Below are 72,089 nucleotides of genomic sequence, written 5' to 3'. Positions count from 1 at the left end.
GGTTAACTTCTTGAAACTGTGTTTTCCATATGAAATCAAGATAGTGCAATTGCTAGGTGAATTCAAAATTCTTTCAGACTCATCTACAAAAATATGGTGAAGGATGTATAAATACCTTTTTGCCAATGTTCATGTTCTCCTCTGGAGCACAGGTTCTCTTGACTTACAGGGTTTGACAGTTGGGAGCATCCTTCATTCACTCTCTCACTTACAGTTGATGACAATGAGATTGAGAGAGGTGAAGTCACTTGCCCTGTAGGGTTCACAGTGCTTTCTGACTCCCATTCCAGTGCTCCTTATCATACAGTCTGCTGCCAAACTCGTCCCAATATTCATCTTGAGGAAAGTTAGTTGTGGGAATCTTGAGATCACATTGCCAATGCCAGAATAACTTTAGTTTGTAGTTAAGCATTTGAAAGGCTGATAGGAAGTCACAGAAAAGGAAAATGTGGCCATCACAAGACACTAATGAAGGAAGAGGAAATTCTCAAGGGGAACAGGCTCATGCACAGGCTGCTCTTCTTGAGTCAAGCTAGCAGGAATTTTCCTGGAGAGCATCCTGGAAAGAAAAGGAAAGATTTCTTTGCTCATTCTTTCCTTTCTCAATAAGACAAGTAAACGCTGGCAACCCACCAACATGGAGAATTGGCACAATAGTTCCAGGACCCCTCACGTATTCACCTGTCAGGGAAGGGTTACTGAGCACAGTTGGCAGTGCCTGAAGTTCCTTGTTGAGGGGACAAGTCACGACCAACCTTTCCCTTTCCAAGAGGTTTCAGATGAAGGAGGATCCTCTCAGTCTTTGAAGATGAAGCTCCAAGAATCAGAGAAAGGTGGCATTTAGTTAGACAGGACCTCTGGCCCTTTGGTTGGGAGTATTAGAAAGAGGTTTTCTTTTAACAAAGCACATACTCTTATATCCCAACGCTGGTTTCATGCTGCTTTCTAATAAAGGGGTTTTCTAGAAGCGGTACCTGTAATACACCAGAGCAGGACTCTTCACTTGCATTTTCACAGTTAGTTTGGGTTCTTCAGGAGCCTCCTAGATGTAGAGCTGCTGTTCTGTGACTGGAATGTCCACACCCACAGGAATTGGATCAAAGAATATGGAACAGAGAATTAAACTACGCACAACATATGCAGGCTTAGCTGCCCCAGACCTTGCCATGCGTGTGTCAGGTGGTGAGCTGCACTGGATGGTACTAACCACCTCTCTTCATAGCCAGAATCTCCACTGATAACTGATATATTCAATCTCTTAGCTCATGGTCACCATTGGTTCAATAAATATTCATGTTATGCCTTATTAGGCACTCTGTTGGGCACTCTTTAAGCTTCCAAGAGTAGAATATGTGAATTCTCTGCTTTCCGAATCTTGTCCGGGGTTTCCTTCCCTTCTTCTTCTTCTCCAACCTCTTGTCCCATTTTACCAATATTATGAACAGATTCAGAGTAGAACAGAATGGACACAAAGTATCTTCCAGGGATTTTTGAGCCTGGTGTGATATATGTTTAATTGTTATGTCTGGTGATTACTAATGGAGACAGAGCCTCAGATTCTCTGCTGCTTTGAAAGGCAGAATGGTAGCATATGGATTCCGCACCGCACTCTCCTTTTAACTAACCTGCGGGAGCACCTGTGTCAGGCTGAATGGTTCCAGAACAGCATATCAATTAGGCAAGCAGAGGCTTGAGGGGTTTTTGCAAACCATCCTCCCAAACGCTCCTCTCTAATTTTGTCTGTTGGCATTTCTATTTCAGTGCCTCTCACCTTATTACCTAGTCTTTTTGAAATGATGGCCACTGAAGAAAAAAACAACAGAAATAAGTAAATAATACAGAAAATCATCACTTTCTTTTTCCAAAACACCCCTTAACCGTCAAACCTTTGGAAGCTACTAAATATCCAGAAATATCCCAGTGGCAGAACTGAGTAAAAGCTATATACATTTCCATATTATCTGTGTTTGTTGGGACACACTGTGCTATGCTATAGTAACAAATAAAGTAGCAGGGTTCAACCTTATAGAAGCTTATATCTTGCTTATGCAAAGTCTGATGCAGGTGAGCAGGGCTCTCTTCCATCTGATGTCTCAGGAGTCTAAGGTCTTCCCATTCCATGCTGCTACCATTTCAACATCTGGCTCCCAGGGATACAGTGAGCATGGGAAACTCTTAACTGCTCAGAACAAAAATGATATGCCTTTTTACTCAAAGTCCACTGGGTAGTGCTGGTTAGATGACCTTGAACTACTTTCAGGGCAACTTGAGTCTTCCCATGTGCTCAGGAATGAATACCAGGATGTGGTAAGCACTAGTATCTCCAGGGCTTCCATCAGTGGCCCAACTCATACACCGTGAAGCAGGTGTTTTCATTACAACCATCTTCACAATTGTTAGCAACTGCCACATCTGACAAGTAGCCAGTCCCATTGCTTCAGGGCCAATGACCTCACCATAATCTCAAGGCCCTGCCTCCCAGGCCCACATGAGGGATCTTTCTCATCACCACTTTCAACAGCATCATGGCATTGATTTTTGACCTGGAGATTTAGATTAACTTCTGCTCTACCAATACAGTCACCAAAACGTCAAGAGTAACAAGAGAAGGAAACTTAATTCTCCAGGATCTCTTACAGCATAAGAAATCAGGTCTTGGTAAGAAAAATACTTACATAAATTGGTTGGGTATAAAATTCACAAATGTTGAGGAATCATGTGTTAGACATAAAGCTGAAGGTATCCCAGAGGAGGGAGAGAAAAGGCAAAAAGGGTGGGCCTTTTCTAATAAAAGACTGAGGGGATTCCTAGGAGGGGGTCCTATCTCAGAGAATGATTCTCCGATAAAGCTGCTAAACTGAGAAACAGGCTTGAGGATGACCTTCCATGAAAACAATGGCATGGACTAGGGAGGTGACATTCAGGCAATGAGGCGAAGGGAGGCTGAAGGAAGCAAGCACTAAGGAAAAGAAATTGCAGGAAGGACTCTGAATTCTTCCAAGGCCACGGAATGAGGATTGCAGTCAAATTTGACCAGATCCCCCTAGGCAGGAGCCCTGCTGACAGCTAGCTCACACAGTAAGGACCTTAACTCAACTGGATGTGGACTGGTGAAGCCCTACAGCCAAGCCACAGGAAAGGAGGGGTAGCTGGGGCAGAGTAGTTGACTCGTTTCATGCCACCCTTCAGGTGTCTCAACCTTACATCTCCTGAACATCTGCAGTGAAACTAACCTACTTTCACCTCTTAGAAAACATCCCAGTTGGCCTTATATCATATAGGAATTGTGTTTAGCTTCCTCCAGCTCCCCTCCCCTCTGCTTTACACACCTGCCTTGAGAACTAGGACCTAGAGAAATGTGCCTTCTCCCAGGACTCAGCCCCACGTCTGGCCTACCATGGAAACTTACTCACCTTCTTTCCTAACCTATAAGGCGGGGGTGGTGACAGAGATCATACAGGATACAGGAGAGGTAGTGTGGCATAATGGTTGGCAGCAGGGCTAGGGCATAGGATCACACTGGTGTGTACCACAATTTTGATCCTAATTTCTAGGAAGAGCAATCATCTCTTAGAGCTGTGTTAGAGACTACATGAAAAAAAGAATATAAAACTGAGTGTAAGAGCTGGCATATAGTAAGCCTCAGTGAATGCTGTCTACTTGAATAGGTAATGCCCTCTGAGAGTGTGGATAACAGAAAACAAAAAAAATCTTGGAGGTAAATCACCTGGAAATCAGCTCAGCTGGGCTGGGGAAATATTGGGAAAAAAAACAAATCAGCACTGGGAACCCTCCAAATGACCTGGAGCAAGAAGGTCTTGGCATGAGAAAGTCCTCTTTGTCTTAGTGAGAGACTTAACTGTTGAGAATGCAGGCATCAGCTAAGTGGACTGGGAGATGCAGGAAGGTAGGGGAAGGCAGAGGCACTTCCCAGAAATCTGGAAATTACACAAATGACAGAGATCATCAGTGGTGGCCAGTGTGCTTCCCACTTCTTTCATAGTACTTGTTTTTTGCAGGCACTGGCTGACAGAACAGAGACAGCAAGGTATAGCCCTAGACCAAGGCCCAGCCCATGGGATGTAAGTGAAAGTGTGTGCTGCAGCTTCTGGGAACCTTCTTTAAGAGACAGCGGGTGTCTGCACTTTGCCACGTCTTCCTCATTCCTCTTTCTTGCTGGCAGGAATGCAGGTGTGATGGGCAGTGCTACAGCAGTCATCTTGGACCTAGAGGTATCCTGGGGAACAGAAGCCCATGTGGAACCACAAGAAAGAAGAAGCAAAAAGCAACGGAGGCCAGACACCCCAGCATCTAGCGTGTTAGATAAGCAAAGTCACCCTCACTCCAGAAGGCACAGAGAAAAGAGGGAAGGTGGTATCCAGATTTTTATGTAAGAAAGAAATAAACCTCTATCTAGCTAAAGCCACAGTTATTCTGGATCTCATTTTATACACAGTCCAACTCAATCCTCAAAGGTAGTAACTTACTGTACCTATGTGGCCGTTGATGACACTTCCACTTACCAGCCTTGGCTGTTCATTATATTTCTATTCAATTGTTCTGGGATGCTAGCATTTATTATAATATTAATCTTATTTTAACAGTGTTATAATCTCACTCCCATGTAACTGCTCTTCAAAATGAAGATTGAATGTCAGTTCTACTATTGTCCAGCTTGCCTGGATACTGTAACAGTTTTCACATACCTATTTTAAAACAAGTGGGGATTGGGGGAGCTGAAACGGAGCTTCTCAATTTTGCCCAGAGTAAGCCTAAGGAACACCTTATTCAGCAGTGGGAACACATACAAATAAAATACTATTTTGAAAGGGATCTGGTCTCCCTTCATCCAAAAGAACTTCGTCTCCTAACACGAACTTGGCATTCTCTGTTACTCACCCAATGTAAATTGGTTTTCTTTCTGTGTGAGCATTGATTTGCAGAGATCACCGAGTGCAGGGCAGCTCCTGATCTCAGGCCGCGATGGCAGCGGCGGCCCTACACGTTCAGACAGCTCCTCTGTCTCCGCGGACTGGGAGAGACAGCCTGCTGGCCCTCCGGACCATGCTACCGACCCAGGCCGGAAGGAGAAACGAAGGCGGGAGAAGTGATCCCAGCCAGGTGGTGCTCGGCACTGCAGCATGCCATTGTCCTCTTGACCGATGGGACGTCACCTGGTAAGGGCTGGGGCCCCCACCCCTCCACTGTGACTGCTGCTGTCCAGCATGCTTGGGATTCCAACTCATCTATTATTTAGTTGGAAGGGATGTTTTTAACACCTTGTGTGTTCAGGCTGCTTTATTCTTTCACCAGCCTTCACAGGTATGAATCTAGGTAATATTCATAACAGCTTCTAGAAAGTAGGTATGGAAGATACTGTTCTCAGTATTTCAAATGGAGGAAATCAAGGCTCTGAGAGTCACCTCCTATAACTTCTGTAGCTGGAGCCCTGCTACCTCTTGCCTGGCCTCAGGACAGCGGGGAAGCTACGACAAGTGCATGGATAGCAGCTGGGAGGGGAGGCTGGCAAAAGGCTCTCGGTTTCTCCCTGCATGCTGCCTTCCCTGGCCCCGCCTCTGCTTGGAGTCCCCAACAGGCAATGTCAGCCCCGCACAAGACAGAGATCTGGGGCCTCACACTTCACCTTGCCCGCCCCTCCAAGGGCCCAGCAATTACTCAGGAATCTGACTTTGGTGATTTAAATGCTTTTCCCTTAAATATGAGAAATAGATGTAATTTCTCCTCTTGTTCTTTTACTACAGCCGGAGTGGTAAATACTACCTACTGCCAACAAACACGGGCATCCACTCTCTCTTCAATGCGTCTTCCGTGAGACATTTGAACTGAAATAAGACGTGTATCATCTAGAATGAATAACCAAGGGGGCCAAGAAAGGCCTAGACTGAAGAAATAAGTCAACATGTGAGTTCTCCGGCACAGGCCCCTCCATGGAGCCGGCAGTCGGCTATGCAGCCGGTGGACGCAGATCCACAGCTCTCGGGCTGATTCAGGACTGTGCAAGCATCGCAGAAGCCAGGGAGCTGGTGTCCTGGGCATCCTGGCAGTTCTTTTCACATTGGCACAAATGAGCAATGCGCACGAAACTGCGCCATCTCCTCTGCTGCGATTTCGCTGCCGAAGAGCGGAGGAAGGTTAGGATGCAATTAACAGAGCGGAGTGACCTGCGACGGGGTTAACCTGCGGAACAGAGGCAGCCATAAATCAGCATCCCAGCCTCAGGCACGCGCCAGCAGAAGGAAGTCACGCAAGGGGCTTTAAGTCAGCCAAATTGACAGCACCAACAGATCTAGATGGTGTTTTCTTTTCTAGAACCTAGAATAGGTCTTTAGAGACAGATGGACGCTTGGTTTCCGAAAACTGTAAAACAAGGAGGCAAGATGCAATATGTACAGAGAATTAATGTCAGTTGTGTTTGTGGCTTTTTTTTCTTGCCAAAAAAGAGTAGATTCCTTATTCTCATGTGGTGAAAGATGTGCTCTGTTTTCTTTAAAATCTAATCATACTTTTGGTAACAAAATGGAAAAATATGAACATTCCTTTTTTTGAGAATTGCTAAAAGCTTATCTATGAACTGACATTAAATCATGATGTCAAAAAAACAAGACCATTTGTTGAATGCTTATTATGTGCCAGGTGTTAACCTACCTTAGCTCTTTGATTTTTTCACACTTTTCAGAGGTAGGTTTAGTGGGGACCATTTTGCAGATGATGAAACTGAGGCCCATACAAATGAAATACGTTTTCTAAAGTCACACAACTAATTAGTGTAAGAAATAGAATTCCAACGTTCAAAAGATACAAACTGAAAAGTTACTATTTACCATGCAATTTTCATACCACTTCACATCAGTATTGGTAAGAATTTTACATAGGGTAAAGGTGTCATGGTATAAACTACCTAACTGGTTTTTTAGTTTGTTTGTTTGTTTTGTGACAGAGCCTCACTCTGTCACCCAGGCTGGAGTGCAGTGGCACAATCTCAGTTCACTACAACCTCTGTTTCCTGTGTTCAAGCAATTCTCATGCCTCAGCCTCCTGAGTAGCTGGGAATACAGGTGCCCGCCACCATGCTCGGCTAATTTTTGTACTTTCAGTAGAGATGGGGTTTTGTCACATTGGCCAGTCTGGTCTCGAACTCCTAGGCTCAAGTGATTTGCCCACCTCAACTTCCCAAAGTGCTGGGATTACAGGCATGAGCCACCATGCCCAGCCATCCTAACTGTTCTTGAGGACTGATCCTGTGTGGGTTATCTGACTTGCACTCTTTGAGAGAGTCATTAAATCCTCATGGTCAGAACTCAGTGTGTATTATTCTTGCTACTCCTTCATGAATCTGTCTTAACACCCGTACTGCCTCTTTATTTCCACACCCATTGTAGAGGTAAAGAAAGTAAGGCTCAGAGCATGCAACTTTCCCATTATCTCACACAGCAAAGAAGTGCCAGAGCCAGGGACACACTGAAATGCTCTCGAATTCTAACACCCACATCTTTCCCACTTCTTCACACAGATTCCATCAATAATTAAAGACAGAAGAGAGCCTGTGGCTGTGCCTTCTAGACTCCTTTATTTACTTATTTTAAAATAGAGTTAAGCTGGTCAGTAGCATGCACCTGTAGTGCCAGCTACTCAGGAGGTTGAGACAGCAGGATGGTGTGAACCTAGGAGTTCAAGGCTGTAGTAAGCTATGATCACATCACTGCACTCTAGCCTGGGCAACAGAGTGAGACTTTGTCTTAAAAATAATAATAATAATAATAATAATAGAGTTGACCAAAGTCAGAAGTAGGTAGGGAAGGAACCAAGCAGGTGGACTCCGGTCTTGTGAATGCCCGGTGGCTGAATGTCCAGGAGTTTCTGCCAGAAAGAAGGGAGGCCAATACCTTGGGTGTTGAGGCTGCAAAAGGAATACAATAGCATTTCATGCAGAAAACTACACATGGATTCAGGGAAAGAAGATTTGGATAAAAAAGGATTGGACCTTTGACGTGAAATATGAGCTCCAAAAGGCTCACAAGTGGCCAGGGTTACTAAATAATTAATCAAGAGCAGGCGGGTGGCCGTTTGAAATGTAAATGGGATGGAGGAAGGTGTGATGCTGTCATTCAGGAGAGACTGATGTGGCTGGAGCTCTGAGCCACTGTACCAGCTCCCAGGAAGGCATGGGCGCAAAGGAGCAGCGAGGCCGTCCGACAAAGGGCCCCAGAACCCCTAATTCTTGCCTTTGACCTGCGGTTCACTTTCATGTCCCTGTCCCTAAAGAGATGTTAAAAAATGATGAAGAACTGGCTAGGCATGAGGGAGCTGAAGCGAAGCCATCTAAAGAAATGTTACCTGTGTCAGGCAGCAGCAGACACACTTGAGAACACCTTCAATTTCCCTTACATTTTCCTGCTTCTTGAAAAAAAAAAATGCATCTTTTGTCTGACCTCTCCCCCTTTCTTCCCAAATTCTCTAGAGTTCTTCCTGCAAGTGGTTCTGTGTGACTCAAAGGCAGACAACAGCTGCAAGCAAAGGAACAAAAAAGAAGATTGACAATAGGAAAAGGGGCAGGTGAGACAGACTCCCTTTACCTTATCAAACCAGAAAATGCCGTGGCTTAAATAGCAAGAAAATAAAGTCTGCAGAAGATGAAATGTCTCTCTTTTGACTAAACAGTGATCAAAAATCTCTGTTCTAGAAAAATACGACTGCTTGGCACTCAAATGACAGCGTCTTAGATCCGGAAGTAACGCTCGTGCCTAGTACTTAGTGGGTGCTAGATGTATATTCATTCTTTTTTTGTGTCCATTTCCTTGTCTATTACACCTTCCTGCACAGGCCAGCCAGCCTCCCCTTAAATCGGCTAGTCTCTCCAAGCTTCAGTGTAAGCTCTGGAAAGCAGAGACAACTCTGGTGCCCACCTGGTAGGGCTGTGCATGTCAAGGGCTGAGCCCATGCCCGGCACGGGCATGAGCTGGTGTAGTGATTGTTGCGTTTGTCATTCCAGACTTAGGAAGCAAGATGTGCACTACTTGGCTTTTGTGGGGAAACTGCCAACACTTCTGGGCAGCAAAAGCACAGGGTTCCAGGCAGGGGTGGCAGGAGAGGCAGCCGGTGAGGAGGGGGGCCAGGGCGTCTGCTGTGTGAGGAGGGACTTGCTGAGGCCTGCGGAGGTTGAAGGGGGAGGCAAGGGCGGCACAGCCCCCACTGGAGAGGAGGCTCAGGAGGTCCTCACTAGGTGCCCTGAGGATAGGGTGGAGGGAGGGAGTGGAGAATGTAAAGGACCCTGAGGTGTGGGGCCATTTGTGCTCCCCAACACCAGCTCACTGCCTAGGCGGGGGACAAGGGGGCTGGGAGGGGTAGGGGCCACACTGCCAGCTCCTTCAGGGGCTAAGTCTATAGAGGAGGTTTTTAGCAGCCTGGAGGTAGAACTGGTGTTTTCCGCTTCTTCTCCCTCCTGATAGCTGCTCGCCGCCTCCTGCCCCTTTCCTTCCTCTCCATTCCTCTCTCTCCCCATCTCCCTTTCTCCTCTCCCTTGCTTTAGCTTTCTTACCTTCTCTCACAGAACAAAATTGAAATGAATCCCTCCCCTAGAAGTCCCCACCCACCATATGGGCATCTCCATTCATTTTCCTGAAATTTCTGCATTTTGCAGGAGGTTGTGACCATGCAGGCCAGGGCCGGAGGCAGGAGCAAGGGCAGCTGAAATGAGGCAAGGGCAGCTCAGTGTGGTTCTAGGGGGTTCTGCTCCCATCCCATCTCCCTCTCTTCACCCTGCTGCACTCATGCCCATTACTTCAGATACTGGCCAAATGGAAATCTGTTGACTTGTACAGCTCTGGCTCCTTTCTGAATAGGATCTCATAAAAACACACAAAAGTAATCCGTAATAGAAATAAAAATAGAATAGAGCCAAGTGCTGCAGTTTTTCCTCTTATGTAGCACAAATTGCTATGATGCACACATTGTTTCAAATTTAAAATCCTGGTTCTTAATGCCTTTCCATTCAGAGAGACAATATCACCCAACTCTTAAGTTCACAGACACTTCCTTTCCAAGAATTTATTACATGTGGTGTGTATTTCTTTAGGAAGTTTATCTGCTTCATAATTTTAAGAGTCTATAGGCCAGGACTTCTAAAACTCAGTAATTTAACTATTTCTGCTACAAAATATACATACAGAAATTGTATCAGCTAGAAAAATATTAATTTTGAGAAATCAAAAGCTAAGTTAGATTTGATTTGGGGAATATTTTCCAAACAAAAGAAAATAATCCTAAAGTCGAAACTCTGAGCTTTTTATTATATTGCAAGGAAAGCATGTAGAGGAATTGGGTTGTTGTGTGTGTGTGTGTGTGTGTGTGTGTGTGTGTGTGTGTCTTCTCAAAGAACTGTAGATTTACACACAGAGCATTGTAACCAACTTCATCCCCAACTAGTATGCAGTGAGAAGCTTGCAGCTTAACCTTGAGTGAGGAGGATTTAAGTTCAATATCAAAAAAAGAGCTCCTGGCAATAAGGGTTGTAAGGACATTTGTAGAGGTTGCCTAGAGGAACTGGCCCACCCTTTCCTGGAGAGCTGTGCCACTTGTGTAGATTCAGTCTAAGATGAAAGCCAGGAGAAAATTTCCCAGGTTATCTTATCCCACAAACCCTCCCAAGACCACCTGGACCTCCACGTGGGTTAAAGAGTAGATTGAGTGCACCAAGGCCAAAGGCCAGCCCAGACACTTGCCAGCATGGAATCTTGAGCAAGTCACATGCTCAGAATCAATTTTTCAGTTACAGGAGAAACATGGGAAGAACCGTACATCCCTCCTAGGTTTGTGGTGAGGCTAAAGAGGGTGGAAATGTGCCTATTAGGGTGGGGCCTCCTACAAGTGTTGGTCACTAGTAGGTGTTGCATGAAATTCACAAATGGAAGGTCATGATCCCTGCCCCCAAAGGGATGAAAAACCTGCAGAAGTCCAAGGCGAGCGGATCACAAGTTCAGGAGTTCGAGACCAGCCTGGCCAATATGGTGAAACACCATCTCTACTAAAAATACAAAATTAGCTGGGCGTGTTGGCGGGAGCCTGTAGTCCCAGCTACTCGGGAGGCAGAGGCAGGCGAATAGCTTGAACGAGGCAGAGGTTGCAGTGAGCTGAGACGGTGCCACTCCATTCCAGCCTGGGCAACAGAGTGAGACTCCATCTCGAAAACAAAAACAAAAAACCTGCAGAGGTACTAATAAAGTTTGCAAGTCCTTGGTCAAAGTTGCAATTTTTTTCTCCACACCTGAGAAATCTGTTAAGTTGTACAAATAAATAATTCAAAGGCCAAAGTACCACATATCTCATCTTAGGTGATCAACGAGTTCACGCCAAGCCCCAACAGCCCAGTGCTAAGGAAGGCCAAAGTGTCCATGTGAGCAGTGACTCCCAGCTAAACTTAGACTCAGTATCTGTCCATACAGAGGATCAAACATCCCAGAGTTCCACCTCGAGGAACTTCCCTGATTGACCCCATGAGTGGACTCCTCGGTAACATTCCCACTGTGAGAAAGTCTGCCAGACCCATCAGGGTCTTCATGCCAGAAAAGATGCAGCTCCAGGAAGCCCTGGCTCTCGTGGCCAACTCTGAGCTGGCAACCCCTCAAAACCTGACCAGAGAAAAGGCCAGTGCAGCAGTACAGGCCTCATGAGCAAGCACCACCACCCACTTGCCTTAGGAATGCACTTCCTCTTTCCCCTCAACATCCCTGTCATTAACTGACTGAAAGCCACACTCACAATGAGAACAATATCTGGGTATCTCTGGTCATCATTTCGCTTTCCTCTGAAGCTGGAATAATTATCCTACAGGTATCAGCTGTGGCAGAATGTGGCCGGAGTTCGTACTACAAGAATATTCCCAGGGGTTGCAGTGAGCCGAGATCACATCATTGCACTCCAGCCTAGGAGACAGAGCAAGACTCCATCTCAAAAAATTTACAAATAATTTAAAAAAAAGAAAGACAAATATCACATTTTCTCATTCATATGTGGGAGCTATAAAGGCGACCTCATGGAGGTAGAGGATAGATGATGGTTACCAGAGGCTGAGGCTGGGAAGGGCAGAGGGGAAGGAAGGATTAAAAATGCGTTGATTAAGGGGTACAAAAACACAATTAGATAGAAAAAATTAGATCTGGGGTTCCATAGCACAATAGAGTGGCTACAGTTAACAATAATTTATTGCATATTTTGAAATAACTAGAAGAGTAGAATTGAATGTTCCTTACACGAGGAAATGATAAATGTTTAAGGTGATAGATATCCCAATTACTATGACTTGATAGTAATTGTATGCTTGTATCAAAATATCACATGTACCCCATAAATATGTACAACTATGATGTATTCATAAAAATTAAATTAAAAAAAATATGTCCAGGGATATAACCTCAGAGGTAAGGTAGTATCTGGATGAAAACTTACTGCGCACAAGAAGCTCCACACCCATCTTGAGGATGGAACCGAGGACAAAGCTGGTCTATCTTTTCCCCACTCACCATCTCTTCCCTGTTGCTGGTGTCTTTCCACAACATAAGGCTCAGGCCCCTGAAATGGCAAGAAACCTCCAATTTACAGGAGCCACAGGACCCACCTCCAACACCTGGTGGAATGAGCCCCCCCACTTCCCAGCCCATAGACACAGGGAGGCCTCACCTTCTGGAATCCAAATACAGTACGACCTACCATCTTCCACCAGAGCCATCTCAGGGGTCTCACTCTCATCACTAAGAATTTAAAGTATGATGTCTTTTTTGCATAAAGTAAAATTCAGGAAAAATAAAAATGTTTATGGTCTACATATTTGTAGGAGTTATATGTAAAATATACATATACAGAATGTCTTCAGTACACAGGAAGGAAGGGTAGCAAAATGCTTTCTTGGTGGCATTGCCTCCTCCAACTACTCACAAAATAGTGAAAAATGAATATCCTGCTAGATCCTTTCTGAGGATATGTGTGGAAAGGATAGAGGACTATGTCTCTCTCTCAACCTCAATCCAGGACACCAGCTGCGTGCACATGGCCTCAGATGCCATCTCTCTGGGCCAGCCTCTGTCCATCCTGGGCTGGTAGATGGTTCCTCAGCCCCAGCCTGGCAGGGTCAGCTCCAGCTGGAGAGACAACTACTGCTCAAACTTGAACGAGGGAGGTTATGTTCAAAGAACTCCACCACCTGAACTGAGGTTTTTGCTCCTGAACTTACTAGATCGAAGTTTGCATTCCTAAAGCTTGATGACTGCATATTGCTTACCACTGTTATAGAGAAAAGATATTCCTGACGCATGCCGTAACCTACCTGAATGTGAGATATTTCCATTTAGAAAGAGCCCATGAACTCAGCCCTGGCCCTCTCTCTACCTGGCACCTCTTCCTTGAGCTTCGCCAAAACTCACGCTCCTTTGCCAAAGTGCCTAAAAAGAGTAGAAAATGAAATGATTAAAACTCAAGAACTCAGGAAGAGGGCATGGGCCACAATAAAACATGTTCTGTACTCAGAATCCAAATATCAGAGTTCAAAACCCACACTCACCCATGACCAGCTGTGCGACCAGGAACCAGCCTTTTTACCTGAGTCCCAGTTTTCCATGCTCACAGCACAGACGTTCCCAAATTCTCTCTGCCTTCCACGGATCTAGGCGTAAGGCTTAGATAAGATAAAGCACTTGACAGTCCCCAGACCAGGCCCTACCCTCGCACAAAGTGCTCTGTGCAGGTTGATTGTAAAGTACTGAGGGAGCATCTGCTAAAATCACACCACTGATGACAGCAATCAGGGGTTTAACACTGCTAAAAAGTCTGCGCCAACCTGTAAAAGAGATGGCAAGATCCTCGATCTTCTCTGAAGCCACACCCTTTGCCTGTCCCTGAGGCTTGCTCTCTGCGGGAGAATATAGCTGCTGTCAGCCTTTTAAACCAGGGCCCAGAGAGGCACTACCAGAATACCAGATTACCGGGGAGGCAGGGCAGCCGAGGCTCCAAAATGGAGGAGGAGCCCCCTGCTCACAAACCAGGACCTGCTGTCTGCCTAGAAGGGCTCTAGCAAGAGATGAAACCCCTTAAGCCACAGTCGGGGTAAAGGATCAGACAGTGAGCTCCTCTCCGGCCCAAAGAGCAGTGAGGACAGGGACCACACATGGACAGGAGTGCTCTCCTGTGACCAGGACAGAGCTTGGCACTAGGAGGTGCTCACCAAGTACTGAAGAATGCCTGAATGCCCTAGGCAGAGGAGGTGTCGCATATGCCAGCTCCAGGGCACTGATGGGAGAGCCACAGAGAGCCCCAGGATGCAACTGTCCCACAGCAATGGGGCTAGAAGTAGAGGGAGGAGAGCCTCCAGGGGAGAGAAGTGGCCAGAGAGCCCCTGTTTGCTTCCTTCCACTGCCCACAGCCAGCCCTGCAGCAGCGCTTCTGGCTCCCTTCCTCAGCCACATTGCCGAACAGGCAGGCCCGGCTGTGGCACAGTCTGAAATGCCCAGGCACAGCACGACTGCTAAATTCTCGCACTCCCTGGACTCAGCTCAGCCCGACACCGCGCATTCTTACTCTCCTGTTCTGGGGACAGATTTTACAGCCCGTTCGCATCTTCCCAAGCCTCGCTCAGATCTGGGCACATGGCACAGGAAAAAGCGCCGCTGAGCGGATCTAAAGAACAGCGGGTGTCGGGGAGCCGGAAAGCAGGAATCGTCTCAGCAATCCATCTCTGGATTGGGAGGAAGAACATGTTCCTAAACACATTTGCTCACAGCTAGGGAGGCGGCGCCTCTTCTGAGGGAAGCCACTCCCTCTTCCCATAGCCTGCTCCTGGCTTTATTGCTCCTCTCAGTCACTGCCATTGCCCTCACCTCCTCATCAAAATCTGCCCCCTTCTCCCTCTCTGGTTCTCTCCCCTCAGCCCTGCCTATCTTATTAACATTTTCTAAACACGTCTCCAATCCACTCCTCTCCCTCTCTCCAGCTCCAGGACACCCTCACAGCTGCGTCTATGGACTGCCTCAGTATCCTCCCTGCTGATCCTGGGGCCCACAGCTCACCAGCTTCTGTCCTTCCTTCTAATCCGTACACCAAGATGTCCCAAAATGTTCTTTGTGAAGAGTAAATCTAACAGTGCCTTCTGAAGGCTGAAGACCATTTGTGACTCTCCACAGCTCCTGTTCTCAGCCCAGGCTTCAGTCACCCTAGCAACACCAAACTATCACCTTCTGAGCACTCACCAAAAACCCTGCTAAGCCCTTTCATGAAACTTCCCATTGAATCCTCACAACGTCACTGGAAGGAGGCATTGCCGTCTGCATTTTACTTGTGAAGAAGTTGAGACTGGAAGGGCTCCATCGTTTATAGACAGCAAAGCAGTAGCCCAGCTGGGATCCTCAACCAGGCAGGCCTAGGCCTACGGGCACTGGCCCTTCCCACCTCCAGTGGCTCCCAGGGCCACTCAGAAGTTTCAAGTCCTCCCCAACTTCCCAAGGACAACTGCAAGGAGTTTCTCACTCCCTTCCAGGTGTCCCCATAATTAAAGGATGTGTCCCTCTGCAGCTTAGTTGTACGTCTGTTTTTGTCCCCAGGCTAGATGCCTTGAAGATAAGAATCATCTTGAGTCCCTAATGCTTAGCACAGAGCTGTACTCAGGAGCGTTAATTGAATTAATTAATGGTCAGCAAAATGAATGAGTGGATGAACGAATATTACACATTCAAGTGATCACATTCCCCGTCTCTTCCACAATAAGGCTCAATTGATTGGCTTGGCTATGTTAGGAATGTTGGACATAGGTATACTGGTTACAGAATAGTATTAGAGCAAGGTTAAATTTTCAACATTTAAGGGTGGAATCGCCCTCACAATAAATGTGTTGTTTTTGTCAGCATTGTCGCTGTTGTTGTTTACTACGGAATGTCTCCATGCTTGAATCTTAAGCAGATGGGCTTGGGCTCCATTCATAATTTTCCTGCTTTAGAAAAAGTTATGATCACAGAAGGGTACCTTAGCGCTTGCCAACTGCCAGAGCCCAACAGCAGCTTTGGTCTCAGCACAGGTGGATGTGATTTTCTTTACCGGTGATCTGTCCACGAGCTGTGCAGTTTGTCCCACTGACGATGTGGGTGAAGGATGAAGCCAGGGCTCACCCTTCTAAGGGGGACATTGAGATTCCTGGGCATTGTACCAATTCAGCCATATGTCACCCCAGAAAGTAACTGCTTTTTCCATATATGATCATAACTAACGTTGCAAAGCCTGTTTTGCCTGGATCCTTTTACAGAACCTATGCAAAATATGCTGTGCGCTTTCACTCCAGATTTCTTTCTTAGGATGAATGGCTCTGCGCATACACGGGAACAAGCTCTTATTCTGCTCATCAGAAATGATCATTATTCCATAGGCTAATTCCCTGTGCATTAGTTATATGGGGTGAAGTTCTGGCTCATATGCAGGAGCTGATGGAAACAGAGATCCTAGTGGCCAAATACATCCTAATGTTCTCCTTTCAATTCTTTCATTTTTTCTGTCTTTACCTTTTAGAAAATGTTAATGTATTCCTGATGAATTCAGTGTGAAAAAAATATGTTTATCAGCTTGGGTTTAAAATTTTTATTCATAATAAGAATATAATAGCACTGCCAAGACCCTCCAAAGCCAATCCTTGGATTTTCGCCAGCTCCTTGGGGGCATCGTAAACAAGCTGACCATGCATAAGAGTTACAAGAAAGGGGTTCCCATGCCAAAACAATAGCAAGTGTATTTTCATTAGGTATTGATGCTTTGTTCTTGCCATGAGTAGGGTTGAAGGAAGTGTGCTCTGGTAGCAATAACCCTGCAAGTTGTCATTTGGTAACTGCATAAGTTGTGCCTTTAGCCAGGGCCAAATTGATGATAAACTTGCTGCTGTTAACAGGCTCTAGTTATTTGGAGCAATCCAGTTTTTCTTGCAAAATCACACACTCAATTTCTTGACTGCGTTCACTCATCTATAAAATGGGAGAGAGGGAAGATAAGGTCTGTGTCCCTTTTACACTCTGCTATCTCTAAGTGCCTTTGCATTTCCATCCAGCCCTGCCCCACCCGACCCCACCCAGGGAATGGATGCCCAAAGTCCCCCACCCCAGCCCTGCCGGCATTGCAAAGCCTGCTGAGGATTTGCACAAGTAAACCCACCTCAGCAGCTTCACTGCTCCCCTTAGTAAATAACTGCATACAGAAACCCTGCAGGTTCTCAGGCCGCAGCCAGCACCACAGCTGGGTTCTTTAGTTTGTTGTGAAAAGAATTCCAGCATGACACAGCTCCTCTCAGCACAAAGACATGCTGAAGCACTAGGAAAAAAAATTTTTTAAAGAATGCTTCTGAAAGCCAGGCAGCCAGGAGAGAGATATAGGCTCGGGCCAACCTCCTCCCTGCCGGGGCCTGGACCTGTTGCCTGGGCTCTGCTCCTCTCAACGGTAAACAGAGCCGTTCACGAATCACCAATGCTCAGAATGGCGGGTCTGGGCACAGGGGCACCTCCGACGCCTCCCGGGCATCTGCAGCAAACAGTGCCGCCTGCACTGTGGTCAGATCAGGGACAGCCAGTCCCCCCTGTTGTTTGATTTCTAAACCTGCCTCCACCTCCCCAAGGCCCCTGAGAGCTCAGGGCTTGCAAATCAACACAACATTTAATTAACTGCACATTAAAGTTTCCATCTTTCAAAGAAGGGAATTAGGGACAGTGCACTTTCTGAAGCACTCATTAATGAAAAAATAAATTCTAAAGCCTCCTGAGTTCGGGTTGGTCCTTACCATTCTAGGTGGCTTCCTGCTTTAATGCTCAGGGCTGGGCAAGTTCCCTGAGATGAGCTGCAATCTTCAGGGTCCCCTTCCAGACAGGTGTTTTTAACCCTCTGAGAGTTAGCCTTGGTTTTGCCCCACACCACGCACCCTGAATAATCCTTAAAGTTTTCAGGAAATATCCAGAAATGTTTCCAATTATATTGAATTATGAATGCTTTTTTATTAAAATAAAAGATATACAGATGTTACTTTTAAGAGAGGCATGAATAGTATAATTAAACAACTGTCTATAATACCTGTGGAATCGTTGTAAGCTGCTATTACCCTTGAGAATGACGGAGGCGCATGTACTGCTGGCATGGCGGGACATGGCCATCAGCTTGACAGTGGGGAGTGATAGAGATGGGAAGAAGACCAAGTGAAAGACAGACCTGGGCCAGGTGTGGTGGCTCATGCCTGTAATCCCAGCATTTTGGGAGACTGAGGTGGGTGGATCACTTGAAGGCAGGAGTTCGAGACCAGCCTGGCCAACATGGTGAAACCCCATCTCTACTAAAAATACAAAACTTAGCTGGGTATGGTGGCACATGCCTGTAATCCCAGCTACTGGAGAAGCTGAGGCAGGAGAATGGCTTGAACCTGGGAGGTGGAGGTTGCTGTGAACCGAGATCGTGCCACTGCACTCCAGCCTGGGCAAAAGAGCGAGACTCTGCCTCAAAGCAAAAACAAAAACAAAGACCTGAAGAAATCCAGTGCAACTCATCTCAAGCAGGGTAGCTCTCCATGTGCCAATTCAGGCTGTGGTTAGATACACACACACACACACACACACACACACACACACACACTCATCACTTATTCACACATCCTGCCTGGAGGCAAAAAAAAAAAAAACAAAAACAGTGAATGGGAAGAACATTGCTCATGAGGCCATGTATGCTGCTCCTACTTCTACCACAAATCCACTCCCTGCTTTTTCCACTCATCTGAAAAACCGTGGTACCCACCTGTACCTGCATCAAGATCACCTGCAGCTCTTTCTATGAGTTGCATCGTTTTTAAAAGGAATTATGTTGCAATGCTTTGTTTTGTTACTTATCTGTGTACATGGCTCTTCCCAATATTATCAAGTTTTGAGAAAAAGGAAGGGATCTGATTTAATTTTGTATTATGCCTTGTGTGTATCTAGTCATGCTACACATTTTACTTCACTTCTATTATGTGCCAGACACTGCACCAAGCATCAAGGATATAGATGCTGGTCCTGCCCTTCTAGAGATGGCAAAGAAATAGCAGATAAATGAATGGATTGTCAATTATAATTATGGTTAGGTAGGGACAAGGGCCTAAGATAACAAATGATGGAGAAGAAGAGACCAACTTCCAATGAGATGCTTCAGGACAGCCTCTGGAGGGGATGTTCTGGGTCATCCTGCAGAAGGAAGAGAAAGTGCTAGCTATGCAGCAAGAAGGGAGAGTGGTAACCCTGGTAGAGGTATCTAGCACATGACAGACACACAGTCACTTGATTTGTTGATAAAAGTTAATATAATACATCTAATAAATTCAAATTACTAATGCAATCTAACCACAGTAGGCTTGTGTATAGAAAAAGCACCCAGTAAATTAATGCTTTGCTATCCAGGAGGTGACAGAGACTTGTGTAAGCAATGGGCTCCCTCAAGGAGAGGGATCACTTAAGATCGCTTATGATGGGTTCATTTAAGACACCAAAACTAACCAAGCTCAGAGCCCTTGTACCCTCAGCCTTTCCTTTTCCTCTCAGCTCTCTGGTCAGTGCCCAGCATTAATTTATGCAGTAATTGGAACACCAGAGGATTCTAGGTGTTCATCCATAATTCCCTTAAATTCACTATTTCTATCCTGTCTTTGGATTTTTCTCTCCAGTGTGACATCATGGAAGAGGCGGCATCTCAATTTCTTACACATATTCCTCAAGTAGCCCGCAATGCCATCACACACTGCAAGAACACAGAGCGAGGGTGTGTCCTAATCAGACACCATAGCTTGTGCAGCTGGCTGTGGGTCATTGAAATGTGCGTCCCATCTTGTGATGAGAGAGGGAACTGAATGAGTCCAAACTGCTCAGCCACTTGGCTCTCATGGCACAGGTGCCCCATTTCCCTGGCCTCCCATTAGGCTTTGTCAAAAGGGGAATGTAGGCAGAGACGAGGCAGGAAATAACTAGGGAAGTGAGTTGTCCTGGCTGGACCCTGACTGATACAGCCACCCAGGAGATGAGAGCTCTTCTTATCTTTTCTCATTACTTAATAATTGTTGCCTGTGTGCCCAGGCTGTCATGTAGCCCTTGGGGTGGAAGAAGGAAGGCAGATAGAGACTAAAAAGTCTGTATCTGTAGTCACCTGGTGTGCACAAGCAGCATCTGGCTGGAAGCTGTGCCCACCCACCCCTTGAAACAATCTGATGCTATTGTTCTCCTGTCCCCCACCTTCCTTCCTATCTGTCACCAACCCTTCTGGGGGCCTTCTCTGTGTCAAGCCCTGTGTTATTCTGTTAGAACCACACATATGTTGGACGCAGTCCTTACTCTCAAAATTCCAGTCTAGTGAGGATGCGTGAGCAGACGATGGGGACAGAGTGCAAACTACTGTGATCGAGGTGGGCAAAGGGTATGAAGGGGACACAGGTAGTGGTCTCATTATGCAGCGCAGGGGGAGCTGATGGTGGGCTTCTCTGAGAAGTAGAGGCCAGGGTCAACTTGTGACTGATCGTGAGATAAGACTGACACTGAGTAAACAACAGGAAAATGTAAGAGGTGCTGCATCAACAGGCACGTTACTGAAATGTATGGTCCTTATTGGTTCCCACACAGGCCTGGGGATTGGTGAAATGGATTCTGATGACTGCATTGGAATCAGGGATGGCCCCCACTCCCATCCAGAGAATCTAGTCCAGTGGGTCCATGTTGAAGCTCAAGAATCTATTCACTTGGTTTAAGTCTCTAATAGGGGGTGTAGTAGGTGCCTGGTTATCTTATACTCGTAACATTCCTTTGAGCGTCGGGGAACTACTTCTCTCTATTGAAACCATGAGCAGGGATCAGCCAGTACAATGAATATGAGTCATTCAGACCCAGGAATAGTATGATTGAACCCCACAAATGGTGGGCCAAATGCTTTCTGGTGCAAAATTTTGATGGATGATGCTTCTTTAGTCTGGGCAGAGATTTAATTTGTGTTGCAATGGAACGCTTTCAATTGTCAACGACAAAAGGTGATATTTCCAATACTCCTTGAGAACAGGCTTCAAAGGCATCAGCTCTTTTTTAAAAAAGCGTTTCAGCTTTATTTTGATGTGGCAGAAAACTTTTGCATGCATCCTCGCATCTACTGTTGTGACAGCTGTGTTTAATGAGCGCAAAATGATCAGAAAAACATACTTTGCTGTGGGTTGCCAGTTGGTGACAGGGGAGAGGTGATGCTGTAATCGGAGCAGTAAAGTCAGGTACACATCTGCGGAGGCAGATTTCTGCTATCTGGTCTGTACTGGGCGCCTCAGTGCATGGCCTCAAATCCAAATAAGACCCGTAGACCCACATCCCATGGTCCCCTTCCTCAAGCAGCAGGGCAAAGACTCAACTGGACCACGTCTGGCTGTTTCTGCTGGAAGTTCATGCAAAGTCAAGTGTTTCTAAATCTTCCACATGCCTTTCCTAAGGAGAGAAGATCTTTCTGGCTACTCTAACATAATTAACAAACTCAGGAGAAAACCAAAACAAGCAGGAGGGGGGCAAACTTGAAATAATTCATGTGTAGAGGCCTAAATCAGAAAATAAAGGACTTTCTTTAAATATAGTTACGATAGATTAAATTATTGTTTAACAAATATTTAGTACCCCTCCTGCCCCCAACACAGAAACACACTGGCCTCCAATGGGAAGAGTTTACTTTCTCACCCTACTGATGTTGACCTTGACTATGAGACTCCTTTGGCCAGTGAAACGTAGGCAGAAATGACCATATGTCAATTTGGAGTCTAAACCTTAAGGCATTGCATGTTTACACATACCACTTTGAGAGCTGCTACTTGCACCTTAAAAAATTGTAAATCAGACAGCTCTATGCCCTGTGATGATCATTGCAGAACGAGACAGGTGAAACAGACCTGAATACAAACTGTGGCCATTTTTTACATGTCTTGTGGATGAAGCAGAGTTTTTCCAACTGACCCATGCACCTGCAAAGCATACCTGGAGGAGAGGTGCCTAGCTGTGCCCACTTAGATCACCCATGCCACAGCTGACCTGCAGCCCAGGAAGCATGAGCATAGATGATAGTTAATTTAAATCACTGAGATTTAGAATTATTTGCCATTCAGCATCATTGTGTTGCTTCATAAGCTTTTGATAGAGATTACCAACAATGAATGCCTGATTATGTGCCAGAGAAATTTTCCCAGCTGTGCTAAATGCTTCCTACTGCTCTGTCGACATGGTGGGAGGGTGCGTTGGGTTAAATGCTTGTGTCCCCCCAAATTTTATATGTTGAAGCCTTAACCCCCAATATGATAGTATCAGGAGGTGGAGACATTGGGAGATGATTTCGGTTAGATGAGGTCATGAAGGTGTCACTGTCACTATGAGATTAATGACCTTGTAAGAAGGGAAAGAAACCCAAGATCTCTCTCTCTCTCTCTCTATTTATCTCTATCTCCCTCTCTCTCTCTCTCTGCCATGTGAGGACACAGAGAGAAGACATCCATCTGCAAACCAGGAAGAAAGTCCTCACCAGGAACCTTGATCAGCCAGCATTGTGATCTTGGACTTCTCAGCCTGCAGAACTGTGAGAAATAAATCATCATTTAAGCTCCCACCCCCAGTCTGCGGTGTTTGTTATAGCAGCTGAAACTAAGACAGAGGGAAGGTACATGGAGCAAATATGCAAGTCAATCAATCAGATTTACACAAAGCCAGACAGGTAACAACTCCATGCTGAACTACATTTTTCAGCTTTTGGTTCCACTTTGGGGTCATGGAGTCAGTCACACTTTACAATTAATGGAAGTGTAGCTTCAGAAAGGTTGCCAAGGAAGCTCCTTGGTACCAACATTCCTTACTGGTTATTACCTTCTTGCATCTTTTTTTTTTAAATATTTTATTTAGAGAAAAGCTCTCGCTCACTCTCACTCAAGCTGGGGTGCAATGGTGCAATCCTGGCTCACTGCAACCTTGACCTCCTGGGCTCAAGAGATCCTCTCGCTTCAGCCTCCTGAGTAGCTGGAACTTCAGGTGCATGCCACTATGATCAGCTAATTTTTTTTTTTTCCGTAGAGACAGGGTCTCGCTTTATTGCTCAGGCATGGTCACGAACTCCTGGCTTCAAGCAATCTTCCCACCTCAGCCACCCAAAGTGCTGGGATTACAGGAGTGAGTCACCATGCCCAGCCCTCCTTCTTACATCTTACAGGTGAAAACTAAAAGTAACTACTTGTGTCCATCTGTTTCCCTTGAGTCTGTTTCATTTCTGTATGGCTTCACTCTTCTCTTTCTTCAGTCATGGGAAGACAACAAAAATAAACTGTCACAGAGAACCACTACAACAATTTACTCTTGCGAGGAGAATCCTGTGGGTGTCTAAAAGCTTACGCTAAGTTATATTTGCTTCATTTATGCTTCTATTGACGAATAATTAGGGCAGCAATTAATTTTAAAATGCAAATGAGCAATGGGTCTCACTGTTTTGTTTTGTTTTGTTTTAAATATCCTTTGTCCTCAGTTCTACTGGTGTCTTAATGGATTTAGTTTAGCAAAGGAATGAAATTATTTTTTCTAATGCTTTATTTACTTGATTGAATCGGGCTTTTTATCAAATATTGACTACAAATGTTTGTTCACAATCATATGCCATAGAAGTTAATAGAAATAGAAACCTGGAGTAGAGAACCACCATTTTTTACATGTCTTGTGGGTGATCTGTCTGAATGATGATCAGTGACAGTGAGAAGAGGTGATGGCCTTGTGCCTGGCTATCTGAACTAACTGTTGTTTTGTAGTCAAAGGGAAAATTCTTTATCTTTGAAAATGTCTCATAGATATTCTTTGAGAAAACTTTCCAACCATAATAAGTAAAATTATTATTTATTTCTTTTATATCCTCCATTATTGGAAGGGTTGGAAACATCATGAGAAGTCCACTAAATATGCCTTTCATTTGCTCATTCATTCAACATTGACTGGCATGTAGTATATGCTAACACTCCACTCTATGCTAGATTTACCGTCTCTGCTTTCAAAGAGTTCATAGTCTACGGGGAAAGTCAAACAAGAAAAACCTCTGTTGTGTCTTTGTCATGGCACTTCCTGGCATCATTTCCCATGCACGTCTGTCATCTTTCTCCTCACCTAGAATGTCAACCTCAGGAGGGCAGGAACTGTGTCTGTGTTCTCACCAAGTGAGCAGGACCTACCAAAGAAGAGGCACTCAGTAAAAAAAATAAGTGATATCTTAGAGATGTAAACAGGATAAAATGGAAGCTCAAAAGGCAGATACCTTTCTCAGCATAGACTGCGGTGGAAGGCAGATTGATTGGAAAGGTATCGAGGAGTTGATGAGGATGGGAGCAGGGGGCCCCATGAGGGGATGTGCAGGAGGTTTCCCAAAGAACAAAGTCTGGAAGCACACAGCAGGTGTGAAGTCATGGAGGAGTGGGCCATCTGGATGAGACTGGGAATGCTGAGGAAGTTTCACTGGAACGTGGGATGCTGTGGGGAATGGCAGGAGCTGGGGCTAGATGGGCAGCGAGGCCTGAAGCAGCAGTCATCTTATACCCAGGTGGGGAAGCTGTTCTCTGTAATCGGTGTTGATTACCAATTGACTGAAACATTTAAATGCCAGATTATTAACTAGTGCAAGCATTTAAGAAAAAAGAGTCTGGGTGCAATGACTCATGTCTGTAATCCCAACACTTTGGGAGGCCAAGGCGGGAGGATCACTTGAGCCCAGGAGTTCGAGACCAGCCTGAACAACATAGTGAGACCACTCCCATCTCTACAAAAAAAAAACCCAAGAAAATTAACCGGTCATGGTGGCACAGAGCACACACCCGTAGTCCCAGCTATTTAGGAGGCTGAGGCAGGAGGCTCAATTGAGCCCAGAAAGTGGAGGCCGCAGTGAGTTGTGATTATGCCATTGCATTCCAGCCTGAGTGACAGAGCAAGACTCTATCTCAAAAAAAAAAATAAATGTGCACCTTTGACAGAAATCTGAATCCCTCTTTTATAATAAACCTCTAGTGCTCTCCACTGACATGGGACTTAGTTTGAGGGTACAGCCAAGACATCATCCACTTTCCCAAAGAAAGCACTTGGTCACTAATCACACAGATCAGCTGTAGCTGTTTTTGTTCCATTATCTAAATATTTAAAGAGAAACCAGGATTTTGGTCTGAATTATCTGAATAATTCTACAACTCACCATTTGTTTTTAGTAGAGATTCAAGGTTAAAATAATAATAGGTATCTTTAAGACTAAACATTATTTATATGAAAGTCTATTTTTAAACAACATCCAAATTATTTGCCTCTGTTTTTCACCCATGTAAGAAAGTATTTGATACATCAAGAATGAATAAAAGACCATCACAGGGGCTGGTTTTTTTTTTTTTTTTTTTTTTTGGATTGCTCTTTGTTGTTGTTTCATTGATTTTTCTGTTTTATTAGGAAAAAAACAATTAAATGGAGCACATATGCAGATCCAATCACTGCCTCCCTGCTGCAGGTGGAGGTCATGAGTAAGTGGTGGCAGGCTACTTCTGATTTCATTATGAATTCCTCTCATGTGGACACAGGCTTCAGCCGGGGATGACAAGGGTTTTTGAACTTCAAAAAAAAAAAAAAAAGAGGAATCATAATAAATATTTTACTGTCTAGTCAACCCAATTTATGAAGCCTGATTATCTAGCTCAGCCTCCGGAGATTGCTACCGGAAATCTCCCCAGATGTTCCCCCTTCTAACCCAACTCTCCACTGTCTGGCAGGAAGGCAGCCGGGCATCTGCATTCCAGAAGCCCAGCTGCTTGGGAAGAGAGAGGGAGCTGCCTGCACGTCACTCAACAGCACTGCCTGCTAACCACTTAACCAGTTCTCAGTTGGGTTCACGGACCCATGAGCGACCCAACTTTCTTCCCCTCAGGTTGATATTGTGCTCCAACCTGGGGTGCCCAGGGACTATGTGGAGGGAGAGTGCCTGAGGCAGCAGGGAGCTGATCACCCTCACTTCCCAAGTCAACAGGTATCCTGAAATGGTGCTGTTTGAACGACATTGGGCAAGAACATGAGGAGTGCTTCTGGGGTTCTTTGTATGGGCCCAGACGTGCTCATTTCTGTTTCTAAACTACACAGCCCCAGGATTTTCAGGAACGATGGGATTCTGTATACTTGTGTTATTTGTTGTTGGTGTAACTTTGAAAATTTAGCTTATAGTATAAATGTCATTATATTATTTAAGATATATAGCATAAAATTATTTTTATATGGGCACTTGTTCTTCCTTTTTTGGAACACACCTGTATATTTTAGTTTGCCCTTTCACCATCTAGTCCTTGGCTGTGATCCCCGTGGCTATACTACAGTATACACTAGGGCCATGAGGAACTTGGACCTAATGTGAAATTCAACAGAACCTGTCACCCTTAGGAGGAATCATCTAATCACAAATAGCCCTTGGGAGTCAGACCAACCAAACTAGGATTCTTGAAAGATTGTTCCAGAAAAATTCTTGTTTGGGTTTTTTCAAGCCACAGAGCCAAAAGTTTGAAGGTGAATTTGATACGCTCATTGCCTGGCTGCATGAAATAAGTGCACAGTGAGCTTATGACAAAGAACATCATCCTTGCAGTGCCTCAGCAGAGTCTCTGAAGGCCATAACTAGAATCTGAAGGGCAGGTAACCTGAGTTCACACTGGAGATCAGAGTCTCAGCAAATTCAGAGGGTTCACATTTGCTTGGCAATCTCTGAAAAGATGGGAATTTGGGGTTGTCCTGCATATTGCATTTTTCTAGCCCCGTTTTCAAAATATGAGGAGATTCTAGTGCTGTAGGTGATGATATATCACATATTATATACTGACCAAGGCTTCAAGGTACATTTGTGTCTGCTAATGATCAAGTTTCACCAAAAATAGAATTGAAACGTGAATGAAATATAAATCATTTTATAAGACACTGGATTTCTGTGTGTGTTTCTCATAAGAAATTCTGCATAGACCCCATGACTTTGAATTATCAAAACAAGAATTTTATAATACTAGTACAAAAACTGAGCTGTTTTACCCACAAAAATAAGAGTGTCAGGTAGGCATTTATGTACTTAGACATTAATGAAGGGGGAAAAAGCTTTTGATTAACAACAACCAAAAAAACTTCTCAAAAGAAAAGGTAGAAAAAGATCCAATTGCCAATTCACCTAATTAAAAAATGTCAAGGCTGGGCACGGTGGCCCATGCCTGTAATCCCAGCACTTTGGTAGGCCAAGGAGGGCAGATCACCTGAGGTCAGGAATTCAAGACCAGCCTGGCCAACATGGTGAAACCTTGTCCCCACTAAAAATACAAAAATTAGCTGGGTGTGGTAGCAGGTGCCTGTAATCCCAGCTACTCCGGAGGCTGAGACAGGAGAATCGCTTGAACCTGGGAGGCAGAGGTTGCAGTGAGCCCAGATTGTGCCACGGCACTCTAGCCTGGGCAACAAAGCGAGACTCTGTCTCAAAAACAAAAACAAAAAGCCAACAAAAAAAAGTCCCAACTAGAATTTTGAATTTTTTCAACTAGCATTCATGACCCTCTAATACAAAACTTTATGTAAATTTTTGCTTTTAGACATGTCATTTTCATTAATACCACTGTGATACAGACCTATTAACAGAGAAATGTGATGATGACAGTATTTAGAAAATAACTGTGGTGAGACAGCATTTTGTGGTTGACTTCATGCTCCTCCTTTTGTGTTGCATGCTTTGTCTCTGCCCACTCACGACCTCTCCAGAAAGCAGAACTTAGGAATCACAAGTATTAGAAAGAACAAGACATTTCTCATAATTTGCATTCTTTCCATTTTGTTCCATGCTGTCTTCCCTTCATTTATGATCTAATTCTTTAGACATTTCTCTCTGAATGGAACTGATTACACCTATAAGTAAAGCATTGATAAAATGTCCTGAAGTTTTAAAAATATGATTTGACTTTTAAAATAAAACTGCTACCCTGCCAAGTGTCTCCTAGGTCCAATTATCATTTTGTTCTATTTTGTTACTTGACTTTTTTTTTGCACCAGTAACCAAGGATATTCTTACAGCCTGCATCTAAGTTGCATAGGCTCAGAAAATATTCAAGATGAAGAGATGATATTGGCATGCATGAGAATGTTGAGTTCTGGTTACTATTGTTTTAACATTGGCTCACTGTGAGTCATCATACTGAGCAATTTCACAGAAAAGAAAAAGGTTTCTGAATAAATTTTCTGAGGGACACACAGGAGGTTACCTAGGAATTTAAGAGGAGACTAAAAATAGGAAAGAGGCAAAAGAGAACTCAGAGAAAAGTTTTATAAAATAAGGGCTGCATGATCACATTTCTCTGAAACAAGACTTAGAATGATGGGTGCTGGAAAAATCAAGTCTGTTCCAAAAATTAATATATCACAACATATAAAATATTGATAAAAATCCTTACTGGATAATGAAATTATTGCCAAGGAGCTAAAGATTAGAAGGGAAGATTTAACAGAATTTAGGAACTATAAAAGAATGGCAGAATTATACCACATTAACAGAATGAAGAACCAAAAAGTTATGATTTTCTTTAATGATGCAGAAAAAGTATTTGACGTATTCTATACCTTTTCATGATTAAAAAAATACTCAACAAACTAGGAATATAAGGAAACTACCTCAACATCATAAAGACGATATATGAAAAGCCCACAGCTAATGTCATACTCAGTGGTGAAAAGCTGAAGCCTTTTTCCCCTAAGATCAGGAACAAGATAAGGATGACTACTCTTGCTACTTCTCTTCAGTAGTACTGGATGTCCTAGCCAGAGCAATTAGGCAAGAAAAATAAACTAAAAGCACCCAAATTAAAAAGGGAGAATTAAAATTATCTCTATTCACAGATGGCATCATGTTACACACAGAAAACCCTAAAGATAATACCACAACTTATAACTTTTAGAACTAATAAACAAATTCAGCAGTTGCAGAAGGCAAAATCAACATACAAAAATCAGTTGCATTCCTATACACTAAATGAACAATCTGAAAATGAAATTAAGTAAACAATTCCATTTAAAATAGCATCAAAAAGAATAAAATACTTAGGAATAAATCTAAATAAAAAGGTGAAAGGTTTATACACTGGAAACTACAAAACATTAATGAAAGCAATCAAAGAAGACTTTCAAATAAATGAAATGATACCTCATGTCCGTGGATTGGAAGACTTAATATTGTTAAGATGTCTGCACTACCCAAAGCAATCTATATAGTTAGTGGAATTTCCACCAAAATCCAAATGGCAATTTTTGCAGAAACAGAAAAAAAAATTCTAAAATGAAATCTCAAGAAACCTCAAATAGTGAAAACAATTTTTAAAATGAAGAACAAAGTTGTTGTGTTCACATTTCCTGATTTCAAAACATATTACAAAGCTACAGTAATCAAAACAGTGTAGTAATGGCATAATGACAGATATATAAACCAAAATAATAATAATAATAATAATAATAGAATAAAGAGCCCAGAAATAAGCACTTGCCTATATGGTTAAATGATCTTCTACAAGGATGCCAAGACCACTCAACAAGGAAAGGCCAATCTCTTAAACAAATGGTGCTGGGACAACTGGATGTCTACAGACAAAACAAGTAAGTTGGACCCTTATCTTATATCTTATACAAAATTAACTCAAAATGGAGGAAAGACCTAAACATAAGACCCAAAGCTAATAAAACTCCTAGAAGAGAACATAGAGGAAAATCTTCATGGCATCAGATTTGGCAGTGATTTCTTGGATATGATGCTAACATCACAGACAACAAAAGCAAAGATAGATAAATAGTATTTTATCCAAACTCAAACAAAAACTTTTATGCACCCAATAATAAAATCAACAGAACAAAAAGGTAACATACAGAATGGGAGAAAATATTTGCAAGTCATATATCTGATAACGGGTTAATACCCAGAATACATAAAGAACTCCTACAATTCAACAACAACAACAAAATTAAATAACCTAGTTAAAAATAGGCAAAGGAGAGGCTTTTGTGGAGGCAGCTAGCCTGAGGCTGGGGAGCACTGAGCTGCTCGTTGTGCCCTGTGCTGCTCAGACTAGTGAGCAATACAGTCAGGATGGCTAAAGGTGACCCCAGGAAACCAAAGGACAAGATGTCTGTATATGCCTTCTTTGTGCAGACATGCAGAGAAGAACATAAGAAAAACGCAGAGGTCCCTGTCAATTTTGCAACATATTCCAAGAAGTGCTCTGAGAGGTGGAAGACAATGTCCGTGCAAGAGAAATCTAAATTTGATGAAACGGCAGAGGCGGAATAAGTGCGCTGATTGGGAAATGAAGGATTATGGACCAGCTAAGGGAAGCAAGAAGAACAAGAATCCTAATGCCTTCCAAAGGCCACAGTCTGGATTCTTCCTGTTTTGTTCAGAATTCCGCCCCAAGATCAAATCCACAAACCCTGGCATCTCTATTGGAGACATGGCAAAAAAGCTAGGTGAGATGTGGAATAACTTAAATGACAGTGAAAAGCGGGCTTACATCACTAAGGTGGCAAAGCTGAAGGAGAAGTAGGAGAAGGATGTTGCTGACTATAAGTTGAAAGGAAAGTTTGATGGAGCAAAGGGTCCTGCTAAAGTTGCCCAGAAAAAGGTGGAAGAGGAAGATGAAGAAGACAAGGAGGAAGAGGAGGAGGAGGAGGAATAAAGAAACTGTTTATCTGTCTCCTTGTGAATACCTTAGAGTAGGGGAGCATCGTAATTGACACATCTCTTATTTGAGAAGTATCTGTTGCCCTCATTAGGTTTAATTACAAAATTTGATCACAATCATATTGTAGTTTCTCAAAGTGCTCTAGAAATTGTCAGTGGTTTATGTCAAGTGGCCATGGGTGTCTGGAGCACCCTGAAACTGTATCAAAGTTGTACGTATTTCCAAACATTTTTCAAATGAAAAGGCACTCTCCTGATCTCACTCTGTGCACTTTGCTGTTGGTGTGACAAGGCATTTAAAGATGTTTCTGACATTTTTTTTTTTTATTTAGAAGGTGGTGTTAACTATATGGTTATTGGCTAGAAAACCTGAGTTATCAACTCTATATATCTATAGTTTGTGAAAAGAACAAAACAACCAAGACAAACTCTTGATGCTCCTTGCTCGGCATTGAGGCTGTGAGGAAGATGCCTTTCGGAGGGGCCGTAGCTCAGGGTGTGCACTGCAAGACTGGACCTGTTGAGTCTGCAGTGGATATCCATTTAGCTTCAGGTTGTCTTGTTTCTGTATATAGTGACATAGCATTCTGCTGCCATCTTAGCTGTGGACAAAGGGGGTCAACTGGCATGAGAAGTTTTATTTTGCTTTTGTTCTTAGTTGAGTGCATTAGTTTTTAAACTGTTTGTTTTTAAACACACTGTAGAGCTGTTCATTGTCAGTAAAGTGAAGAGCTACTGCATCACTGAAAGTTAAAGGACCTTCTGTACTTAAACACGATTTGTAACGTTCTGGATTTTTTTAGTATGTTTAGAATGCTGAAATGTTTTTGAAGTTAAATAAACAATATTACATTTTAAAAAATAAGCAAAGGACTTGAATACACATTTCTGCAAAGATGATATACAAATGGCCAGCAAGCATACAAAAAGATGTTCAACATTGCTAATAATCAGAGAGATGTTCACCAAAACCACAATGAGATGTCATTTCACACCCATTAGGATGGCCACTACCAAAAAAAATGGAGGAGGAGAATAACAAGTATTGGGGAGGATATGGGGAAATTAAAAACTGTGTACACTTTCAGTGGGAATGTCAAAAGGTACAGCTGCTATGAAAAATAGTATGGAGGTTCCTCAAAAAAGTTAAAAATACAATGAAATATCACTTCACACACATTAGTATAGTCACTACCAAATAAACAAACAAAGGAAAATAACAAATGTTGAGGAAGAATCCTTGGGCACTATTGGTGAGGTTATAAATTGGTGCAACTGCTATAAAAAAAAAAAACTATAGTAGTTCCTCAAAAAAATTAAAAATACAACCACCATATGACCCAGCAATTCCACTTCTGGGTATATATCCAAAAGACTGAATTGAAAGCAGGATTTTAAGAGAGAGTTGCACACTCATGTTTATTGCACCATTATTGACAATAGCCAAGAGATGGAACTATCCCAAATGTTCATCAAAAGATGAATGACTAAAGAAAATACGGCATACACATACAATGAAATATTATCTAGCCTTAAAAAGAAGGAAATCCTGGCACATGCTACAACATGGGTGAACCTTGAAGACATTATGCTAAGTAAAATAATCCAGTCACCAAAGGACAAATATTATATGACTCTACTTCTATGAGGTGCCTAGAGTAGTCAAATTCACAGAGACAGAACGTAGTATGGGAGCTCCCAGCGGGAGAGAGGGTTGTTGTTATGGGTGCAGAGTTTCAGGTTTGCAAGATGACAAAGTTCTGGAAAGCTGTCTCACAACAACGTGAATGTAATTAACAGTATGAAACTGTACACTTAAAAATGACTAAGATGGTAAATTTTTTGTCATTATTTTTTACCAAAATGATTTTTTTTAATTTTCGAATTTTGTTTTTATAAAAGATGGGTGGCAGCGGGAAGAAACCCAGAGCAAGTGAAAGTTCATTTGTGGCAGCAGGAAGGCGCCCAGAGGAACTAAGATTTTGAGGCAGTAAGAAAAAAGGAAAACTTGTGTCCAGCAATGAAGAAGCACCATGATGAAACAAAGTCCCAGGAAGACTGGACCTCCTGCTGGGGACTAGCAATGCTCCAAGTGTGCTGGATGGAGGAACTGCTAGAAATGGCATGAGGATGTTTTTGTCCAAAAGCTCCAGTGTTCAATTTGAATAAATCAGTAAGACCATACACAAAAGCTGAGCCTTGGCCTCCCTCCATCCCTTCTCCCAGTTTGGAAGAAAAACAACCTGAGTGTGCACTAAAGTGCTATTTCAGATCCCAAAGCAATGGAAGAGGTCCTCTGATTGGTACCAATCCATGATAAAATTTGAGTCATTCATTCATTCAACAAACCTTTCATCCGTGTCAGGCACTGCCCTCAGTGCTGGTGTAGGGGTTGGTTGGAAGACTCTCTTCCCCCATGGGACTTGCATCTTAGAGGCACCCATCAGGTGGGCTCCATTCTGTCACACATTTCTGCTGTGCAGGTACACACTGGTTGAGTATCTCTCTCTCCTTGCTTTTCTGTACCTTTAAAGAACTGGAAAAGGCCAGGCACGGTGGCTCACACCTGTAATCCCAGCACTTTGGGAGGCCGAGGTGGGCTGATCACAAGGTCAGGAGATCGAGACCAGCCTGGCCAACAAGGTAAAATACAAAAATTAGCCAGGTGTGGTGGCACATGTCTGTAATCCCAGCTACTCAGGAGGCTGAGGCGGGAGAATCGCTTGAACCCGGGAGGTGGAGGTTGCAGTCAGCCGAGATCGTGCCACTGCACTCCAGCCTGGTGACATAGTGAGACTCCGTCCCCCCCAAAAAAAACAAAAAAAAAATTGAATTGGAAAACTCCTTAAGACCTTGGGCTCATCCTTTAATGACCATTCACTCTTGGCTATAGAAAGCCAGTGTTTGTACAGCTGTGGGCAAAGAAGTCCAAGTCTCAAATGACTGGGGATGCTGTGGACTTCTACGCAGAGGCTTAGCCCATGAGAGAGAAGAGAAGGGCTGGAACTTCAGGCATCACTTAGGACATGGTCAGCCAAGTATGAGTTCTAATCAAGAAACAGATCACACGAGGGCAAACAGAAGAGCCTGTCAGTGAAGAAAGACGTGAAAGAAACAGCAAAAGAAAAAAAATCTTTCAGATTATTTGCAGCATCACCGTATCTCCTGTGGACCTGGTGGGCAGCTAGCTGGACCTGGCAGATCACCATGGCAGGAAGCCTTGACCTTGAGGAGAGCCAAAGAGTTTGTAGTACTCTTGAGACTTTTAAAGTTAGACTTACAAAGACTTCTCCATTTCTAGTCTACTAGTCATCAAATCACCTCCATGAAATGCAGGAAGAAAATATTAGAACTTCTCTATATTTTTTAAATCTCATCTTTTTGAGTTTTTACCTTTTGTATATTTTATAACATATATAATCTACTAATACAATAGGAAGGGTGTGCAACTTATAAATATATAAATACATAAAATATATATGCACCTAGTTGCCAACCTAGTGAAAATGATGGACATTACGTACCTTCAAAAATTTTACTTATTTAGTTTTACTAGTTAGAGATATTAAATTTAACATTACAGCAATAAAGACTTGAAACAAATCCATATTTCAGAACCATGGACTTAAGTATGCATATGTTGGGACTTCGTGATCAAAATATTTTAGTGATAAGGGTGAACAATCAGAAAAGTTTAGCAATCACAGCTCTAGCCAACTTATCCTTTCTCTAATCAGCTTTTGCACCTGTAACACCAAGAGCAGCCAGCATTTTGAAATACCCATTGCCTTTTGTACCAGACCAGCAGGATGGAAAGAGAGTGGAGGTAAAATGGAGAAGGGGCAGGCAGGCAGGGGCATAGTTAGTGGGTGGAATTGGTTCTGAAGCAGCAGAAGCAGAGGACAAAGGCCCAGGAAGAACAGCAAAGGAAGTGTGATAATTTGCAAAGTGTTTCGTAGTAATTGTAGGGTTTGCTGCCAAATAGCAAATTTTATCAGACTTATCTGGTTTCCCTTGGCATCCACATCATATGCTGTTCCATTCAGAAGATAAAGGGGTCCTACATGGGGAAAGGTTTTATCCTTAGGGAGAGAGAGATTATATCCTTACTTGCTTTATTAATTCCCTGCGTCTATCTTAAAAGGAAGCAGTAATTTCTCCAATAGCTGGGGTGTGGCTGCATCTTCAGGTGGATGTTAAGCTCTCCTAGGATGCTACGCTCACACAGGCACTCACATGTGTACATGCATACAAACATGCACCTGCATGCATGCATATGTGCACATACGTAAGTGCAGGCACACACAGGTACACATGCACACATGCTCATATATGTGTACACAAACTTAAGTCCATGGCTCTGAAATATGGATTTGTTTCAAATCTCTATTGCTATAATGTAAAACATAATATATTTAACTAGTAAAACTAAATAAGTCAAATATTGAAAGTATGTAATGCTGGCCAGGGATGGTGGCCCATGCCTGTAATCCCAGCACTTTGGGAGGCTGAGGCAGGCAGATCCCTTGAGGTCAGGAGCTCGAGACCAGCCTGGCCAACATGGTGAAACCCCATCTCTACTAAAAATACAAAAATTAGCTGGGTGTAGTGGCACACACCTGTAGTCCCAGCTACTCGGGAGGCTGAGGCAGGAGAATCACTGGAACCCGGGAGGTGGAGGTTGCATTGAGCCAAGATTGCACCACTGCATACCAGCCTGGGCAACAGAATGGGACTCCATCTCAAAAAAAAAAAAAAAATTGTAATGCCCATCATTTTCACTAAGTTGAAAACTAGGCGTATTATTTTGCATCTTAATGGATCCAGGAAAAGTGTTTCTTAATAAAAGAGAAAGGCAAACATATTCACCAGCCTGATTAAGAACAAGGAGAGTACTTATAATCTATATTAATGTTGAAAATTCTACCTACTTTGCAATGGCTTCTTTGAGATCCATTGTATCGATATACCACTACTTGTTTTATCAAACCCAGTGATAAACATTGAGATGGTTTCCAGGTTCTCACCCCAGCGAAAAACACCTTTATGTTAGTTTTCTGTAGGTTAAATGTCCAGAACGTGAAGCTGTGTGGTCAAAAGTCATGTACATTTCAAAATGTGATCTCTACTGCCAGATTTCCCTCCAAAAATACTGAATCCAACAATGTCAAAAAGAAAAAGCCCCTTTCTCCATATCCTTGCCCTCACTGGGGATTCTCAATTTTTTTTATCATGTCAGTCAAGTCAACAACAATAAAAATGACATCATGTTTAAATTTACAGTACATTTGCATCAGTTATTTACTAGATTGAACATTTATAGTATCATGCTTACTGCTCATTTGCAATCACTGCATTATTGCTAGTTTCCACATTTCCCCCTTAGTTTGCACTCTTCAGAGTCTCATTCACTGAAAAGAGGTTTTTACTGTTGAAGACATTAACTCTTTGCCTATAACAACAAAAACAAAAAATACTTTTCCCAGGTTCATTTTGTTCTCTTTTAAGTTTTACTTATAGTGCTTTTGCCATACAAAAGTTTTACATTTCAAGAAATTGTATCAAAATTGTAGCCATGTTAATAAAATTTTTGCTTTTTATTGTCTTTTTTGTCAAACTTAAAAGCATCTCTTTATACAAGATTATTAAGTTAGTCATCAGTATTTTGTTCTGGTATATTCACCGTTTCCTTTTTAAACATTTAAATATTTTATTCCTCTGAAATTTATTTTGAGGAAGTAGAGTAATCCATATCTTCTCAAATGGTCAAAGACACCACCTCTGTCCTATGTTTCACCTCTGTCCTGTTTCTGTGCGTTTCCCAGCCTTCCCGTGGTTTCTATGACCTGCCTGCCTCAGCACTAGCACCACATTCTTTCACTTTTATTGGTCCATGACATACTGTACTATCTCATAGGGCAAATCTTCCCCAACCACTCTTTTTACAAAATTTGTGTAGCATTTCTATCATATGTATTCATCCAGCTGAACCTTAAAATTATATCATGATATAAAATAAATGTTTTTGAAACTTTAGAACTTCCACACTTTCATAATAAAATTCCCCGAAAATATTATTTATGACAGGGATCAGCAAATTTTTTCTGTAAAGGCCCAGACTGTGAATATTTTAGTCTTTCTTTGCAGGCTGTTACGATTTGTGCCACAACTACCCAACTCGGCCATTAAAGTGCAAAGGCAGCCATAAATAGCATGTAAGTTAATGGGCATGTCTATATCAAAAAAACTTTATCTACAAAAATAGGGAGAGGTTCAATGGCATATTACTCAGCCACAAAAAGAAATAAAGTATTGACACATAATATTATGTTGGTGCAAAACCCGCAATTACTTTTCCACCAACCTAGTAGGATGTGAATGAACCTCAAAAACATTACGTGGAGTGAATGAAAGAGGCCAGATACAAAAGGCCACATGTTGTATGGTTCCATTTATATAAAATATATAGAATTGGTAAATCCATACAGATAGGAAGCAGGTTAGTGATTGCCACTGGCTAGAGAGAGGGGAGAATAAGGAGTAATTACTCACTAGGTCTTATACAAAATAGTTTTCTGGGAGAGGTGATGGTTACATATCATTGTGAATGTACTACTGACTTGTATACTTTAAAATGGTTAATTTTATGTTATATAAAATTCATTTCAATTAAAATAAAAAAGCAGAGGGCTGAATGTAGCCCATGGGCCTTACTTTGCCAACGTTGATTTATAGGATAAACAAAATAATAGAATTAAAAAAAGGAAAAGTTTCATAAAGAAGGAACTTGCATTTGACAACATCATCTTGATAATCATGTGTTTTTCTAATTTTTGTCCCATGGAAAATGCAGCCGACCCAAAAAGGAGTTGACAGGAAGTTCCAGGGGAGAGTAGAGGTAGACACAGTTAAATACAAACACCAGGGTGGATTTGTTAGGATAGGATAGGCTGAGTAACAAATAAACCCCCATGCTTTGGTGGCTCAGCACAACAGAAAATTAGTTCTTGTTCATCTAACAGTCGTGTAGAGGTATTCAAGTGGGTAGGGCAGTTCTCCACCATGTGGTCATTCAGGAACCCAAATCCTTCCATTTGATAACTACACCATTCTTTGGGACTACGCTATTTCTTCACAAACTTTAATGTGCATCTTTTTTAAATGAAGATAATGACTCAGTAGGTCTGGGTGGGACCTGAGAGGGTGCATCTCTAACACACTCCTGCGTGGTGTGGATGCCTCTGGTCTGGGGACCATACCTGAAGTAACAAGATGACAAAGACATTATTGCCAGCTGCATCCTAACAGCAGCAGAGATAGCAGGAAGACATACTGGCTCTTCTATAAGGATCAGCCTTGAAATGCATGCTGCATTTACCTTTACATTCTGTTGGCCAATCTGCATGATGCCACCTAATAACAAGGCAGGCTGAGCAACATACCCGACAACAGTTCTTTAGTGTGGAGAGAGAAAACTAATTTTGGTAAACAGTTAGCAGTCTCTACTCTACACATCGTAAATACATTAAAAGATAATAGGTAGGGCGCAGTGGTTCATGCCTGTAATCCCAGCACTTTGGGAGGCCCAAGCAGGTGGATCACCTGAGGTCAGGAGCTGGAAACCAGACTGACCAATATGGTGAAACCCTGTCTCTACTAAAAATACAAAAATTAGCTGGGCATGGAGGTGCGCGCCTATAATCCCAGCTACTCAGGAGGCCGAGGCAGGAGAATCACTTGAACCCAGGAGGTGGGGGTTGCAGGGAGCCGAAATTGTGCCACTGCACTCCAGCCTGGGCCACAGAGGGAGACCCTGTCTCAAAAAAAAAAAAAAAAAAGATAATAATGCTGAGATTTAACCAGATTAGCTAGTGCTTCCTATCAAAATACAATGGGTTTTTTGAGTTACAGGATCTTAGAGAAGTGCCAATCAAACCCCTGGCTGTATCAAAAGAACTGAAAATTACGTGGTGGAGGAGACGCAAACTACAACGAACTAAGGGCTTTAAAATATTTTGTTTTGTTTTGTGTTTTCAAAGAAAAATTGGTTTAGGCAATAACTTAAACAAAAGAGGGTAAATTGATCCACAAGTAAAGACTTTTAAAATGTGTACATTAAAAGAAAGATCTGAAAACAAAAATGATGAGTAAATAGTAACTGAGTCTCAGAGAGGAAACTGAATAAAAATTTATCCAAGGTTTTTCTGGGCAGAGCCCAAGGGATCCCAGTCAGACAGCCAAATCAGCAGGGCAAATGTCTCCTGGGAGGGCATGAGTTTCCACCTGTGATAAAAGAAATGAATGTTAGACTCAAAAAGATCCCCTGCTTGGCAAGGATACCAAGAGCACACAATGGGGAAGGACAGGCTCTTCAACAAATGGTGGTGGGGAAACTGGATATCCACATGCAACAGATTGAAGTTGGGCCCTTACTTTAGACTATATACAAAAATTAACTCAAAATGGATTAGAGATCAAAATGCACAACCTAAAATTCTAAAACTCCCTGGAAGAAAACAGGGAGAAAGTTTCATGACATTGAATTGAATAATGATTTCTTGGGTATGACACCAACAGCACAGAAAACGAAAGCAAAAATAAAACAAATGGGACTAAATAGAACTCAAAAATTTCTATGCATCAAAGGAAACAGTCTACAGAGCAAAAATGAAACACACAGAATTGGCCAGGCACGGAGGCTCACGCCTGTAATCCCAGAACTTTGGGAGGCCCAGGAGGGCAGATTCCGAGGTCAGGAGATCGAGACCATCCTGGCTAACACAGTGAAACCCCGTCTCTACTAAAAAATACAAAAAATTAGCCTGGCCTGGTGGCAGGCACCTGTAGTCCCAGCTACTCGGGAGGCTGAGGCAGGAGAATGGTGTGAACCTGGGAGGTGGAGCTTGCAGTGAGCCAAGATTGCGCCACTGCACTCCAGTCTGGGCGACAGAGCAAGACTCTGTCTCAAAAAAAAATAATAATAATAATAATAAAAAGAAACATGCAGAATGGGAGAAAATATTTGCAAGTCATATATCTGATAAGGAGTTAATATCCAGTATATATAAAGAACTCCTACAACTCAATAATAACAAAAATAAACTCAATTTTAAAATGAGCAAAGGGCTTGAGTAGCCATTTCTCCAAAGATTATATACAAATGGCCAATAAACATATTAAAAGATGTTCAACATCACTACTCATCAGAAAAATGCAAATCAAAACCAGAATATCACCTCACAGCCATTAGGATGGCCACTATTAAAACAAAACAAAACAAAGCAATACAGAAAGTAAGTGTTGGCAGGAATATGAAGAAATTGGTACCCTTGTGCACTGTTGGTAGGATTGCAAAATGGTGCAGTATGGAGGTTCCTCAAAAAATTAAAAATAGAATTACCATATGATCCAGCAATCTCATTTCTTGGTACATATGCAAAAGAATTGAAAGCAGAATGTCAAAGAGATATTTGCACTCCCATGTTCATTGTAGCATTATTCACAACAGCCAAGGGTGGAAGTAACCCAACTGTCCATCAGAAGATGAATGGATAAACAAAATGTGGTATATCTGTACAGTGGAATTTTATGTAGCTTTAAAAAGGAAATAAATTCTGACTCATGCTATGTGGATGAAACTTGAAGTCATTATGCGAGTAAAATAAGCCAATCACAAAAAGGATAGATATTGTATGATTCCACTTATATGAGGTACCTATGAGAAATCAAATTCAGAGGCAGAAAATAGTACAGTGGTTGCCAATGAGGAGTTGTAGCTCAATGAGTATAGAGTGTCAATTTTGCAAAATGAAAACTTTCTAGAGATCTGTTGCATAACAATATGAATATACTTAACACCACTGAACTCTACACTTAAAAATAGTTAAAATGGCAAATTTTATGTTATGTGTTTCTTTACAACAATTGAAAAGAATAAAGAGGTTGGGTGTGGTGGCTCACGCCTACAATCCCAGCACTTTGGGAGGCCAAGGCAGAAGGATCACTCAAGGCCAGAAATTTGAGGCCAGCCTGGGGAAAATAGCAATACCCTATCTTTACAAAAAAGAAATAAATTATCTGGGCATGGTGACACGCACCTGTAGTCTCAGCTACTCCAGAGGATGAGGTGGGAAGTTCGCTTGAGCCCAGGAGTTGAAGGCTGCAATGAGCTATGATTGCACCACTGCACTCCAGCCTGAGTGACAAAGTGAGACCTTGTCTCAAAAAAAAAAAAAAAAGAAAGAAAGAAAGAGAGAAAGAAAAAGAAAAAGAAGAAACTCTTCAGGTCTTGGTGGATGAAAAATCTGTCCTAAATCTCGATCATGAATATAAAGTGGACAAAAGAACTTAGGCAGCTACTAGAGCCAGACCTACGTCCTTGAAAAGGAAAGGCCACAACCCATGTTCACTGCTGTGTTGCCTGAGGCCAGAACTGGGGTCTAACGCAGAGATAGAACAAGTCAACCAAGCTCCCCAGTCAATGAAAGGACTGAAGAGCAGGGCACAATGTAGTGGGAAAGAATCTTCAGGAGAAAAGAAAGTATAGCAGGGGATTACAAAGAAGAAAACTTCTCTCACCTCTCTGGGGAGCGGCAATGGTGATGGGTTCTCAGCTCCCTACCCCTGCCCACCCTAATCACCAGGGGAGCTCCTGAAACTGCTGCCCAGGCCACAACCCAGAGCAAATCAATCAACTTCTCTGCCAGTGGGGCCCAGGCTTCAGTATTTGTTAAGGCTGCCTGGTTATTATTATGTTCAGTTACAGTTGCAACCCACCCTGCTGAGGATGGAGATGGATTTATTTTGATGGGAATAAAATATAAGCATCATGTCAGGGTCCCTCACTTGCATGGGTCCCAGGAGTGCTGGCGATTGCCAGGGGTTGGGGCAGCCAGTGTGTGAGCAGGATGTGTCTTCATACCCGTGGCTCAGGCCAACTGCTCACTGAGAGCTCTGGAGCAAGGCCTTGGTCTTTGGGGCTCCAGTCACATGGTGTCAACTTTCATTTCACTTTTTATAAATATTCTTTTTCATCTAATTCTGTATTTGGAGTTTTGTATTCTTCTTCACAAAGAAGACCCTCAAAACTATCAGGTTCATGTCACAAAACCTGGCTCTCCCTTGGGCGAAAGAGCTATCATTTTGAGCTCTGTGAGGGGCTGAGCATTACAAGAGACTCATGAGGCATGATGCCTCCAGAGAGGGCTAACTCTCATACAGTGAAGTAAAACTCAAGCTCTCATTCACCCTACACATCACAGTGTCCACAAGACCTCCACAATCTTGCTCTCTTGTGATAAGTAAGCTAGGTTGAAAGGGCTTTTCTCTCCTTGGTCCTGTGATGTACTAAGAACAGCATCTCTCCTAGGTCAACGTGGGTGTCAACAGGAGAAGAAGAGGGCTGGCATCCATGCAGATGTCCCTCCTGCTCACTGCTGGGAGAACTTGCTGGGGTCCACCCCTGAGAAGGGCTCTGTGAAGGCTGTGGCAGGAGCCCCCAGCAGCCTTTGGGATGATTTACAGAAAAAAGGGTGAAAAGCATCCTGTCCTCAGTAGCAGCAAAGAAGAGAAATGGGCTTCGTGGTTCATATTGAAAGTTACTCCCAAATAAAACTCAGGCCCCAGGCCTATGGTGGCTTCTCAAACTTCATTGTTTGATGGGATCACCAGGGATCTTTTTAAAAATCCCAATGCCAGGCTCCCACCTTGACGTTCTGACTTCTTTGGTATATGGTGTGACCTGGGCATCAGGATTTTTTAAGCTGCCTAGATGATTCTAATGTGGAGCCAAGTTAGGAAATCAGTGGTATACAAACAAGGTGATGAGCATCCCCTGACTTCTTCCTTGGGCCAGACAAGTCCATGGAAACAATTCCAGTGGCTCTTAGCCCTGATTGCACATGGGAGTCACCTGGGGAACAGTCAACATGACCAATGCCTGTCCCGGCCCCAGGTGTAGCCTGGACACAGGGATATTTTAAGCTTCTCAGGTGATCCAAAGGGCAGCTAAGCTGAGTGCCCTGCACAGAACACTATTCCCAAACATTCCTAAAACACAAATCTGCTGGAGCTCTTTTAAAAGAGAGAGAAAGACCTGAGGGGATTGATTCCTAGTGTTCATCCCAGACCTACCGACTCAGGGAAGAGGCCTGGCAATCAGGGGATTTCACAAGGCCCAAATTATTCTTATCAGTAAAGGTTGGGAAGCCCTGTACTAAAAATGGTTTACGCTCAAAAAGCAAACATTTCCATTAGTGTGTACGTGTCTGTGAGACAGAGAGAGAAAGAGAAGAGAGCAAGAGAGAACTGCCTCTGTGCTCACACTTGGTAGGGGCCAGGGATTACAAGAGACACATAAGGCGTGATGCCTCCAAAGAGGGCTGACCCTCATGCAGCAAGATAAAAACTCAAGCTCTCATTCACCTTACACACTGCAGCATCCACAGGCCTCCGCCATCTTGCTCTCCCGTGGCCCAGCTAGGTTGGAAGGGCTTTTCCGACTGCAGAGCTCAGAGCGTGTAATTGACTTGCATTCGCTCCCTTAGTGGGCCAGCCAGAATCACACCCATGTATTTCACCTCCCGGAACAGTGCTCCCTCCACAAAACTGTGATGTTTGGAGCCACAGTCACTGTATGGGACCCGGGCTCCCCTAAAATATTTTGCCATAGTTGAAACGAACATCAAAAAGAAACTTGCAGTGGGGAGAGCAAGCATGCACATACAAAGGCTTGAGAGCTGGGGGCTCTTGGTGATGGTCTGAAGTCAGCCTCAGGGCACAGATGCAGTGGAGCCACCATTCTCCCCACCAGCCACTCCCCAGCAGCACTCTGCCTGCTGTCCTCCCAACAGCACAGGGCCCAGAGAGGCAAGGGGCCAGTTCAGTAGCCAGAAGCTTCTGATCCAATCAAAAGTAAAACAGAAGGCTGTGGATGCCATCTGATCACGGGATCAGTACTCCTGGTTCACGCTTCTCTCAGAACGGGCTCTTGCATTCATTTATGCAAACATAGGGTAACTGTGCATTCTGAGCCGGGATGTGCCGGGGGCCCCTCAGTAAGCAAAACAGGCCAATCATGGGGCTTCACTTAGCTTATAGTCTGAAGCCCGGTTTCTCCAGCCTTGCTACACTACCTGAGAGCTGTTGGAAAGGCAGGATCCAGACCCCACGCCATACTTACTGAACCAGAATCTGCATTTTAACACGGCTCCAGGAGATCTGAATGCACATTAAAGTTAGGGAGCACTGATTTCAATGCCCGTTTCAATGGGTGAGAATCAGAGCACGAACTCCGGGGAAATGCCATGTGAGTTCCCTTCCCTCAGCTTTCAGTGGGAGTGGGTATTGAAGAAAATAACTCTTCAGCTGTTAGGTCTCAAAAAGATCTGAGAGTTCACCTAGTTCAACTTCGTCCTTTTACAGATGACTAAGTCAAAACCCAGAAAGGTAATATGGTTTCTAAGGGGAAAAGCTGGGATCGGAACCAAGGATTTTATTCCCAGATTCAATGTTCCCATCACATGCAAAGGCTCCTGCAGACCATCCAAATCTTGGGAAGGCTGAGGATGGCCAGGTAGTAGTGTCTGTGAGAACAAGGAAGACGAGAATGAACCAGGGAAGATGGGGAGTTGCACCGCTGCAGATCCTGAGGGATCTCTCAAAAATGGAGGTGGGGTGGGGGCAGGTCTCCTCTGCAGCCCATTTTTAAGTTGGCCTTTTCACTGTCAATATTGGTCCTGATATTTATTTATTTATTTATTTATTGAGATGGAGTCTCGCTCTGTCACCCAGGCTGGAGCGCAGTGGCGCAATCTCCACTGCAACCTCCACCTCCCGGGTTCCAGTGATTTTCCTGCCTCAGCCTCCTGAGTAGCTGGGACTATTAGCATGTACCACCATGCCTGGCTAATTTTTGTATTTTTAGTAGAGACAGGGTTTCACCCTGTTGGTCAGGCTGATCTCAAACTACTGACTTTAAGTGATCCACCCACCTCGGCCTCCCAAAGTGCTGGGATTACAGGCATGAGCCTTCGCACCCAGCCCCAGATTTTAAAAATACTGATCCCCCTTGGCTTCCCATTATGAATGTTCTCTGATGTGAAGGAGGGCATTCCAGCCCCTGAAACCCACAGTGGCACAGCAAGATGACCACTGAGTATCATGCTGCCTGCATTCTTCCAGCTGGGCTGGACCCCAGAGGCCAAGACATACTTTCTAAGGTTCACCCCAGGCCTTCAAAATGCTTGGCTAGATCGTTCAAAGCTAAGCAATATCCACTCATTCAGAATGTGTATAAATTATAGCCCAATGTGTTAAGACAAGCTTCCCCACCAAAAGCGCCCCTTTAAGTCTAAGCAATTGAACAGATTGTCAAGGAAGCTGACAACTCTGTTCCTCCTCCTCTCTACTCATTTTAAGTATTCTGCACGGCACTACTTTAAAACTCAAACTTAAATCAACTTGAAAGATTCTTCCCCAAGAACCAGCACATTTTGTCAAAAACCAGATAGATTTAAAAGGAACACACACGCCCACTATCCCTCGAGTAGTACCAGAGCACAGTTGTCTGAGTCTCAGAGTGAGAGACGGGCAGATGGGGGCCAGGGGTGTGTGATAGGCCGGTCACTTCCTTTTCTTCCCACTCCAATAATAAATAATCAATTTCATAAAGTTGATACAAAGAGGCAAGAGTAGAAAGTACGCGTGGTACATTTATAGGATGGATTTTTCCTGGGCTTCTTAAGTACAGTGTCTTGATTTTTCTCAGTTGTATTAACCGTATGAGAGAACACCTGTTTCATGTTACCCACCCACAACTCGGCTGTGTGATTAGATGGAGCACACACTATCAAGAATGGCTTGACAAGTTAACAAAGTTTTTTATATTCTTTCCAATTCAGAGAGACAGAGAGAGAAAGGAGCCGAATTGCCAGAGGATAGAAACACTTTGTTTCTACTTGAACTCTCATAAAAGGCTTCTGAATGAGGTTTTTGGCATTGGAACAAAGGGTATTTTTATGAAGGATTTTTTAACCTTTTCCTCAAAAGCTGAGATTTTGCAATCACAACCCACTGTTTCCCAATGGTGATGACTTAAGTAGAAGTAGCATTTCTCAGCCCCACAACCTGAGGTTTCCACTGAAGCCAAAGGGGTTAAGGATTTGTTACTTGATCTAATGGCAATGACTTTCCGATAGACATGCACGGAATCATTGATCAATGTGCCCTCTCCTTGTTTGCACTGGAATGCTGTTCAATTTACACGAATTAGAGAATGCTTGGTTTGGGTATTGAAGAATAATTAAGAGATGCAAATCCCCAAGGGCTTCTAAAAATGACATCTGACTAGAATGGTGATTATGGCATGAAGGCGGCATTAGTTTTAAATAGTTTGAGTGATACACAAAATCATTACAACGTCTTTCCAGGAAGAGTGACATTAGGTCAATGTATGTACTTGCCTGGTCACCCTAAACAAATTTGACAAGTCTAATTTTAAGTAATTGCTCAGAGTTTAGTGGCGGCCTCTGTCCCCACAAGGGCAGCAGTCCAGACCACATCATGTAATTGAGATGTGTCTTTAAACTATATGTGTCACTCCAACATACGAATGTGCTCTCAAAAAAATGTTAAGGGTTAGTGACACTCCAGCAAATTATTTTCCAGTCGAGTTTCAACTTTACTGTAGCTTTTTGAACTTTACTATAGCTATATGAAAACTTTACTGTAGCTATTTGTTAACTTATCAACAAATTCTACCTCATCCCCCTATAGGAAAGATTGGGTTTTCTAACTAGATCGGGCTCTAGAGTTCATCCAGGAACCATTTCAAGGTGTGGTCCCTGGACCAGCAGCCTGGGCAGTACCTGGGCACTTGGTAGAAAGGCAAATTCCCTGGCCCCACCCCAGGCCTGCTGAATCAGCAGTTCTGCAGATGAGGTCCCACAGTGACGCTTTAACAAGTGCCCCCAGTAACTCTGAAGCCCACAGATTCACTATCTGGGTGATTAAATGAATGCCCAAAAGTTTAGGTAATTTGCCTGAACCATGCAGCTCACTTAAGAGTGGAGGCTGGGGCTGAACATATCATGTTCAAAATGTTTAATTCCTGAACCTTGGTCCAACTTTTATCTGAAATGTTCATCTTAGATTTGTATTGCAATAAAACTCCAGCCAACTAAGTAAGACTGATTTTTATTATTCAGCTAAAGTCTTGAAAATGTTTTGCTCGTCTGTTTCTTATTTAACTCCCTGGGTATCCCTGAGAAGGTGTGCAGCATCTGGACTGGTGGATGGCTGGTTGTTGTCTTTCTCCTGGTCATCAGAGGCTGAGCCTGCATGCAGGTGTAGTCATTGGATTAGTTGTAAGAGGAAGTATCTCCAGAGCCAGCGATTTGAAGACCAGTGTGAGAGCCTCAAGAGGCCCCCTCTTCAGTCCTTGGAGATCATCTATGCATATGTAGAGAGTGGTCCTCCCTTGCTCCAAGGGGCTCCTGCACGACACTGATGAGCAGGGCCCCTGCTGCCCCTCACTGGACATAGAGTGAGAGTGACAGACTTTGGTATATGAAGCCACTGATATTTGGGGAATGTTTGTTACCACTTTTCAACCTGGCACATCACAGGTTCCTTTGGGACCTCTAGACCATCCCTTTGCACCATTAAAAGTAGGCAATGGGTAGGACAGAAGGTAGGTGGGAAAAAAAACACTTCCCTATGTAGAATATAACTGAAGAGAATGATATTTCCAAGAGGACAGAAGAAAGTGAACTGAATTTGAGTTACTAGCCAAAAGACTTCTAATTTAATTTTCTTTTTTCATCATCACTGTATCTTTTGCCACCTACCCCAGCCTGATATTCCTTGAGCCACATAGAGCCCGTATAACTAACTACAAGTGGGTGAATCAAATCAAAACTGAAAAATAAGAGTGGTCTCATTTGCAGGATGCACAAGTTCACCGTTTCCAGTGCCCTGCCAAGCAGCTCAGCCATACAACTAAAGTGTATGAAAAAGGCTTCTTTCCTACTTGCCCAGGCTCCCAACAGATGGAAAAAGCCTATCTTAGATGCCTGTCCCCCTCCCTCTCCCTACTCTCATTTTCTTCCTGAGCACCCTCACCACCCAGGTGAGCCTGTGGACCCAGCACACCCCCTCTGGCCCCCCTTCCTCTCCATCTCTCTCCCTCCATCCCTCTCTCGGCAGTGATGCCGGGTCGTTCAGCCATTTCATCCCTGGGCTCTCTGTGCAGGGCGAGGGGTAAAATGTGCCTCTGAATGGGGAGGAGTAGACAGGGTGGATTAATGGCAGCAGCAGAAGAGTGATACAGCCGAGCAGAACAAAACGAGGGCGACCCGGACAAAACAAAGCGCCACAATAGATCATTTCTGAAAAGTCATCCGGGCAGCTTTGAAACCCAGAGTTGTGTGTTCCAGCGCAGTGTCACATCCACCGGCTTTCAAGAGACATGAATGGAAACGGAACAGTAACTCTTTTTCATGCCTCTTTTCAGGGGTCTTGTCAGCAGAGAAGGATTTACCATTCAATTCCCATACTTTTATGTGGGAAATCAGGAATTTGCCCCTTAAAAAGAGATTGCCTTTTAAACTTATAAATTGTGGCGATTTTATAGATTTACCAAAACTTCTTCCTCCTTTTCCTCTTTCCACTTATAGTTCATTTTTAAAAATACTCATAAACACCAATATGCACATACATATACACAATTCCTATCTTCCCCACTTTTCTCAGGAATCTTCTATTCAGAAAATCTTCAGCCAAAGAGCTATTTCATCTTTCTGCTTGATAAAGTACTTGGTTTCTGTCCTTAATGATTTCATTTTACCACACTTCATCATACATCCAACTTCTTTTCAGAATGAAGAGACATACACTAGAAATTATTTATCACTGTGTATCGGAAAGATTGGCATGTGTTGGGCTAAGGTGGTGAAAAGGTCAGAGGCAAAATAAAATAGGACTCTCATTCATTCACTGGTCAGGAGGAGTTAACTAAGTAGCCACTGGTGAAACTTCCTCTGACTAGCCCTGAATACATCCTACTTTTGAATTGTCTAATAAAAATAATCAGGTTTTACCAGAAGAGAGCTCGATAAAATGTCCCCAGCTGGAATGGACTGGCCCGTAGTTTCCCCATGGACAGCACATATCTGGCCTCTTCCTTCTCAGAAGCGCGCAGTGTTTTGCCATGTTAATCTCATTAACCTTCCCTATCCGTTTCAATGGGACAGAAATGAAGACTTGAGAACTTAGAGTTCCTGGCCGGAGAAGTCAAGCTTTGGCTCGGAGCCAGTACATTTGATCTGGCTCCCCAGGCCTCTTCCAGGGGCTTTTTTTTGGAGCAGAGGAAGAAAGCACAAACAAGGGAACCTTGCCATAGGAAACCCAGCCATGTGTGATTCCTCGCTGCCCTCTTCCCTCCTCCTGCCCCCAGGAGAGTCCCCATTGCCCTAGAAGGGAGCAGAGCGCAGCTGAGCTGACGGCGGGCCATTCTCCAAGGGCGGTCAAGCATGCCCATATCCCCCGGCCCATTCCCTCCGAGAAGCCTTTGGGGCAGGCAAGAGATAGAAAGGAGGGACAGGGCAGGGGGAGGGAAGAGAAAAGAAGGTTTTCCTCCTCAGCAGGTCTGTAAGGCGAGACTGGGGCATGCTAACCATTTCCTGATGTGCAAACGCGGAAACTTGGACTTCTTTTCTTGTTAGATTTCTTAGATATGCAAAAACCTAACCCAACAAAAGCAAGTCGCGAAATAGATTTAACTTGGACCGGTTCAGACCCTGGTGTCACCTCTCTGACCAAAAAAAAAAAAAAAAAGATAAAAAATCAATTTCCCATTTCTAAGGGCAATATTTAAAACCTTAGAAAGAAAACCCCAATACTAACTGTATCAAACTCCGCAAATCTGGGAACAGTGTCATTTCCTTCCCTGTCAATAGTTACGTCAAAAAGAGCCAGGATGTTGCTCTTTAAGAAGCAAATCCCCATTAGGAATTAATATTTGAAGGAATGGTGGTTCTTAAACACGGACCTCACTTGCTGGAATAACAGAGGTAGCTTTAATGATATGGGAAGGTTTACTTTACAATTAAAATATTTAACTATATTTCATTTAAATGTATATTTAAACTATAATTAAGTATATATTCAAATTACATTTAAATATTTAATTTAAAATTAAAATATTTCCAATTCCTTCTTTGCTATCTCTAAATGAAGAGCAGAAATTCCAAAGACCAGGCCGCTCGCAAGCTTTCTAAAGCCCCATGGCAACAACTCTTACTTGCCCCAGAAAGAGCTGTGCCCAGTGCCTCTGGAGAGATGTCGTTTTCAACAGCCTCACCCACAACCAAAAACTACAAATGCTGACAAGATGACAGCACCGCTAACCTCTAAACCAGCGATTCCCAGCCTGTTTGGAATTAGGGCACTTAACTCTTTAAAAAAACTGGCTTACACTTATTTTTAAAAACTTAAATTGCTTTCAAATATTATTATGTGATTAGAAAAATGTTTTCTGTGATTTTTCTTAAAACCTGTTCCAACCTCCACTGCCAGGACCAGTATGGCCTGTGGCAACTATATAAACTTACTTTTTCCTTGTCCTTTCTCCATCAAGCAGTGAAAGTTATCCTAAAATAATTAAGTGAATTATCGCACCTCCCACCTCCATTGCTGGCTTGAAACTCTTCCACCAGGGAGCTTCCTGATGCACTGAGGGTAAAACTAAGACCTGGCTCCCATCTACATTGCCAGTCCTCTGTGGTGCTTCTCTCCCCTCTTCATTCTTGTGTTCAGTTCCTTGTGCTCAACTTCTTTGCTCCAGGACCTTTGCACATGCTCCCCTCTGCTTGGACTGGTGTCCTCCCACTCCTGGCATCCCTGGCTTCTTCTCTTCCGTTAGGGATCAACTAAAACACCACCTCTTCACAGGGGCTTGCCCTGACTGTGCTATCTAAAGTAGCCTTCTCTCCCCCATTCATATCTATCCCAGCCCAAGTTTTTGTCCTTTGCAACACATATTCCAGTCTATAGATGTTTTAGTTTCATGTGTGTCTACTTGTTTTTGTCTGCCTCTTCTTACTAGAATGTAGGCTCCACGAGAGAGGAACATGGCTTTTTTGTTTACCATCACCAGCAACTTGCATATTGCCTGGTACAGAGTCGATGCACCATAAATATTTGTGGGAGAAAGGAAAGAAGGAAAGAAGACAAAATACTGACTTGAAGTCAATGTTCTGCTTTCCAGCCTGGATCTATTCTGCATTATTCAGGGTCAAACCTAAGCTCTTATATTAAACAGACCCCAAAATAGAGTAGCTCATAAGGTCGAATTGATTTTTCTTTTTTTGAGATGGAGTCTTGCTCTGTTGCCCAGGCTGGGGTGCAATAGCACAATTTTGGCTGACCGCAACCTCCACCTTCCAGATTCAAGCAATTCTCCTGCCTCAGCCTCCCAAGTAGCTGGGATTACAGGTGCCTGCTACCATGCCCAGCTAGTTTTTATATTTTTATCAGAGACAAGGTTTCGCCATGTTAGCCAGGCTGGTCTTGAACTCCTGACCTTAAGTGACCCACCCACCTCAGCCTCCCAAAGTGCTGGGATCATGGGGTGAGCCACCGTGCCCAGCCCCAGTTGATTTTTCTTTCACATATATTGTGGCGTTGTTTGTTTTAGGCTGGGAGGACGTTCTGTCACACATAATGATTAAGAGATCTAGATTATTTCTCTTACTCCTCTATCCTGTGGGGCGGTATTCATCTGCTTGGTAGAATGGGATTACCAGCACATCAGGTGCCCACCTATTGGAGGGGAGAAAGAGAGCACGTCCAAGAAGAGTGATTTCCATTTAAGATGGGAAACAGGAGTTGCACATATCGCCTATGCCCACATTTCAAAAGCAATCATTTAGTCTGCAAGGGAGGCTGGGAAATATAGTCTCTAGCTGAATGGCTTCATACCCAGGAAGAAAGGAAAGATGGATTTGGAAAGATGGATTTGGAGGAAACTAGCCATCTGCCACATGTTCCTAGACTTCTCTCTGGGTATAAAACATTCTGTGACCTGCCCTGGAGTAGTGGAGCCTGTGCATAGACTCTGTCCTTAATTGGACAGGGAAGACCTCCACCCAGGATCCCTCTACCACACTGCAGAGCTCATGGGAGCCAGAAAGGCAGCACAACTTAAGGGTGGCAAATGGCTGCAGCCACATTGAATACTGAGACTCCAACTACTCCACCTTTCCCTACCTCTCTTAGCTCTAAGCTTAGAAAATATCCAGATGCATTTTTGTCTTAGCACCTAAATTCTCCCAGTCAGTTCTTCACTTACAGTGTAAGAAGAACATGCAAAATTCAATTGCCCAGAGTGCCAGTGATTTTCATTTGTAAGGAAGAAAATAGATAGGCAGACCTCTTCCGTATCCCCAAAACAATCCCAGCTCAGTGGTTTCCTTCCAGGTGATCTTCAGCAGATTACTGAATGTCCTTAAGACTCAGTTTGCTCACTTCCAAAATGGGAGCCAAAATACATTTGTCATATGGTTATTAAAATGTAAAGTCATGAATGCATGTAAAGTTCTTTGTTTTTCAAAAAGAAATGCATGGCCAGGCTTGGTGACTCATGCCTGTAATCCCAGCACTTTCGGAGGCCAAGGCAGGAGAATTGCTTGAGGACAAGAGTTCAAGACCAGCCTCAGCAACATAATGAGACCCCATCTCTACAAAAAATAAAAATAAAAAAATCAGTTGGGTGTGGTGGCTTGAAACTGTGGTCCTAGCTACTTGGGCAGGAGGCTGAGGTGGGAAGATCACTTGAGGCCAGGAGTCTGAGACTGCAGTGAGCTATGATCGCTCTGCCGCACTCCAGCCTGGGTGATAGAGTGAGACCCTGTCTCTAAATAAATAAATAAGTAAATAGAAATACCTGACAGATACATATTTTCTTACAATTAGTGACTTTTCTTTTGCCAGTTTCCAGCCTGGTAAACTATCTCTCTTCCTCAAACTAATCAAATTCCTCCACACTATATTAAATTCCCCTGTTGCCTAAAGTCTTCTCGGAAGTAGTCCAGTAGTCCTTCTCTCTCTCTCTTTTCTCAATTCCTGTCCTATGAGTGTTCACATATTTATGCAATGTCTTGGGTTATCCTCTGATTGTTTCATAAGTATTTATCTCATTGCCAAGGCTGCATGCTTTGTGGAAGTAGTAGGAACCATGTTGGTGGGTTCTGGTAGCTCCTAGCATCTAACACAATGGGGGCTACATCATATCATGCAACAGACACCCTTTTGAGTTATTGAAATGGAGACATCAGCAAATTAAAGTTAGGTCTACATGATCCTAGAGAAACAAATTAATTCAGCAGATTATTCCCAAACATTGGTTGATTCGAGATTTCTTTTTTTAAATAGTTAAATCTGCTGCTTATCTGAACTGAATGACTAACTTACTATCCCTGTGTAGAAGAAGCTGAAAATGTTGCCTAAAATTATGTTATACACAGGGACTTCTGGTAACTTACGATACTGCCTTCTGGGTGGTGTTTATTCTATGCCACAAACACCTGAATTACTGAAATTGAAATCCATCCAGGTTCTCTGTTTGGGGTTCCAGCACTTTGTGGACTGGCACATGTGTCTGACAAAAATCTGGGGAATGCTTGGCCTTTCATTCCTCTGAGAATTATGCCATTTTCCAAGAAAAGCTAAATAGCTCATTCATGTTTCACCCTCTGTTCTTCCAGGCTGGTTTCCTGAGGATATTTTTTAGCCAGACTGGTGTGTTTTCTTTTTTTTTTTTTTAAATAGGCTGCTATACATTGAGAATATTCAACTTAAACTGATACTGAATGATTCTTAAGTGCATAGTTAAATAACGAATATTATCCTTATTTCGTCGATTACAGATGAAAACAATATACACATTCGTGGTGTCCACTCAGTGACATATGTTCACAAATTCCCCCAGAGTATAACTCAAATGCACGTGAAATTTCTCAGTACTGCTTCCGAGGGGAGCTAACTAATAAGTACCATCAGGTAACAAAACTGTTATTTTTTCTTTCTGCGTCACTTTTATCATCAAGAGAAGTGAGGAATTTCACATTTCAAGGGCTTTACGCTCAGGAAATTCTAGTGTGGCCTTAACACAGATTGATGTCTCTAGGGGGGAAGTAATGGAGTAACCTGAAAAACTTAAACAGAGGAGCAAATCTCCTTGACCGGATGGCATCCATCTGGGGCTTCCAGAAGGAAACTGATAAGTCTATATACCACCCGCAAACACGGAGCAAGCTCCAGACCATCTGAATCCTTGGAACGTATTTTCAAAAAGAGGAGACGCATGAACTGCAGAGCTCTGAGCCCAGGTTCACTCCCCAAAGCTAAGCAATAAGCTTAAATGCAGACAAGGAAAATACTGGGCTTGGCTTACCTAGCTGGTTCAGGCCAGTGTGAACTGGACAGGGGAAAGAGCCCAAGAATTTCTAAAAGTTACTTAGAAAATAAAAAGGCACGAGTCAACTGATATACAAATGTGTGTCTCCCAAAGCTAAAGGGAAAGGCCCCCCCACTTCTTTGAAATGATGAAACCAATGAAGGCTTCAGAGAAGAGGACACTTGAACTGGGTCTTTACTCACAGCCAAATAAGAGCACGAGGTGGACTAGGAATGTACAGGTGGCCCTGTGAGCACAGAGCAAGTGCTGGGCTGACAGGGGCAGGAGACAGAGCTGAGTGGGAAGGGTCTCAGGAAACATGTTAAGGTGCTGGGACACCACCTTGTATAGACTGCTGTGAGTTTGTTGAACTGGGCTGTGGATAAATAGGTCTTTATGTCCCCTCACACTACATGAGGAGCTGAGGATTCACCAAGCATCACAGAACATGGTTGCTGCCTTCAGGGCACAGGCAATGGAGGTTCCCTTGCTTTAGAACGTACAATGATGGTGAATTGTGTGGCTTATCAGCAAGTAATTGAACCACAGAACAGCAATGCAACCTGATGCTAGATGACACTTAGTCCAATCGTGGCAGGTAAGAACAAGTAATATTACTGCTGAACTGGGGGAGTGGGGACGAAATGACATTTTTCCATAGCATTTATCACCGTCTAAGCTACTGTGGCAGTCAGCATCCCTGTGGGAAATAGATGGCTAATTCAAATGGTAAACTGGGGTGACACTAATGAAGGATCTGTTTACAGAGGTGGAGTGAGGGTTAAGAACACCAAAACAGTGGTGAGCAGTTATCACTCCTAAGCTTGAAGTACCACTGTTAAGGGCCAATTCCCTCAATTGTGGAGACTGAAAGGAACTGGCCCTTCCCAGTGGCACTTCTCCACAATTGGAGAAGGCTGACTTCCTCCACTGGGAAGGGCTGATTCCCACCTTTGGGGAGGGCAAATTTCCACCATTAGGAAATGCTGATTCCCACCATTAAGGAAAACTGACTCTGACCACTCAGGAGGGTTGATTCCCTAAATTGCGGAAGACTCATTCCCTCCACTGGGGAGACCTGATTCCCTCCACTGGTGAGGGCTGATTCCCACCACTGGGGAGAGCTGATTCCCACCATTAGGGAGAGCTGATTCCCACCACTGGGGAGAGCTGATTCCCACCACTGGGGAGAGCTGATTCCCACCACTGGGGAGAGCTGATTCCCACCACTGGGGAGGGCTGATTCCCACCACTGGGGGGGCTGATTCCCACCACTGGGGAGGGCTGATTCCCACCATTAGGGAGGGCTGATTCCCACCATTAGGGAGGACTGATTCCCACCACTGGGGAGGGTAAATACTCACCATTAGGGAGAGCTGACCCCCAGTACTGGAGAGAACTGATTCCTACCATAAGGGAGAGCTGATTCCCAACACTGGGGAGGACTAAGTCCCACTATTAGGGAAGACCGATTCCCATCATTGCAGAGGACTTATTCCCAACTCTGGGGAGGGCTGATTCCCACCATTAGGGAGGGCTGACTCTCAACATTGGGGAGGACTGATATGCAACATTTGGGGAGAGCTAATTCCCAACATTAGGGAGGGCTCATTCCCAACACTGGGCAAGGCTGATTCCCACAGTTAGGGAGGACTGATTCCCAACACTGGGGAGGACTGGTTCTCAATATTGGAGTGGGCTGAGTCCCTCCCAAAAAGAAGGCAATTGTGTTACCCTCAGGCCATCAGGAGGGACAGAGGCATCGGGATGCTGAGCTCACTGTTGTACTCTTCAGTCTCAGGTTACTGACCCAGGTGGATTCTGAAAGGCAAGGAAATCATTGATGCCCTCTTTAATGACCTATGCCCCACAGGTTCTCTACAAAGCAGGGCAGAAAAGGGTATCAAGGAGGTATGGGGAGGCAAATGGAAAATGGCCCACCCACATGCTGTGTACTTTACTTTTAGATGTTCATTGACTACCTTCCCCTATTAGAAAATGAGATTCTGGAGGACAACTATTTAGCGAGTTTCGTTCCCTGCTGTGTCCCAAGTATCTGCAAGCCGTGAGCATGCAAAGGATATTCGTTGAAAGACTGAAGAGGAGCAAAGAAGAAAACTGTTTGCCCAATATTTAACAGGAATTAAGTAATAAGAGACTAGCAGTATTTTTTATAATGAAAATATTTCTGAACGGAATGTTTCCCTATGGTATACAGGGTCTTATTTTGGCCATTCTGCCCAAAGCAACATAGCCAAGATATATAAGAAGGAAAATATAATGGGGTACCAAATTTGCGAAAAGATTATGTTTATGCTTTGCTTGGAGTGAAGAAACGTTGAGACTGAAGTATTTAAAATTGCCTCTTAAAAAAATACAAGAAATACATCTTTCTCCCAACGTTTCAGACCTGTGGTCTAAGAATGAGGGATGGTTGCCAGGATTACTAAAGAAACTGTGTTCAACAGGAGAAAGATGTCAGGTTGTGGGATTTTCTGCCAGGAGAGGTTTTAGAGACCAACATTTTCTGGATTTGATGACAGGTAATGACATTAACTAATTACAAAACTAATCACATTTGGAGCAGTGGAAGCTGAGATCATGATAAGCGTAATCAAATCCCTGACTTCAGGGCTTTGGGAATCGGAGGATAAGCTTTCTTCTATTGCAAAGCTTGACCAGATGACTTTCAGGGCTGTTGGTCTGAATATTTTGGAAGCTGCAGATACCAATCGAAGTCTGAACGAGGGCGCTGAATTGCAGCACTCTGTGGCCTGATTGGCAGTCAGCGAGGGGACTGCACTACAGGGACTCTGCATGGGTCCCTACTGGCTGAAGATGAGTCCTGCCCATTCCGTTGTCAGGAGTTCCATTAAGGTACCTTCCTGGCCCCATTTCTCTTCCCCTAAAAGCCTGAAGACCTGTACCTCCACACCCATATCTCTGGTTGGGTTGCCTTGAACTAACTACAATCCGCAAGAGGATCTGTTTCTTCCTCTACAAGTAGAGAGAAAAATGTCTTCCCCATTTACCTCAACACATGGATGTAAGAATCTGGTGAAATGTAGTTTACTTTCCATACTATAAACCTCTCTAAATAGAAAACATGTTTTGAGTCTTAAGCCGAAGTAAAGGCCCAAGTGCCTACATTATGAGTCCCTCAATCAGCAAAAAGGTAGGAAACTATTCCAGTTAAGAAGCTGGCTACCTTCTAAAGGTCAGTTCCTCTGCCATGTTGTCCCCTCTTCCTTCTTGTTGACTCTGGCCTCCTGGGAGGAGGGGGATGAGGTCCAGCTCCTTCAAAGCCTTTCCAGCCCTTTAAGGAGACAATAGGGCCTGGAGCTGTGCTGTGGAAATGCCCTGGTCATTCTTCCCGTCTACTCACATTCCTTCAGCCCCTGGTGTAAAACTTGAAAGGAAATGAAATCCTAAATGTAAACACTATCTTTCAGTCACTTGGAAAATTATCTACCTCTCCTTTCTCTCTCTTACCAATTCACTCACCCTCAATTAAAGCCGTCCTTTGAGTTCAGCCTCACTTTTCAGAAACCAAGCAATCACTTAAGAAAGAGAAAAACATTAAGAGATCCAGATTTCAATTAACTTTGCCATTGATTTTTGTGTAATTCTAGGGGAGGTATTACTCTTTTGGCAAAGTAGAGGCAAAGAACTCAAAGATTAATGAAGGTCCTAATGACAGCAGTGGGCAAGGACTGAGACATTTGCAATCCTGTCCCCCAGGCCCTGCTGAAAAGCAGAAGCAAAACTAGGAGGAAAATGGCCTGGAAGTGAGGCCTGTGACTAGCCCACAACAATGTCTGTCATTCAGGTGGAAAGCCTTCCGTGGTCAGTGGATACAGTGTTTTCTTTCTTTCTCTCTCTCTCTCTTTTGTTTTTGTTTTTGTTTTTTGAGATGGAGTTTTGCTTTTGTTGCCCAGGCTGGGGTGCAATGGCACGATCTAGGCTCACTGCAACTTCTGCCTCGCAAGTACAAGTGATTCTCCTGTTTCAGCCCCCCAAGTAGCTTGGATTACAGGCATGCACCACCACACCCAGCTAATTTTTTTGTATTTAGTAGAGACGGGGTTTCACCATGTTAGTCAGGCTGGTTGTGAACTCCTGACTTCAGGTGATCCACCCGCCTCAGCCTCTGAAAGTGCTGGGATTACAGGCATGCGCCACTGTGCCCAGCTGGATACAGTGTTTTCTTGTACTTTTTCATTTTAATGTAATTTGTGTATTTGGTGATTTACATAATTGTGCCTGGGTTTTTTTTTAAACTGATCAATAAAATATACATATCCAACCTTGCCTTTTTAAAAGCTGCAATTATTTCATAATTTTAAATATATATTGATCATAACCAGGAACCAGTAGGTTAGCACAAAAGAGCACGCATGTACACACACATACACACCACATAAATACAATAGAGGAAACCACTGATACAGATATAATTTTTAATGTGTTATGTCATTGGATGTCTATCAGAGGAAAAATTCTCTGTGAAAATAGATTTAAAACAACAGGCAGTTTAATCAGATAAGCACACAGCATTCATCTTTGTCCGCTAGCAATATGATTGCAGCATAATGAATGAAGGGTGGGAGCTCATCAGAATATGTCTCTTCTGAGCAATAAAGTAAAACCAACTGTCATCGAGCATCCTTTCCTGTGGTGGGAGCTGGAGCAGGATCTGCCGCTGTGATCATCATCATCATCATCAATAGCTAAACTATTAGACTTGAACAAAGAAAATAAATGATGCAATTTGGGATTTTATGTTAAAAGGTTTATTCCAATTTATGCAATGCCCTAATGGGGAATTTAGCATTGCAACACAACTCGCCAACTTGTGGAAGCCCCCGCTAAGGTAGAGCAAGGGTTCCCTTCTATGGGGAGTCAGTGAAGAGAAACTACCTTTCAAGGAAGTGTAAAGGGAGTGAATTGGAGCAAACATCCTCCTCTCAAACCAAATGCAAAGAGTGAGGCTATTCAATTACAAGGCAACCTAGGTAAAGCTATAGAATGCACTTGTTGCTTGCCGCTCTTGTGCAAAAAAAAAAAAAAATTAGATTTGTGTCTGGCTCTGTAGCTCAGTCAGAGTAAGGCTGATGGCTGCTGTCTCACAGGGAACAATAGGGTTGGTGAGGGAACCTGAGGGTGCCAGCACACCCAGTGGCCCATGTAAATGCCCATGCATTTGTTGACTGCCTGCTATGAGCCAGCCCTGTTGAGGGCTTTACCCCTCACATGACCTTGTGACCCTGTGAGGCAGGTCCTGTTATTCCCTCCATTTTACAGACAATGCAGAGACATGAAATGGGTTATTGCATTTTAAAGACACATTGAAAGCCACACAGCCAGTACTGAGAATACCAGGTAACCACTATGAAGCTGCTCAAAGGAATTGAATTATTTGAATGAAAAATCAGAGAAGTGGTGGGCTGAAGACAGGAAATGATTTGGCTTAGTTGTAATCATCTCCAAAACAAAAACTGACTTGCCCAGCTCCCCCTCCATCTCAGCAGTGTTCAGCAACATTTCTATGAGTTCCACCGACAGACAAGTGTCCTCTCCCTGCCCTGCCTTCCAGAATCCCTTTCTACCACCACACCTCCAGAATCTACCTGCATGGTAAAACCAGTCCCAGGACTGACACATGCCTCATAGATTGCTGAGAGAATGGGGGCCAGGAATGGAGGTGAGCCAAGACCCTGGAACTGTGAACTCAGCAGCTACCCCCATCACCCAGTCCTCAGGCATTGGTTCTCCCAAACTGCCTTGGACACCCTCTTGTTCCACCCATGTGGCCCTTGCCCTGGTGTCTGGAGAACAAGGACAAGGCTCTTTCTCTCTTGAGACCCCACCATCATGACCATCACTTCCCTGCAGACTTGCCTACTGCCCTGGGTGTATGCTCTCAAGTGCTTAGCTGGGCTCTGAGGCCTCTTTGCTCCCCTAAGGACTGCGGCTGTTACAAAACAAAACAATGTCTTGGGTAAGGCTTGCCTATGGATGACTATATCAGAAACCCCAACAACAATGGCTTGACCAATAACATTTATTACAGGACATAAAAATATCTGATACAGTGCTCAAAGACACAAGCAAGGAGCCAGGCTCTTTCCATCTTTCAATCAGGTCAACTGTGCCTTGATCGTTGCCTGCCTCGGGAGCAAGAAGGAGCTGGACCTGGAAGAGCAGCCATGATGGACTGTGGCCTGCAGCTCATGGGGTGTACTATTGTAGGCATCTGAGCGCCCCAATTTGTAGGGCAGTTGGGAAAGGGAGCTTTTGGCTTTCCAGCCTCCACAGCAGGAGGCTAGTTAGAGTGGGGATATCTAAATGCCAGTTAGAATGGGGATTGCAGAGGGGATTGAGGGAGTCAACCTAAAGAATCTGTCACACTCAGGAGAAGACTCGTTTTCCACATTGTTTCCCACCCTGAAGCCCCGAGCAGGCAGTGGCCAGTTGCTTGAATGAGGAAGAGGTGAAAAGAAACACGGAGTGGTAAAAAGGTGGATAATGCTCATACAATATTATCCCACCTCATGGGTTGAAGAACACGGTCTGGGTAGGTGGCCCAGAGAGAGCTCACAAGCTGTGTGTGGGTCCACCACAGAACCAGACTGGGAGTAAGACACCAAGACCTCCGATTCCAACCCCTGCCACTCACTCATGGGCAGCATGACCTACACCAAGGGCCTCTATTTTTCCATTCTGACCCTGGCTTGGGCTAAGAGACCCAACAGGCACTTGGTGAATACATGCCAAGCCAATGAAGCTCCTATGTTTGTGAATGGAAGAGGCTGGGCTAGAACACTGCAGGGCCTTGCTTCCGTGACATAAATGACTCCAGGAGGCCTAGTCGCCAAGCAGAACCACAGAGGCCCAGCCATTCTGTAAAAACTGTGTGCTACTCAGCTCTCTAAAGGGCTCCAGAAAGGTCAGTTCCAGGCTTGGTTCAACTGCAGAGATCCAAGGCGCCCTCCAACCCCTTGAGCTCCACGTTCATTCTGGCTGCTACCTGGTGTGGCAGAAAGTCTGACCTGCTGAGCCCATCTCTTTATCTGTGAAATGAAGACAGTAATGCCTACCTCACAGGGCTGTGTGAAGATGAGAGATGATGGATGCCTGCCCACCCAGGCCTTTTTAGTCTGCAGTATTGGCTCTTCTCACAGAAGACCCTGGGGACTTGGACTGGACCAAGAACAGAATCCAAATCAGTGCTGACTGCTAGAGATGTGAAAGGGAACATTCCCACCTGGGTAAATCTACCTCCAGAAGCTGCTCCAGAAGTTGGTTTTTTATGGGGAAGGGTTGGTGGTAGGCAGGGTTGGCTGAGAATGCTCCCCAGGCTGGCATGGCTGATTGGTACCAAACTGTGGGAATTTGGAACTACTGACCTCAATTTGGAACTACTGACCTCAATTCAGCATAAAACTGTGGATGTTGATGTGCCCTGATGTGGGGTGGCATTTTCATCTTTTACCTACAATGATAGCATTTGCAAATAGATTGACTCCTTTAGGCTCTTTGAGTACCTTTAAGACTATGTGCTTCTATATAGGCATCTGTACCCAAGTATGAAAGAGGATTTTTAATCAACACTCAGCGTAGAGCAAGTAAAAATGATGTGTTTGCCACAAATAAATAAAATAAAATAAAGTCCATCTCTGGCAACATTCGTGAAGTCAAAGTCCTGTGTGTTTGAGCAGACTATACCTGAAGTTCTGGTGCATTCTGTAAGCTGCCTTGTAAGGTGAGAGGAAGGCAAACTACAGCCTGTTCAGAGGAGGGGGCTGGTGTGGCTACCAGCCACAAAAAGAAAACTCCTCCACAAAGCCAAGTTGAAAAAAATAGGACTGTTTTGCCTGGAAAAAAGAAACAACAGGTAAAGACAATCTTCAAATATTTGGAGAGAGCTTTCATGTTTAAGAATGAGCCTTATTTTATGTACATCAAGAAGGAAAGCTACGCCTGTAATCCCAGCACTATGGGAGGCCAAGGTGGGAAGATCACTTGAGGTCAGGAGTTCGTGACCAGCCTGGCAAACATGGTGAAACCCCGTCTCTACTAAAAATACAAAAATTAGCTGGGCATGGTGGTGTGCACCTGTAATCCCAGCTACTAGGGAGGCCGAGGCAGGAGAATCACTTGAGCCTGGGAAGCAGGGGTTGCAGAGCAAGACTCTATCTCAAAAAAAAAAAAAGGAAGGGAAACTAGTGCCAATCATAGAGCTACAAGAAGACAGGTTTTTACTCCAGTGGGAGACGGAAGTGCAGTCCTGAGGGGCAGCAGGATCCACAAGCTAACAGTATTCACGACTTTAGGATGAGAGCCTGTTGAAGACATCATATCCCACTTGCCTTGTGGAATTGTGGTGCCAACTAAGGAGACCATTGTCTCAGACCCCCCTGCCAGCTACCTCTCAGGTGCCAACTCAGCCACACTGCCCAGGGTCATTGCCTAATTGTTCACCAGAGCTGCCTTGCAATAGACTGTAGAGCACAAGATCGAGCGGAGCCTCTCCTTGGGTACCTTGCCTGGTTTCTCTCCTCCCACCCTGGGGCTTCTCTGTTGCCCCTGAAGCATGAGATATCCCAGCAAAACTCCGTGCACAACCATGCTCAGCCCAGAGGTAAGAGGAGGAAATAATGGAGGATTAATAACCCATGACAAAAGCCACTTACCAATCAGAGGCTGAAGCTGGCAAACAAATTATTTTCCCTTCCTCACTCTCCCTCCACCCAATCAGTCTGTCCTGAGACTTAGTCACTCATGCTCTGGGAGGATGGTCCCTGTATTAGTTTCCTGTAGCTGCTGTAACAAATTACCACTAACTTGGTGGTTAAAAACAATAGAAATGTATTATCTTATGGTTCTGGAGGCTAGAAGTGTGAAATCAGTATCACTGGGCTCACAGCAAGGCATTGGCGGGGGGTGTGCTCCCTCCAGAGGCTCTAGGGGAGAATTTCTTCCTTGCCTACTCTGGCCTCTGGTGGCTGTGGCTTGGCTTATGACCACATCACTCAGATCTCTGTCTCCTTGATCACACTGCCCTCTCCTCTTCTGTGTATGAAACCTGCCTTTGCGTGCTTCTTGCAAGGACGTTTGTGTTGGGCTGTACCATTCACCCAGAAAACTCAGGGTAATCTTGCATCTCAAGATCCTAAATGACATCTGCAAAGTCTTCGCCATATAAGGTAACATTCACAGGTTCCAGGGATTAGGATGTGGATATTTCTTTGGGAGCCAATGTTTAGCTTACCAAAGCCCCAGGTGATGGAGTAGTCAGCTACGTGTCATTTGATGACAGCTACGTGTCATCAAATACATCAATAATGCACCCTTGTATTTGCTCCTTGCATTTCAGCCACACTACCCTTTCTTCCAAACTCCTACTACGCTGGGATTGAACTCTCCATGAAAGGGGCAGCACGTGAGATTTTCCTCAAGCTCTACTTTCTGGGAAACCCAGGGTAATATACTTAAGCCATTAAGAACAGTGCACACAGTAATGATAGTCACAGTAATAGTGGTGATACAGTATAGTTTTCAAAGAGGTTTAACTTTCTTCCATAGTATTGCTTAATCATTAAAAAACAGACTTACACACTGAGAGAATGGAGGCCTTCTATTGCAGTGGAATTTTACACTTTGTTGAAAAATCTATTTCCCCTCTACAAAACATTGCCAACGTGGTGACAATTTTTTCAGTAGAATACCTGCTAAGTGAATAGAATTAGAAAAAGAAGTGTATTCCACAGCAAATGGAAGAAAATTCACTCTGTTAGAAGAAAGTTAAATAAATTAATGTTGACAACTTCCTTACTGACAAAATGTCTTATCTGTAGCAACATTAAGTCCTTCTATGAATATGCCTTTTGTATGATGAAACAAATTATGTTTCTTAAAACAGCAGTGTCCTGGGTCCTAGGAATATCTGAGAAGTCACGTACTTCATGGATGAATCACAGAATTGATACTATCACCTCCAAATTCAGTCAGCAAGGCTGTGACTGCCTTTTGTGGGGGAAATGAGGAGAGTAAGGCAGAACTTTCTACTGCACCTCTCAGAGGTCTTTGCAGGTGACAACTGTATAATGAAACATTCTGAAAGGTTTTTTTTCATTAGGCAGCTTGATTGGCACCTTTGTTTTAGAGAATCTTATGACTTTTAGGTTCACCAGTAAATCTGATGAGAACAAATGATATGGTTTGGCTATGTCCCCACCATAGCCCATTGTAGTTCCCATAATCCCCATGTTTCATAGGAGGGACACATGGTGGGAGGCAACTGAATCATGGGAGCAGTTACCCTCATGCTGTTCTCATGATAGTGAGTGAGTTCTCATGAGATCTGATGGTTTTATAAGGGGCTTTTCCAGCCTTTGCTCAGCACTTGTCTCTCCTGCCACCATGTGAAGAAGGACATGCCTTCTTCCCTTTCCACCATGATTGTGAGTTTCCTGAGGTCTCCCCAGCCATGCAGAACTGTGAGTCAATTAAACCTCTTTTCTTTATAAATTACCAAGTCTCAAGTATCTCTTCATAGCAGCGTAAGAACGAACTCATACAACAAGTATCCAGTGACACTGAATATAAGGAAAATATTGGCAAACTTCCCCTACTAAAAGGGCAAATATCAAAATCAGAAACTTTTAAGTACTTCTCTTACTATGACAAGGCAAATGCAATATTTTGGTGGAAGCTGCTTCCTCTAGGCATCATCTCATCTCAGAAATTACAAGACACATCATTGAATAAATATAATCTGAATGAAAAGCTGTATTGAACAGCATGGTAAAATAAGCCTATATCTAACACACCCATGTTTAATATATGTCACTTAGCTGGGTAATTCATATTTGAAATGTCTTTGATATGGATTCACTTGGACTTTATGTACAAAATCTTAGCTTTCGCATCTCCCAAGCCTGGATCATTTTCATCTTTTAGTTGCTAGTACAATCTACTACCAACATTTCAGTATCTCTCTTTCTCTTTTCCTTTCATGGTATGTGCACTCAAGAGACAAGCATATGCACACAGTGTAAAACAAGGTGTCAGGCAACATTTTGTAGAACAACAGGATTACTCTCCCTCTCCAAGTTCATCTACTTTCTCTTTCTCCATAGCACAAATGAAAGCCAACTCCTTGGACAGCACAGAATAAAACAGAAGAATCTATGGACTTCTGGAGGATTCCAGCCATAGGAGTCTAAGGACAAAATAACTGAAGAGTTACAACTCATCTTTATACAGTCATCACTCCCTGGAAAATTTCAGCTCTTTTTCTAGCTCATACAGGGCTCTTAAATTATGTTAAATAGCAGATGAATGAGTGAACCAATGAACTAAAGGACTGAACATTTCCAAAACTGTAGAAAGACACATGATGTAAAGAAGCATTATGGTATACCGGAAAGAGTAGTGACTTAAAGCCAGGAGAAGTAACTGCCAGCTGTTCTACTGGCTTACTATATGATCTTGGGCATGCTACCTAAATCTCATTTCCTCGCATGCCAAATAGGGATGATAATTTATTCTAAAGCTTTATAGATAGCATCTATACCACAAATATAGTACCTATATGGTTTGGAAAACAATTGGATTCACATTCTCTCACTTGATCCTCCCAACCACCAAATGGTGGGAAAGGATGTTCATCATTTGTCCTGGAAGCAGAAGTCCACAATGTTGACCACAATGCCTTGATGTAGTTAATAAAGCTGCACTCTAAGCCAGGAGTTCCAGATATGTGTACACCTTCTTCTCCAGAGAGCAGGCAGAGAAAAAGATGGCTATAATCAGTGATTTACCCCTGAGACAATAATGGCAGAATCTTATCTCTAACCATGACTTCTTACCTTAAATCATTCTTGCTGCCTGCCATCTATATACCTGCTCTGAATACTCATAAAATTAACTCACAGCCAAAGGCCCTGAGCATTTCTTCAAATGAGTACTACATAAAAATACCTATAAATTTATTTCTCAGTATGGAGTAGGTATTGAGTAAATGAACAATGAGCTGGATGGAGAACATCAGGAATTGGCAAACTTTTCCTGTCAAGAGCCAGAGAGTAAATATCTTAGGCTTCATTGGCCATATGGTCTCTTCCACAACTACTCCATGCTGTGGCGCGAAAGCAGCCATAGATAATACAGAAACAAATGAGTGTGTCTGTGAGCCAATAAAACTTTATTTACAAAAGCAGGTGACAAGTCAGACCTAGCCTGATTGGGCCTTGTTTTCCAACCGTTAGACTGCATCCACTTTGAGAAAAGTCTTGTCAAAAGCATCATTTTAGTGCTTTCTTTTAGAGGCAGGGTCGTGACAACTCTTGATTAACACACACATCCAGGCACTTTGTCTCTCTTCCTCCGTTGTCCTTTGATAAATACCAACTGGCAGAGGGGACATGGAGCATTTTTCCTTCAATTGCAGTGATTCTGAAAGACAAAGCCGGGGCAGAGATTAAAACCAGACCTCAGGTCTTTGTGCCATGCTCGGCATATCAAGTGCCCCTCTTCAAATTGTACTGAGCTAGCTGTATACCTTAATAAAGAAAATAGAACTATTCTTTCACTTAATAGTCTTTTAGTGAGGGTATGGGGGCCAGGTTTATGAAAGCCCTTATAAAATACTGGCTGAAAGGAAATAATACTCCTTGGCACCACAGAATCTTTTTCATGTGAAGCTACATGATCACTTTTCATTTTGTTTCTCAAGCACTCCATGGCACCCATCCATGTATTAGGCTAATAACTGCATGAATCTAGTTAAAAGGAGCCAAGCAATTATTTTAATTAGAAGAGAACAAATATAATGCTCCTGGCTTCTGTTTTAAGGGGCAAGAAGGAAGTAGTCAGGGTTCAAAAAGATCCCACAAAATATTTTTGTGAAAGGAAAAATAATTAAGGCCAAATTTAGAATGTACTTGCAATAAATGGGCCAAATAAAATGAATGGCATCACTGTGCAGCTAGAACTCATTCATAGATAAGAGCCCCAGAAAGTCCGTTTCTACATGATACCATTTTGATGGTATAGCCAATTTTACAAAGTGAAGGTGAATGTCTAGCAGAGATTTAATGATCCTTGTGAATCTCCCACATGATTTCCTAAAGAGAATCTGTGTAAAATCTTTTATTAATAAGAGATGGGGGAAGGATATTGGTCAATTTGCTTTTTGGGCAGGATTGTTTTTTCATTTACATTCTTAAATTGCTCAAATTTGTTTCTCTGGAAAAATCTATCTTCACAGCAAATCCTTGTTGCTAATCCCTTCTATAAAAAGCGGATTCCATCATAAGAGGATTTTAATCAGCTAGACTGAACTCAGTTGTACAGGAAGAGATTGTTATCTACAGATCTTCCTGAGCCTTTGCCTTCCTGCCTCCTTCCTGCCTCCCTTCTGGTCATGGCATTTTGACCATTTTATTCCACCTCAGGCTTCTATAAAGAAATGAAATGAAACTCAAAATAGTCAACTAGTCACCATTCTTCCTTCTGTTTGGATCTGTCATTGTTTATTGTGCATCTGTTATCTACCAGCAAACAGGAAGTTATGGGTGTACATAAGTGACTAAAACCTAGACCTTGCCTGCAAAGAGTTTACAGTCCAGTCTGACAGACAGACACATGGGCAGAAAGGACAGCCAAGCAGCCCAGCTGGGTGGAGGGCAAGGTTACCTAGCCTGAGCTGGCTGTTAAAGAATGGATTATCTAGAAGGATATGGATAGTCTATTCCAGGGAGAAAGGTCAGCACAAGCAAAGGCACAGGCACAGAGAACCACAGGGAGCACACAGAGTTGGAACCAGAAGATAGAGCTGCAGAAATGTAAAGCCAAAGACTAGAGTGAGACAGGAGAGCAGACTGAAGAGGTGAGCAAGAGCCAGGTGCTATGGTCTGAATGCTAGTATCCTTTCAAAACTCATGTTGGAACCGAATACCTGATGGGATCGTATTAAGAGGTAGGGCCTTTGGGGAGTGATTCAGTCATGGGGGCTCCCCCATCATGAGTAGGACTGGTGCCCTTATAAAAGAAGATCCAGGGGGCTTCCTTGCCCCTTCCACCATGTAAGAATGCAGCAACAAGGTGCCATCTATGAAGCCCTACCAGACACCAAATCTGCTGACACCTGGATCTTGGACTCCCCATCCTTCAGAACTACCAGCGATATATTTCTATTGTTTATAAATTACTCAGTCTAAGATATTTTATTAAGCAAACTGAATGGACTAAGACACCAGATCATGCAAGAACCTGCACCACATTGATAAACCTGGACTTCATCTTGCAGAGCAATACAGAAATCACCTGGTTTTCAGCAAAGGACTAATGTGGTTAGCTTTCTATTTCAGAGTCAGCACCTGCATGGCTGAGAAGAAGATAAATGGAGAATAGTATCCCATAGACGCCATTGCCCAGGCAAGAGGTGACAAGGCCTTGAACTGGGACAATACTAAGTAGGAAAGGAGAGCTGGGATGAGGAATTATATGCATGCTACTAAAGGATATTTTAAAAATAAAAATTAAAAAGTCTTTGGAGCAGTGACTGACAAGGTCAAAAGTCAGAGATTAAATTGACCTAGAAGATTCTTGGCAGGGATCATATATTTTATCTGAACACTTGTCATATGTCCAAAAAGGTTTCTCAACTGATGAGCCTTGATTATGGGTTCCAGGATTGAGATGCAGTAACAAATTTCAGCCTTGGGCACATGAACATACCGCTGAGTGCCATATGGAAACTCCCAGAAGATAGTCTAATTCCTATTTACTTTCCCATGCAAAACTCACACAAAACCAGCTTCCTGCTAAAAGTCTAAGTTAAAATACACAGAAACATAGAAAGACAGAAAACTGTAGTGAGTCCTTCTCAGGATAAACTACATATATGTTTAACTACTATATGAGATTAGACTCATTTATGTTTTAATTTCTAAAAGACTATATACTTCTCAACTTGTTTTACGAGCCAGTGGAACGTTGATAACACATTTGACAAAGACATTACAATAAAAGAAAGTTACAGGTAAATTTCATTCATAAACATTTCTATAAAAATTATTTTTAAAAATATGACCAAAGTACATGCAGTAATATGTAAGACAAATATTACATCACACCCAAGTTGAGTTTAATCCAGAAATGCAAGATTGGTTTAACATTCAAAAACCCATTGAATAACTCACCATGCTAACAGAATAAAGGAAAAAAGTAATATGAGCATTCTATAAAGAAGTGGGTGCTTAATTTATGACAAAAGTGTCCCTGCAGAGCATTGGAAAAAGGAAGTCTTTTCCATTCATCATGAAGGGTAAGTAGATATCATGGAGTAAAGAACCAAACTTGATCCCAACCTCACACCATATACAAAGAGCAATGCCATATGGATTGTAGATCCAATTGTGAAAGCTGAAACAACACAACTTACAAAAGATAATATGAAAGGATATTATTATGGCCTTGAAATAAGCAAAGCTCTCCTAAATAGGACACAGAAAGCATTAACCATAAAGGAAAATAGACTATATTAACATTAACGTTAAAATCAGCTGGGTACAGTGGCTTATTCTTGTAATCCTAGCACTTTGGGAGGCTGAGTTAGGAGGATCACTTGAGTCCAGGAGCCCAAAACCAGCCTGGGCAACATGGCAAAACCCTGTATCTAGAACAACAACAACAAAAAGACAAAAATTAGATAGGCATGGTGGCGCATGCCTGTAGTCCCAGCTACTCAAGAGGCCGAGGTGAGAGAATCACTTGAGCCCTGGGGGTTGAAGCTGCAGTGAGCCATGATCAGATCATTGCACTCTAGCCTGAGCAACAGTGCAAGGCTCCTATCTCAAAAAGCAAAACAAAACAAAACAAAAAGTTAAGATTTTCTATTCATCCAAAGACACCACAAAGAGAATGAAAAGTCAAGCTCAGGGTGGTACATATTTTTAACATACATAACCAAAAAGCTATATGCAGAATATATATCTCCTACAAATCAAGAAGAAAAGATGAAAAGTCCAACAGAAAAATGGACTTAATATGACCACTTACAAAAGAGAATATACAAAAAGCCTCTATACATGAAAAAGATGCTCAATGTATTAATAATCCAAGAAAATGGAATTAAAACCACAATGAGACTCTATACATACCACTAGAATGACCAAAATCAAGAAGACTGAGAATGCCAAGTGCTAGCAGGGATGTAGAGCATCACCCACTGCTGGTAAGAGTGGAAACTAACACAATCTCTTTGGAAAACTGTTTGGCATTATTTATTAAAGTTGAGCATAGTCATGTTCTACAATTTGGTAACTTTCCCTTTAGTCTATACACAGACTAAACATAATGCATATACACAAGCATCGAAGACATGCACAAGAAAGTTTCCAGCTGCACTGTCTGAAAATAGCCTAAAACTCAAAACAATTCAAATGTTCATCAGGGGTAAAATGGATAAACTGCTGGGCATGGTGGTGCACTCCTGTAATCCTAGCACTTTGGGAGGCCAAAGTGGGCAGATCACTTGAGTCCAGGAGTTTGAAACCAGCCTGGGCAACATGGCGAAACCCTGTCTCTACAAAAAAAAAAAAAAAATACAAAAATTAGCCGGGCATGGTGGCATGAGCCGGGCATGGTGGCATGAGCCGGGCATGGTGGCATGAGCTCATGGTGGCATGAGCTACTCTGGGTCTGAGGATCACTTGAGCCCAGGAGGTCAAGGCTGCAGTGAGCCAAGATCATGCCACTGCACTCCAGCCTAGGTGACAGAGGGAGACCCTGTCTCAAAAAAAAAAAAAATGATAAGTTGTGCTATATTACTGATACAAGGATACAAGGGAAGAAAACACAACAAAGAAAACATACTATTAGCATACCCAACAACATAGACACAAAAATAATGTTGAGAGAATGAAGACAGACAAAAGAACACCTATCCATGTTTAATGTTCTTATCACAATAAAGATGAAATTTAAAAAAGAATACCTACCATATGATTCCATTTACATGAAGTTCAAAAAAGCAAAACAAATGTATGGTGTCAGAAGTCAGGCCATTGGTTACCTTTGAGGGAAAGGGGCCTTCAGGAGCATTGTTCACATTCTCCTTCTTGTCCTGGGAGGCAGTTAGAGGATGTGGTCACTCCAGAATAATTTATTGAGTCACATACTTCTGCTATTTGCAGTTTTCCATATATGGAACCCCAATAAAGCTTCCATTTAAAAGTTTCAAATGTTGATTTCCATTTTCCTTGAAGTAAATAAAGGGAATAAGAAAATATTATAGAATATCTTCATTAAAATCAATCAATTTTAATTTGCTAACCAAGCTGGCTCTTACCTGTGTTCAGTTTGCTCCCCTGATGTCAGCTACAGAGCAGGAAACAGGAAAAACCACGCATATGATTTTCAGGCAGCTGGAGGAAGAGGAAGAGAATGCCTTGCCTGTGAGGAGAATGAATGAAACTGGGACCCTCTGCAATTTAGCTAAGAGGTGAGTAATGCATACAGAGGAAAAAGAAAAAAAGAGAGAGAGAGCTGAAGGTCCAGTGTATAAAATAATGACAATAATAACGGGCCTGCTGGAGGCTCATATATTTCTAGCGTTATATAAAATGGGATTAAAACATAACAAATTTAGACTGGCTACAAGAAATGCTTTTTTGTGAAATGTATAATTAACCTGTAGCCAATGGTTTAGCAAAATCCAACTCCTCCCATCCTCCAAAAAAAATAGCTATTTATAGCAGCCAAACCAGCAACATTGACAAGTATTGTATTACAAAGACTCCCCTGCTTCCAGGCAAAAACTGATCACCAGCTGGGGTCAGGAAGA

The 72,089-nt window shown here is 43.2% G+C and overlaps 1 long non-coding RNA gene and 1 pseudogene across 1 annotated transcript in view; one reads left to right on the top strand and one right to left on the bottom strand.

Annotated features, from left to right (window-relative positions):
• Positions 1-30,102: 30,102 nt before the first annotated feature.
• LOC116482885 (high mobility group protein B3-like) lies at positions 30,103-30,772 on the top strand (annotated as a pseudogene).
• Positions 30,773-66,420: 35,648 nt separating this feature from the next.
• LOC116482886 (uncharacterized) overlaps positions 66,421-72,089 on the bottom strand; it is an 8,820-nt gene continuing 3,151 nt past the window's right edge. The window contains exons 1-3 of the long non-coding RNA XR_004252115.2: positions 71,595-72,089; positions 71,319-71,504; positions 66,421-66,694 (exon numbers count right to left, since the gene is read on the bottom strand). The exon at positions 71,595-72,089 is cut by the window's right edge and continues 3,151 nt beyond it. This is a non-coding gene — a long non-coding RNA (uncharacterized LOC116482886). The remainder of the gene's footprint in view (positions 66,695-71,318; positions 71,505-71,594) is intronic.

The sequence above is a fragment of the Hylobates moloch genome, unplaced genomic scaffold (genome assembly GCF_009828535.3).
Source record: "Hylobates moloch isolate HMO894 unplaced genomic scaffold, HMol_V3 SCAFFOLD_15, whole genome shotgun sequence".
Classification (NCBI taxonomy): Eukaryota; Metazoa; Chordata; class Mammalia; order Primates; family Hylobatidae; genus Hylobates; species Hylobates moloch.
Note: the sequence above shows the minus strand (reverse complement) of the source record. Positions and strands in the feature narration are given on the sequence as shown.